At 39.4% G+C, this 72,089-nt stretch overlaps 8 non-coding genes across 8 annotated transcripts; all 8 read left to right on the forward strand.

The window, feature by feature from the left end:
• The first annotated feature begins 19,881 nt into the window (after positions 1–19,881).
• trnap-ugg (transfer RNA proline (anticodon UGG)) lies at positions 19,882–19,953 on the forward strand. Its single transcript has one exon. It is a non-coding gene; the product is annotated as a tRNA-Pro (tRNA).
• Positions 19,954–20,255: 302 nt separating this feature from the next.
• Positions 20,256–20,327, forward strand: trnap-agg (transfer RNA proline (anticodon AGG)). Its single transcript has one exon. It is a non-coding gene; the product is annotated as a tRNA-Pro (tRNA).
• A 2,260-nt stretch (positions 20,328–22,587) lies between these two features.
• Positions 22,588–22,659, forward strand: trnap-agg (transfer RNA proline (anticodon AGG)). Its single transcript has one exon. It is a non-coding gene; the product is annotated as a tRNA-Pro (tRNA).
• Positions 22,660–27,943: 5,284 nt separating this feature from the next.
• trnap-agg (transfer RNA proline (anticodon AGG)) lies at positions 27,944–28,015 on the forward strand. Its single transcript has one exon. It is a non-coding gene; the product is annotated as a tRNA-Pro (tRNA).
• A 479-nt stretch (positions 28,016–28,494) lies between these two features.
• trnap-cgg (transfer RNA proline (anticodon CGG)) lies at positions 28,495–28,566 on the forward strand. Its single transcript has one exon. It is a non-coding gene; the product is annotated as a tRNA-Pro (tRNA).
• Positions 28,567–29,496: 930 nt separating this feature from the next.
• Positions 29,497–29,568, forward strand: trnap-ugg (transfer RNA proline (anticodon UGG)). Its single transcript has one exon. It is a non-coding gene; the product is annotated as a tRNA-Pro (tRNA).
• A 311-nt stretch (positions 29,569–29,879) lies between these two features.
• trnap-agg (transfer RNA proline (anticodon AGG)) lies at positions 29,880–29,951 on the forward strand. Its single transcript has one exon. It is a non-coding gene; the product is annotated as a tRNA-Pro (tRNA).
• A 479-nt stretch (positions 29,952–30,430) lies between these two features.
• Positions 30,431–30,502, forward strand: trnap-cgg (transfer RNA proline (anticodon CGG)). The gene has a single exon. It is a non-coding gene; the product is annotated as a tRNA-Pro (tRNA).
• Positions 30,503–72,089: the final 41,587 nt, after the last annotated feature.

Genomic DNA, 72,089 nt, shown 5'->3' on the forward strand with positions numbered 1-72,089 from the left:
TTATTTAGCTTTTTTAGTGTTTTTAATGGTTTTAAATTACTTGTCTATAAATTCTCTAAATAACGTTTGTCTTTTGTTTAAGTTCCTCTACCCCTTTCTCAGAATTGTGTGTATTTTGAGGATTGCGTGTTTTTAATATTATTGTTTATTTTGCCTTTTGTTTTTTCATTTGCTGAAGCCTACTTACACTTTTGAGGGATAAGCCTATTTTGAATTCTAATCCACATTTTATGCTTGGCCTTGATTTTTGGGCACTAGCCTGGGACTAGCCTCAAGTTGTGCGTTTGTATGCAGGCTAATACAACAATTACACATAGTCAAAAGAGCATGGCAGATGAGCTTTTGATCACCTTATTCAAATATTATTTCCAAAATCAGTCCAATAATTTGTAAGTAGAACAACTGGACAAAAAGAACTTGGTAGATAAAAGACTCTTGTACGTATCCTTCAGCTTTGTCTCGATGTTTATACTTGAAAACTGTCCTTGTCTCAGAGAGTCAAAATCAGGCTTAATCATTCTAATATATTGTTCGGCATTAAGTAAAATGTTTTTTTAATATACAATCTAAATACTTCTATATACTTTTAGAAACACAAACTGAATTTAGTTATTAAGTTGTTAATATAGCAAAAAAAGAGCAACAATTGTTCAACAATTTAAATTCTAAAAGATAGTGATATATAGATTATCATGGCTCACTATATAGCTGTTACCCTCTGTGATCTTTTGCAGTTTCCATTAAATTATGCAATAAAGAAGTCCATGTACTTTATGTGTAAACAAAAGATTCATCATTGTGGTTGTATGTTTTGTATTTCTTTTCATCTGCTATTTTTTATGCCTTTAATAACTTTGTCATTGTAACCTACCCATAGTTGCTGCATTAAAAAAAGTCAAACTGCATGCCTTCTTCCGTGTGGCAGTCTGGTGATTACAAAAGGAATCTAGCTGTTTGTCAAATTATGTGAGGTGCATAATGAGGACAGAAAAGCAAAACAGCTGCTTTCTAGTGACTGATCTTCAGCAGGCTGGAACAACTACTACCACATCCCAGTTCAACATCCCCATATTTCATAATATATGGCAAGATCAGAAAGCATTTTCCAGTCATTTATTCATGACTAGACCTTGTGTCTCTCATTTATCTAAACCCAGTGTGCAGCAGCCATTTATGAGCATGACAGCAGAGCAGCAATAGCTCTTACTGAATCTACTAGTGCATATATATATATATATATATATATATATACACATATACATATAAACCTCAGAAAAAGCATGATTGTGCAACAGTGGTTGGTTTAGCTGCAAGCTCGGGCATGAACACAAAGTTCATACCCAAGATCTCACATTAAATTTAAATGCTGGTACAAAAGGCTTTCTCTGCTGACATCTTCTATCAATTGTCTTTAGTGCCATAGAATAGACAAGGTGTGTCTGCAGGTTCTTAAGTACAATACACTTTGTTAATGATCACATATCTTGTATTGTAAAGCATAACTTAGGTCAGGGGTAGGCAACGTCGGTCCTGGTGAGCCGCAGTATGTGCAGGTTTTTATTCCAACCCGGTTCCTTAACGAGAACTCAATTATTGCTGATGAAGCACATATTGCATAAGTGACATTTAGACGCTTCATTTTAGTGGTCTCGCTTGTTAAGGTTCTCCAACCTTAATTGCTTATTTCAATCTTAAACTGCTGCATTCAGTGTTTTAATTGCTCCTTATTAGCAATAAGATGTAAAAGACAAAGCAGCCAGCAGTTCTCCAGCTAGCTTTTTTCCAATTACATCTGTGTGTGTTCATCATGCACTGTTTGATTTAATAAAACACTTAATAGAAAAATGTGACAGACTGAAAATGATCTGTTTTAGGCTTCATATCATTTGGATGATATCCTTGGAAAGGAAAAAAATCTACGATATAAGAGCCTTACATTGCACAGACTAACAAGCCATAAAATTAAATAAGGTCTGAGATTGGCAATGATTGGTTTATAATTAAGCAGTTGGGTTGGAATGAAAACCTGTAGCCACTGCGGCTCACCAGGACCAACGTTGCCTACCCCTGACTTAGGTGAATATTCTTTCTATCAACAGATAATTACGTTTTGCCAATACAAACACTGCAGGGCAAGAATGGTCAAAGAGATTCTTCAAGAAATTTGGGAATGTTATGCTCCTTGTCAAAGTCTGAGATGAGCTTGTGGTGATCAGAACTATCAGCCAGCAACACCTTGTTCTGTATAACATGATACTTTAGAAAACACTGTAACCTCACCCTGGTGTGAAACAGAAAATGACTGACTTAGACAGGTTCCCTCACTGATATAAAATTGTTTTTACTGGGCCTTCACAGGTGACTAATCACCCTAAAAATGATAGGACTTGAAAAGCCTTACTGTTAAATACCATAAGAGATACAACATATGACAGAGTTTGCTGAATTTGACCGCTTAGTCAAATGGCTAGGCTCGGAGTCAGACGAGTACAGGAAATACATAACAAGGGCAATGTATGTGACCTATGTTAGAAATGAGCTCCACTCTCTATTTAGCAGGTGAAATCAGAAAGCTCATTATTGATTCACATGCACTTTTGAAAAACAGCAATACAGCAACAGTATCAACTGCTCTATTGAGGCAGTCTCAGCATAAATTTTACAACATGAAGCAATGAATCTACCGATTAGGTTCCCAAACTGCAAATAATCAAAGGATTCTCTAATTATGATTTATTGCTCTTACTTACTTTTCCAGCACTCATGCTTCATTCACTAGTACTACATCATTTGCCTTTGCCAGTGTAAGTTTCTCTGTGTTCCCCATGGTGTGATTGAACTCTTTCCTGGCATTGCATTGTATGCACTTGCCTTTCATTCTGTGGCATGTACCATGCACCATAATGTCATGTCTTTCAATGTTGAGCTGCATTACAGTCAGAAATGTTAACTCAGATGTCACAAAGTAAGAGAAGCTGTATGAAATTTGGTCAAACTCATTTCAAGGGTTTTTGCACCTTAAGATCTCTAATTCCTTATGCGTATTTACCTTAGCATAAAGGGATTTGCATCATTTTAGAGGCTTCCATTAAAGATATTGTCTATGGTCGAACACACAAAGATTATTAGTTGTCTCCATACCTGGGACATGGTTGGAGATTTTGACTCCACTAACTTCCCTGCAAGGGAGTTAGCCGCAACAACATTAAACAATAACTAAATCTCAGAAGAAAGTTTAAATTAATAGGACCAATTTAAATCTCATAATTAACTGATCTAGCAATATCAATGCCATCCTCACACTGAATGTGAACACAAACAACATTGAACACCTTCGTGCTCAATGTTCCTGCATGAAAGTGCCTGTATTAGGCCAGAGCAATGCACTTAAAATTATGTGCTGGTGTTGTAAGCACATTTACATCTGCATGGCAGTGTCTTGTGGATGATGAGGAACTATGTCTAATGTGAAACTACATGTTACAGTAAGTCTTGTCTTAATCTGTTCTATTGCACTATATATTGTCACTCACTAAAAGTTGAATCTGCAATGTGAAACAAGTGAGTGCACACAAAGCAAATCATTTACCATTTTCCCGTTGGCATGGTGAGAGTTTTTAAAAAACTAACTTGCCATTTCTGTTTTTTATTTATGTTGCTTGTTGAGAGAAAACCTTGCTTACCAGTATAGGGTAGTAGGCAGGCATTACCACTGGATGATGAGCTAATCCGTCACAGGGCACACTTACACAATCTCTCATACCAAATAATCCACAGATAAATTGTTATTATTATATAGCACGTTTCCAGTGTGCAAAGTGTTCACACCGAAGCGTTTCAATTGAATTTAGAGACAATACACCAGAATAAAATGCAAAAATACTACAAGAAAATCATTAACAAATAACATAATTTGTGATACAAGCATATATCATCTAGAGCACTTGGATACAGTGGTAAGTACTTTCATCAACAAATGTGTTTTAATCTGCATTCTAAAGGAATGAATTGAGTCATATGATCTAATTAATTTAGGGAGGCCATTCCAAAGCTTTAGCATAACAAAGTTGACAGTTCTGCCTCTCACACAGCATAAGTTTGAAACATAGACAAGCTTCTGAATATCTGAAGAGGAGAGGAACAAGTGAACAATGGCTATGTTGCTTAAATGGAAGTAAGAAAGTTACTTAATTTGATTTACAGTATGTGAGTTGAACTACAAGGGGAGGAATCAAAATTAATGATGGTTCCTTACAAAAGAAGAAGTTGTGATGATATCATCACCAAGAGAAGTTGAAAAGGAACTCAGTGTTTTAGGCATGACTTCTGTTTTGTTGCAGTTGAATTCTAAAGGGTTCTGCTCCATACAGCTTTTTAATTTCACTGAAATAATTTTACTTTTCATACTAAAATAGATCTGAGTATCATATGCATAAAAATGATAACCCATTGAAAATATACAAATAATATGGCCAAGGGGAAGCATACAGATACAGAACAGCAAAGGACTAAGGACAGTGCCTTGAGGAACTCCATGTGTGACTGGCGTTAAGCTGGACCTGCTGTTGCCAAGACTAACAAACTTTTGCCTGTCAGTCAGAAAGGCCTTAAACCACTGGAGGGCAATGCCAGAAATACCTTAGATGTTCTCCATTCTTCACAGTACAATATCATGATTGACAGAATCAAATGCTGCACTGAGGTCTAACAGAATTAAAATGTTGATTTGCCCAGAGCCTGTTGCCACAAGCCAATCATTAGTTATTCAAAGCAGAGCAGCTTCACAGCTGTGTTGTGCCCTGAAGCCAGACTGAAAAGATTCCATTAGCTTAATACAAGTTAAATAATTGCCATTTTGGGAGGCCACAACTTTAGCTAGAAAAGGCAAGTGAGAGAAGCTGAAAATTGTTCAGAATGTCAGCATCAAGACTGGACTTTCTATGTGTGGGGTTACAGAAGCAATTTTCAAAGTAGCTGGCACAGACTGGTGTCAAGGGATTTATGTGTTATTGTCTTAACAGCTGGGAGTATGAAATAAAGGAAGGATTTGATAAGTGTGGTGGTGATGGGGTCCAATACACATGCGTCTCCTTGCAGAGCAGGTCATTGATAAATTGCATGAGGAAGGAGACAAACTTTTCTTTTGAAATTTAAAAGTGTGATTTAGCTTTGAAAAATGACTTTTACACTTTATTCTTTTTCTATAATACTATAGACGGTTATGTTATAAGCAATATGTACTTTGTTTCTCGGTACTTCCGTATTTAGATAAGAACTGTCTAAATATTTTACTAATTAGTTTAAGTTGAAAGTGCCAAAACTATGTGGCACTATAAGTCCAGAAGTGCATTGTTTTTAGAATGCTGTGTAGAGCATTATTTGACAACTCATAAGAGATAAGCAAAATTACTGGTTTGAGTGGGAGTTACATAAACATGCTTTGGTATAACAGCTTCATTTCTGATGTCAGAGGGTTATGTTGGTTTTATGAACTCCAAAAGGTGAAGCCAGACACCTTGACGTGAGAATATTTAGCTTTGTTTTATTAGCCCCTAAATAATGGCAAAGTTGCCTTGGGGACAGGCAAAATTTTTTAGCCCCATAATGATAGGCAATTTGCTGGGGGGACTGGATCACTAAATCTCCAATATTAGTCTTATAAGACCAGATGATATGGTAATTATAGAGAGGACAGTAAAATAGAGAATATTTTGAGTCACTACCAAAGTTTCAGGCAAGAGCCGTCTGAACACTGCTTTACTACAGGATGATCCATGTTGTATGGTGTGAATTGCATGCTGTATTTGCTTTCATTTATGGCAACAGCTACTTGGATAATATTTAAAGAGTAAAAAATATTGAGCATGACTTCTTATTTGCTCTTTTCTACAGCAAGTGGCTAGGAACCAATTTCTTAGGTCAATGAATGGTGATCACTTCCAACAGACAGACTACCGTGACAGTCATACCTGAGTCAAGTCTTTAGGAACTCCTGACAGAAGGTAATGGACTATTGTCCTGTTCCAAGTGCATTACACCTATGAACTGTATATGGTTAAGTTTAAGAATGGGCAAACGAAAGAAGGGACAGAAGTGTAACAGGAAAAAGAAACTGTTAATATTGATAAAAGGGGTTACATTATTCAAATAATAAATAAAATATAAAATGGAAATGATACTAGCAATTATTTAAAAAAAGGGATAGATGAGGAGTGAAGACAGAGAAAAGTAAAAAGGGAAGATGAACTTCTATTTGTTGAATTATTTAGGATGATAATTTTATCATAGAAAATATGAAGGAATTTTTCACAGTCTGCAGTGGAAGAACTGATTGGACCAGATTGAAGTAGTTTATTAACCACTAAGACCAAAATCCAACAGTCATAATGGTCACTCTCTATTATTCTGCCATAGTACACATTCTTGCAATTAGTGCATCTATGTAAGCCCTTTGATGGTCAGAGAAAACCTAGTCCAGCACAGTAAGGCAAGTTGTATGCCACAATCTGTGAAGGCGTCGGCCAGGAAGGTTAAAGGAGACCTCTGTTTTTTTAAAAAAGAGCTATTTTATTGAGGGATGACTAGAGGGCAGAGATAACAAGATTGTCTAATGTGGATGGAAAAGGGAAAGACATACAAAGATCAGAAATATAACTAGCAAGGATTTGGGGACAGATACAGTATTTTTATTAAGATTTCTAAAACAAATTTGACATTTACAATTAAGAGCAAGAGTAGGCATTGCAATTGAAAAAAATATTGCTTTATGGTCAGAGTGGTCCAAATCAGTGCTGTGAGTATTGCCAATAGATAAGCCAGATGTGCAGACGAATATCTTACTGATACAGTGCATCGCCGCACCCACCACACGACAAACCAACTCAGGATCCAGATTAGGACCCGAGTGCAGCCATGCAATGGGTGATACTTCAGCACAGAGAGGAATTCATTTGTAAACTTACATGTAGGAATGTTAATGTAGATATTAAAATTACCTATAAGTGAACTTAACTGAGGTAGTAGTTCAGTCTGATCACTTTGTATTTTAGAAGATGATAGAGAAAATAGAGAATGATAAGTAGGATAGGACCAGATTTTGTTATCAGTTTTAAAGTCATAGGTCATTTAATCAGTGCCGGATTAACCAATAGGCACATGTAGCATATGCTATGGGCCCCGCAATTTCGGGGGCCCCCAAATGGTGGACCCAATATTTAATGAAAAAGTGTAGCATTGAAAAACTGGTCTTTAAAAATATTATCTTTACGTTTTTAAACTGTAAATTTCTTACACAACAAAACTTTAGGGGCCCAACACATAAAATTCACATAAATATTATAAGATTCTTATTATAATCGAGAGTAAAATAATTATTTAGTCCGGTTTGAACTGTTCAGAATCTAAACTTCAGATGATGCAGACCAAAAGGGCCCCCAAATTTGAAATGTGCTACGGGCCCCCAAAGCTCTTAATCCGGCCCTGCATTTAATAGGAATTCTTTTGATGTTTACTTCAGATCTTCACAATTGAGGCCATTCTGACCTGAGCTGTGAGTCGTTGCACAATAAAAATAGCCAGGGGACTCATTTATAAAGCTTGCATATGCACAAAAGGAGTCTTGAAATGTGTGTGCCCAAATGCCCATGCAGACGTTGAGATTTATAAACAAAAACTTGAATGGGAAACATGCATATATTTATAGCAATTCTGACCCATGCATACCCAGCATTTTGGACAAACTAGGAAATGATTAAGAAGGGAACTGCAGCCAAACCACCTAAATGATAACTTGCGTATAATAATTCATATCACAGAGCTATTATTGTAATGGGTGTTGATGTCACAAACAGATTACACCTCAAAAACGATGACTGATGTACTGTATAGACTGTATTGTAGCTCTCTATTAAGAGGGCCAATGCTGTGTATTTCTATTGAAGAATTTATTATTCTGTTTGTCAGTTTATATCATCTACCTGTTGTCACTTCTTAGGGAACTGGCTGACAGGTCATTAATATCTCAGCTGAGCTTCACTCCATCATGCCTGCTGTGCTGGACGCCATTAACCAACTGGAGAAACACTATCTGGTTTTTGTATGGTGTGGGTGGACATACATAAAACAAAATGTTTTTGCCAACATAAAATAAGCAATTTGCACCATTGTCAAGTTCTCCTAATGTAATTTGCTGCACTCATATTGCAATAAGAGCACCTAGCAAGAACAAAGTTGCATTTGTTAGCCATAAGTATTTACATTTTATTAATGTACAAGTCATCCAAGATCATCAGCCTGTTCCAGTCGGCCAGCACAGGGCGCAAGGTCATCACAAGGCGAACATACATACACACACACACCCCAGGGCCAGTTCAGTATCGCCAATCCACCTATTCTGTATGTCTTTAGACTGTGAGAGGAAACAACACCCCCATAGGAAACTCGTGCAGACATGGGGAGAACATGCAAACTCTACGTAGGGAGGACCCAGGATGTGAACCCAGGTCTCCTTACTGCAAGTCAGCTCCACTACCTCCATGCCACCTGTGATCCAAGGTGTGATTGGCAAACATCTTGTATCAGCCACCTGAGTAAAATTGTGATTCATTTATTTTGAGGCAAGTAAGTTTGACAGACGTGATGGTGATACTGTATGTTCTGGCTGGCTTGTATTTAAGGTAGCTGGCTGAACCCTCGGTATATCATAATGCCCGAACTATTCATTGTAACATCAATCATGTCGGTAAATGTGTCAGGTAATAGTGGCTACCTGCTCAGATGATGGTGCTTTACACCCTTTCTGAACATCAAGATCGCAGAGTAGATCGTTGTAGTGTCATGCATGATCTTCTTCTCTCAGTTGTTGAGCCTGATGAATGACGGTGGCAACGTCTCCATGCTTTAGGAGGGAGCTGCTGTACCATCCAATGAAGTTCTGTTGCATTGTGACTGCATATGTATGAGGTTGATTAGCATGCTACATATATGGATTTTTCAGGGTGGCATTTATGTATGTTTATTTACAAGGCGATTGTGATTTATATAATGGTAAATTGTGTAGAAATAGGCACATGCCAAGCTTTATAAATCTGATTTTTTTCTCTGTTTTTTTGTTGTGTGCGTATTTTCAAGGTCAAATCCATGCAAAGCTTTATAAATGAGACCCCAGGTGAATCTACCACTTATAGAAATGTAAATGAATTGTACTTTTGCAATATTTCAGTTAAGCATAACACGGTCGGGTGATGTTAGTGGCTGAGAGTTCCTTGCCTTCTGGTCCACATTCAGAGTTTATTTTAAAATAGTATAGATTTGGCACATTGACACCTTTATGTCCAAACGCCTGAACAGGATAGATTACACCAGAACAAAGTCCCAGTCTCAGTCCCAATCCATTGTGTATATCCACTGGATGCCACAAAATGCCAGACTTTTTTTAGAGTGTTCCAGTCTGACCATTTACATTGGACAAAGTGTTTAATGTACACAAGTTAATCGGGAGAGTACTTCAGTACATTGGAAAATGAATACTTGGCTGAGAAATGGCAAAGCTGACTGAAAAACAGAGCAGCGCAGCAGGGAAGGTGGGATAGAGGAACACTGACAGTGATGCAGCAAGTCTCCAGAGGAAAAACAAACTGATGCTACTAGAGATTTGATCCAGTTAAGCATGTGGGAAAATAATATAAAATACACAGAAAAACAATTACCGGAGTTCAGGAGGTTTCAGCACACAGCTGTGGGTAATTAACAAGTAATTGTCTTAGCAACGCAAGTTTCCATAGAAAGCTGGTGGCAGTGGTTTAATGATTTACTGGAATGTTAAAAAATATATCATGAAATGCACAAAAAAAGGCAATCAGTCTAATTTTGAAAGATTCCACAGGTGAACACAGGCATTCGCACACTTCTCAACTTGAGATGGGTAATGATCTAGTATATCAAAGAAAATGGAATATTCCTCAAAAAAATCTTCACATTAAAAGAAAAATGTTCATAAATCAGGCATCAAGCTGCAGTGTGCAATTGAAAACATTTCACACAGTGAACCACAAGGAGATTCAGAACAACTGCCCTAGAGGAAGTCAAAATGCAAAAAAGAATCCAAATCTAAGATGAAAAATAGTAATTTTTATTCTTGAACAAAACGCACAGTAGAAAAATATGAGAAATAGTCCCCAAAGTGTGAAGTTTACCATAACGTTTTTCATGGAAAAGAGTGGCAGGCAGCTAGCATGTGCCAGCATTCCCTCCTAGAAAATATGCAAACTCCACACTGACCCTGGCCATAGAAATCAAGCTCTGCACCACTACATCACTCATTTTAAAATTATGCTAAATAACATTAAAGCTAAATGTATACATTTACTGTAGTCTGTTCCTATTGTTTGATAACATGTTTAATGCTCTTTCTTCAAGTCACTAGAAAGCGCACTTGTGTGCAATTCTGCAGACTGCAAGAATCTTATATCTTTACAAAGTAGCACTATCATAGTAAATAATGCAATAATTTCTGCAGGAAAACTGCAGGAAATAAATGTTCATGGGTTATTGTGCTACATTCATTTAAAAGGAAATTGTTACTATTTGAATAAATCAGTGTTATTTCAAGTGCAGTTTATTTACCTACATCACATCCACCCATCTCGCAGTCATGCCTACTACTCGACAGTGATTGGTTTTGTTAAGAAATGCTGAAAATGAAGAACAAGTGAGAATTGATGAGTGCTGTTTGATGAGAAAGTGACAAGTCAGTAATGACAATTTACAGTATATGCGATGAGTGAAAAGTGATGAGTGATGAATGACTAGGAAGGCTAATGAGTGGCAAATGATATATGACATGGAGGGAAAAGTGATAATGTCCTTAAATGGACACAGTAAGAAGGTCCTTTCAAAACCATAACTTATTTCATTAATGAAACTGGAGCCTGTATCACAGTGTCAGATTTAATAAGAAGAAACATTTTCGACTTTCTTAGGAACAATCTGTCTGATCTGTTTTTGTTGTGCCTTGTTATTATGAGCAGTTACATCTAGGATTCATCTTCATAGACAGTACAACACACTCTAGAATTTTGGTTTATAGTTGCAAACAATTGTATATGTGTCGTTATACATGTACAGTCTATGTATTTCCATTCCCTCCATAATATTCTATGGCACACAATTAAGTACAAAATAGGCTGATATGCCTTGTGATGGATGGCCGGCTTCCTATTCCGGCCCTCACCCCCAGGCCGCCAGGAGGAGCTCTCCCGACAGCATGGACGAGCCCCGAATTCCAGCAGGGCCTCATGGACTATGTAGTTTTTATGCACAGCCCTGCTGGATACCTTGGGGACCACTGGGAGTCGCTGTCGGGAGGTCCGGGGTCTCATATATGCCCTATAACCCGGAAGTGCGTCATAATCCCGGGACAGGAAGAAACAACATGCTTCCGGAGTGAAGATAAGGACTGTTTACCCTGACCTGGAAGGAATAAGGAATTGTGGACTGTTGGGCAGGAACATCCAGGTGGTTTGTCATGTGGTGGGTGCAGCAACGAGCTAGCAACGCATGCTCCCAACCTCCTCCTCCTCCTGTAGTCATAAAGAATATCAATTGCATGAAATTTGATTTGGTGAAATGTATCCAGCAGGAGGTGCATGATGCCTTTGAAGAGGTTCATTACAGATTGCAGCCTTTACTAAACCACATAAAGATATCTTATATCTTTCCCTAGCAGTTACGGCAGTGATTCAAAATGGAAGAAAGAATCAGTAACACTAAGGAAAGATTATATTTTAGCTTCTGTTTAATATTAGATTATTGTGAATGTTAAACTAATAGTCGAAGGAGAGCAGCAGTTGGCTAAAGCAGATGCAATCAGGGTTTCCTGCAATTGGCACTTGTCTAACTTTGAGACAGAGTGCAGAAAAGCATTTTTGATCCCAAGTACAAACTGGAGCGATGTCTTCCATCTGTCCGTTGGTGAGCTCTACTGTTTTGGGCTATGACTGAGCATTTATACATTTCCTACATGATCGTGCAAGCTCCAAACATTGGCACATTCTGTTTTGTTGGTTCATCACTCACATAAAATAAAATAGCCTCTTTAAACCAGAAACTGAACGTTTGGGTTACTGCACACTCCTCCTTAACTTGTTTGTTGTTTGTTGCTCATCTGCTTGTCATGTTGCTAACTTAGCAAATCTGAATCCCACTGCCAGCTTGCCTTGTGTGTTATTTGAGAGACATATATGTCTCTTTATGTCAGCTGGCTTACCTAAATGTGTCTAGTTTCTGTGCATATGAGTAAAATCAGATACAATAAAATAAACTTTACAGATCACAGTGACATACTTTAAGCTTTGGCCACATGAAATAAAACACCATTGCACAAATATAACATAAGGACAACAGTAATTATCATTTATCCACAAGCAAAATACAACCAATTTCACACAAATATTCTAAGTAACTCCTACAGTAAAGATATTAGGTTCCTGCTTCTGAAAGCCTGCGGAGAAATATTAAATTAAATCTGGTAGACTTACTCTTGATTGATCTAAATCATGAACAGAGGGTGAATGACATGTGATGTGTTGGAAAATAACTTAATGGCTTTAAATTTTAGTCTAAAAAGGTAGTATAAATCCATGGTGCACTGAACTTTCTTTAATTGCTTCCACTCCTCAGCAGAGTTAATGTTATAGTGAACAGTAATAGAGAAAGTCAAAACCAGACCTTCAGAAAATGGTCATTGCTTTCAGTGACACTCTGGACTTCTTTAAATGTTCCAGAAAGAACAGTCTCTGGTGAGCTTTCTTGGCAATAATGACTATATTGACCTCCAGTATTTGACTGTGCTTCACCATCTCAACAACCTAGCCAATGATCCTTTAAGGCGATCATGATCTTTTGCTTTGCTTAAATTTTACCAACAGTTGTTTTGTTTTCTTACCTGTGTGAAGACACATCATAAGTTGTAATGAGACCAAGAAGAGTACTGTTTTCAGTATTTACATGTGACATGCAGTTGTTTATGTAAAACTAATAAGGATGAGGTGATAAGATGCAACCGTATAAGACTCCCATGCTCAAAATGACAGGCTTTGAGATGTTGTTTTTTAGCTTCATTAACATGCTTCATGTCAGAAAGAAAATCCAGCAGTCAATAACACATTGACTGATTCACACTCATGTCCTCAAAAAAGCTTGACAGGGATTATTATGTTAATGGCATGTCTTTAGTCAAATAAAAAAGGACCTTTAAAACGTGTGCTTAGTTATTCTAGATGATGAAGATTGTCATGAAACCTCAATGACACTGTGTCCTTTACTGTTTGCCCTGCTGGTAAACTGTTAAAGATCTAAGTGCAAATTAGACAGGAAGCTGGCTGTGAGCCATTGACATGTCATGTCGACAAGAACGGTATTATATTATCTGTCTTAAAGCATTTTGAAAGTTTTTGCCTCCTTATATGAGAGATCAATATCAATTGAAACAAAAGCAAACTATAAGGGGCCAAATAAGCCATAATTCAAATATTTTTGTAATTAATCTATTGGTTTACATGTGAATACTAATAGTTTATGAATATTTACTATTAGTTTGCATGTATACCTGTACTTTATTGGTTTGTATTCATACAGTACTGGTTTTGTTCATATGAACTATTATGAATTCATGTCTGTCTATTATCAGTTTGTGTGTGAACTATATTGGCTTATGTTCATATACTACTGGTCTGCTGGTCTAGCAAAGGTTTTGTTTATGCACTATATTGTTTTCATGTACAGTACTTCTTATATTGGTTTCATGTGGGCAATATTTTGGTCTCGTGTATGAATGCAATTGGTTTTATGTATGCACCAAATCGATTACTGTACATGTGAGAATTGTACTGGTGTGTGCCATGCTGATTTCATGAGAGTGACATGCTGGTTTTGTGTGTGTATTATATATGTTTCACTTAAGAAACATACTGGTTTTTCATACTCACTGTGTCGCAGCTTTGTGTGTGAACTACTGCATATTGGTCCTTCATGCAAATTATGTTGGTTAAAATAAGATATAAGATCTTCAGCGACAATAGGAGGGGTAAGAGTAAGGGTGGTAGAGTCATATCATGAGTATGAAGAAGAGCAGGTAGGAGACAGAGTTATGCGATAAAACAGCTCGAAATTTACATTTTTGAACAATACATTTGTGGAAGATTTGGTGGTAATATTTTTAACAGCATTTTCCCTTAACTCTGAAATAAATGCAAGGCTGAAGTTAGGCACGTATTTGGTTGGCTATTTACATATTCACACATCTTTTGCAAAACAGTTTATTATTCTACAATGTATGTTAACAACAAGGCAAAATATTCTACAACCTGTATATTAATCAGCATCATTACAAACTGATCCATTATTTGAAAATATAAATATTCCACATTTTGAACCTGCAGGGGTCAAAAATGTTAAACACAAAATTTAATTTAACAAAGGAATTTGTGACAAAATTGTGAAAATTAAATTAGCCCAATGTGATTTAACCCTTTACAGTGCCCATTAAACATCACATTTACACTCACTAATCAGATATCGGAGTGTAAATACATTGGGCTGGGTAAAAGTTAGCTGCATCTTAGCAAAGGCATCTGTCTTGTCACAAAACTGTTAAAGTTAAGATGGCCCAATATCATGTGACTCACCTGTGCAGGTCAAAAATGTGAGCTATTTAGTTTTCGAAATAATGGACCAATTTATAATTAACCTGATTAATATACATGTTGTAGACATGCAAGCATTGTGGCATAGTTGGTAAGACTTTGCACTTTAAACCCTAAGTTTGTAGTTTCAAGTCCCTATAATAACACTGCATGACCATGAGCAAATAACTTTATCAGCCTGTGCTTTCTCAAAAGAAATGTAGCCAGTTGTAACTAAATGTTGTATGTTGGATAAAGACATCAGTCATAAACCTTCTGCCTTGTTGTTTGCAAAAGCTACATGAATAGGTACAGTTGCTGGCTGCAAGCAAACATGTAGCTAGGAACAAACAAGAAGCAGGGTGTATACATGCCTTACTTCAGCCTTGTGTTCATTTCAGATTCAAGGTCAAATAAACAGTAATTAAGTCCTGTTGAAAACTTATTGTGCAAATAAGAAAATATTGTACTTTTTTAACACATACCACTCTTGAAATGACTCTACCGGCTCTTGAGTTACTGTTTCTTGCCCTGCCCATTTCAGCTAAACATCATATAGTTTACACACAAAGCGGTGACAGAGTGTGTACATATAATCAGTGAGTTTTGTATATGAAACCAATATAGTACAAACATAAAACCAATATTCTACGATTGCAAAACCACCATACTACATACATAAAATAAGTACACTTCTGTAATTGATTTGATGTACATATAAAACCACATGCACAAAACAGATATACTGTATTACTTATATGAAATCTGTATAACACATGCATGAAACCAATGTAGTGCATACACAAAATCATTGCTAGTCCAGCACACCAGTAGTATATGAATGCAAGCCAATGCACCAATGTAGTTCATAAGCACGCGGATAGCATTCAAGCACAGATTGATGCAGTTCACTCATAAACCAATAATAAATGTACCTGAACCAGTGATACACAAGTGAAAATCAATATAGTTCATATGCAGACCAGTAGTATACATATACAAAGTGATATAGTTCAGAAACAAACAAATATAGTTCATATGAATAAAACCAGTGTCATATGTATGACAAAGAGCCACATAAAAAAAAAGGTTTGGGGCAGCCACCCATATATTGTTCCTGGCTGCAATGGATCATTTTATGGTACAGAATTGTACAGGTTCGAGTTCACAACTGAATTGTCTTGTTGGCACAAAGATGCCAGCTTTAAAGGAGAGCTGAGGAAGTGATGTCATCCCTGGAATAGGAACTGGAAGTGATGTCATTGGGGCCAGGGCCGGAAGTGATGTTATCATTGGGGCTGGAACCGGATTGTGCTGTCATCAGGGCCAGGAGGGATTTCCCATAACCAGTCTGCAGAGAAGTGAGAAAAAGAGTCTGGCATGGAATTACTCTCATTCAGACCCTTTATCTGCCTCTCATGCACATGTGTGTGACACCAGTATTGTAATGCACGCAAACCAAAGAAGTTATGCATGCAAACCTATAGTAAATACTCATAATCCAATAATGTTCACATAAAAAACAATAGATTACATAAAATGTGATTTATGGCCTTTTTGGCCCCTATAGCAAGCTAACTATTACATGAGTTAATTTTATGTGTGGAAACCTGATCAGGTCAGGGAGCTTTCCTACTGTTGTATATAAAATGAAGCATGCTAGAAATTGCATGTACTGACTCTGCTTTTGGTCTCATTTCCTTCTTTAAGACTACTGTTTCAGTTGCCTACAATGAATTCTTCCCTCATTAAGCCAAGACTAGTTGTTCCTATGCACATAAACTCTCAAAAAATTAATGTAAGAGGTTACTGTGTCAGATCATTAAGGTGATAGCAGCCATCTTTAACTCTTTTAGGGCTATTTTTTTTGTTTCTTTTCTCCCAGGGCTGAATATTTTTCCAAAAACTAACTTTTTTTTAAAAAAGAACACAAAACAATGGTTTAACATATCAAATCAACAAAAAATATTTACTTTTGACAAACGTTACTGTCTTGAATGTTGTATGAGCCTGCATACTATATGATTTCACATACATATCACATACATGTTACATAGCAAAGTCCTGCAAAGTATGATATCGCTCGAAGCAGCCAATTGCATGCATTGCCACATTGGACTGCTTACAATATGATGCACTGGTGTTTCCTTTTCAATTGTCTGTTGCTGCACTTTTTCACATGTATTGTTAGTGTGTGCTGTAGAGAGACAAGTCACCCGTTTGACATCGTGCCATGCCACTGCCACCAAGTTTTCTGCCCGCATGAAAACCATATTGTCACCTCTTTTCATCTTCAGCCTGTCTGGCTTCAACTGTGAAGGCATGTGTCTCCCTCAGTGTGCCACAAGCTCCAATTCCCCTGCTCTGTAGCTTCATCAACAATTCTGGGCATGTATAAAAATTGTCCATGTACACAGCATGACCCAAATGTTCATAGCCCTGAAGCAGCTCCAGCACAACCTGACTTGTCAAGGGGCAGTTCTCTCTTTGAAAAAAATACTTTCCTGAATATGTAATTACTTTCAGGCAGAAACCAGTGTTTGCTTCTGCCAGTACAAAATCCTTTATGCCATACTTTGTGGGCCTATCTGGCATATATTGGCGTCCCTTGTATTTTATCATAGATTCATGAACAGACAAATCACAGCCAGGCTGATAAAATTGTTTATATGTTGGTTCCACAATGTCAAGCAGGGGATGAACTTTATACATGGGGTTATAGCCTGGCTCACCCCTTGGGATGTCCTTCTTGTTATCACAGAAGTGAATAAAACTTTGCAGCAGCACGTACCTATCATGCGGCATAACCTGTCCAAAGCCACCAGGGGACAAAGCACATTTGGACCAATGCTCCCTGAAGTTATATCACCAGTCTAGTCCCATCTCTATTTGTAATGCCATAACGCCCTTCATCTCGTCTTTTGTTGTAGGTTTCCACTTTGAAAAATGAGAATGCCGTGCAAGCGCAGCCTGCAATTCAAAAAATTTCTCTGCCTACCTGTTTGTCTCGTCTAAAAGTAGCTGAAAAGCAGCATCAGGAAAAAACAGCCTGAAGTAGTCCAGCAGCTGGAAATCGGTCATGTCCAACAGCAATACATGCTGTCTTCTGAAGTCCGGTAACTAGTTTGGCTCGCACGGATCAATGTCTGGGTATTCCTCCCACACGAACCTTGCCAAAGGTGATCGGCACCGCGAATGTGCTCAGCTGGTAGCCGATCAGCTGGGACGGCATCGGCTGGTGTCCGATCAACTGATGCCAATTCCTCACTCTCTTGCTTGATCTCCTGTTCATTGTCAACAGAATCAGATTGACTCCGTGATAATGCACAAAACATCGTCTGCTGGGTATTATCTTTTCTGCACTCGATTTGCTACCTTGTGAGATGTTGATGCCATTTTGCCTTTGTTTACATTTCGTACCTCACGCACACGCAAGGATTAGATGCAGAGTCAATGAGTTTAACATTCCTCCAAGCAGAGAGGGAATGCCTTAGACGTAATAGTCAGTTGTGTCGCCATTAACAACTGACTGTCGCCATTTAACCCTGGATGTCGACGTTTCTCTACATGCACACTCAACCCCTCCTGTCGACAAAAGTCGAATTCTGCCCTAAAACAGTTAAAGGGAATCCAGATGTGATGGCTTGTTGGTCTAGGGGTATGACCCTGGCCTAGAATGCAAAAAGTCCCACGATCAAAATCCCGGAGAAGCCCATCTTTACTTCTGCCGTTGCAATTTGCCTCTTCCTGAAAAGGTGGGATTCCCGCCAAGAAGCTAAGGAAAGACGGTGCTTCCATGTTTCACTTACTGGATGCATCTGATAAAACGGACACATTCAAAAGCGACAACCTTAAAGAAACTCCTTTCCCATTGCTGCCGTGTTGTTACGTTCATGGCATGGTTCATCCTAAAGAAATGCTTTTCCTTGGTGAAACGGTAGAAAACGACTCCTTACCTGGAATGATTGAAAATACTGGAGCTTCATCTGTTCTTGATGCCGCTGCTGCCTAGAACTTGGAGGAAATGTTTGCTGATTTTTGCTGAAAGCAGTGTAAAACTTCACACAAAGGAAGACAATTGTCTGGTGGCAAAATTGATTTCAACTTTCAGCGTTCCAATTCAAGAAGCAAAAGTTCCGTACGAACCGTAAATTTTAAAACACTGCCGGTGAGGCCCCACTTCAACCGATCTTTGGCTTGTTGGTCTAGGGATATGATTCTCACTTCGGGTGCGAGAGGTCCCGGGTTGAAATCCTGGACAGGCCCTTCTTAGTTTGTGTGTTTGCGATTAATATCGGACAGTACATAAGTTACGTTTCAGAGATAGTATGGAATGCTCAAAGTTCCACGTACCGTTCCAGTCTACTAAATAATTAGACAGAGCAATAGAATGAGATACAGCAACAGAAAAATTTTCTTCCCGCTGCCGTCGGCATTTCTTCGCCGGTACATGTCAATTTCGGCACTGATTCTTACAGAAATAGTTTGTCTTGCATGTCGGATGAAAAAAGAACTTGCTGACAGTAAACACTCTAAAATACCTGACAAACACAATCATTAATTCATTTAAGACATGGAAACGAACTGATATATATCTATTGTTGTTGTTTTCTTGTTGTTGCTGCTCCTTCAGCTGCTGCCGCACTTTCAGCAATGAGGATACAGTTGGTGATCACTTCCTGAAGGAAGTAAAGCTTTATTGCATATGCGGCCAGGAAAGGAAGCAGTAAAGAATTTCAATTTGTAACTTAAATATGGTCAGGTGTAAACAAACAAATTCACATCTCCACTGAAGGATTGAGAGAATGCAGCCTTCCGGACACTTGCTGGAAATCTTCGCTTAAGACGAAAAAAATTTGAACGCAATCTCAGATGAGTACCCCTTCAGATTTGGGCTGGAAATAAACCTCAATGAGTTTCAAGGATCCGTGAAGATTGATTTTATACGTTAGTGTGAAATGTTTCTTTGCGCTGAATTTCGCAACTCTGCCGGCGTTTGGAATGTGGAATTTATTTTGTACAATTTTCAGAATATTTCATTCTCACGTATGTCAGAAACAAAAAGAAACAAAAATTCCTTGCAAATCTGTGAAGGTCTTGATTTCTTTAGAATTATATTCATTCGAGAAATTTGCTTTGAAACAGAAATTGCAAATCTTTCAGCACAAAGCAGTCACACTCGGCAACTGTGCTATCCGCTGGCTTGTTGGTCTAGGGGTATAATTCTTGCTTTGGGTGCGAGAGGTCCCGGGTTCAAATCCCGGACAAGCCCTCCTTCCTTTACCCATGTTAACTCTTGTCCTAGTGCTTCAATTCGGTTGCGTTCTCTGCATTTCCGCGCAAAGTCTGAGCGACATGCAACACGGTTGTCGACCTATAACACTTTGCCTCTGTTTTGTGCTTCCACTACACAAATTGACCTTAACCTAACAAAAATCTTTGTGCCACTCAAGTCGCAGATTGTAGGCAACTGTTATCTTCAAGAGTATCCTGTAAAGCCTTGAAAAATTAACTCTTGAAATGCGTGAAGAGAAAAAACCTTCCAAACCCGACGTGGGACATTAAAGGAACGCTGGCTTGTTGGTCTAGGGGTATGATTCTCGCTTAGGGTGCGAGAGGTCCCGGGTTCAAATCCCGGACAAGCCCACCTTTGCTTCTTCCTTTGCAATTTGCCTCTTCCAGAAAAGGTGGAATTCCCCCCAGGAAGCTTCTGAATGGCTTAGGAAAAACAGTGCTTCCACGTTTCGCTTACCAGATGCACCTGACAAAATGGACACATTCAAAAGCGAGAACCTTAAAGAAACTCCTCCTCCCATTGCTGCCGTGTTGTTACGTTCATGTCGTGGTTCATCCTAAAGAAATGCTTTTCCTTGGTGAAACAGTAGAAAACGACTCCTTACCTGGAATGATTGAAAATACTGGAGCTTCATCTGTTCTTTATGCCGCTGCTGCCTAGAACTTGGAGGAAATGTTTGCTGATTTTTGCTGAAAGCAGTGTAAAACTTCTAACAAAGGAAGACAATTGTCTGATGGCAAAATTGATTTCAACTTTCAGCGTTCCAATTCAAGAAGCAAAAGTTCCGTACGAACCGTAAATTTTAAAACACTGCTGGTGAGACCCCGCTTCAACCGATCTTTGGCTTGTTGGTCTAGGGGTGTGATTCTCGCTTCGGGTGCGAGAGGTCCCGGGTTCTAATTCCGGACAGTCCCTTGTTTGTTTGTTTGCGATTAATATCGGACAGTACATAAGTTACGTTTTAGAGATAGTTTGGAATGCTCAAAGTTCCACGTACCGTTCCAGTCTACTAAATAATTTGGCAGAGCAATAGAATGAGATACAGCAACAGAAAAATTTTCTTCCCGCTGCCGTCGGCGTTTCTTCGCCGGTACATGTGAATTTCGGCACTGATTCTTACAGAAATAGTTTGCCTTGCATGTCGGTTGAAAAAAGAACTTGCTGACCGTAAACACTCTAAAATACCTGACAAACACAATCATTAATTCATTTAAGACATGGAAACGAACTGATATATATCTATTGTTGTTGTTTTCTTGTTGTTGCTGCTCCTTCAGCTGCTGCCGCACTTTCAGCAATGAGGATACAGTTGGTGATCACTTCCTGAAGGAAGTAAAGCTTTATTGCATATGTAGCCAGGAAAGGAAGCAGTAAAGAATTTCAATTTGTAACTTAAATATGGTCAGGTGTAAACAAAGAAATTCACATCTCCACTGAAGGATTGAGAGAATGCAGCCTTCCGGACACTTGCTGGAAATCTTCGCTTAAGACGAAAAAAATTTGAACGCAATCTCAGATGAGTACACCTTCAGACTTGGGCTGGAAATAAACCTCAATGAGTTTCAAGGATCCGTGAAGATTGATTTTATACGTTAGTGTGAAATGTTTCTTTGCGTTGAATTTCGCAACTCTGCCGGCGTTTGGAATGTGGAATTTATTTTGTACAATTTTCAGAATATTTCATTCTCACGTATGTCAGAAACAAAAAGAAACAAAAATTCCTTGCAAATCTGTGAAGCTCTTGATTTCTTTAGAATTATATTCCTTCGAGAAATTTGCTTTGAAACAGAAATTGCAAATCTTTCAGCACAAAGCAGTCACACTCGGCAAATGTGCTATCCGCTGGCTTGTTGGTCTAGGGGTATAATTCTCGCTTTGGGTGCGAGAGGTCCCGGGTTCAAACCGCGGGCAAGCCCTCCTTCCTTTACCCACGTTAACTCTTGTCCTAGTGCTTCAATTCGGTTGCGTTCTCAGCATTTCCGCGCAAAGTCTGAGCGACATGCAACACGGTTGTCGACCTATAACACTTTGCCTCTGTTTTGTGCATCCACTACACAAATTGACCTTAACCTAACAAAAATCTTTGTGCCACTGAAGTTGCAGATTGTAGGCAACTGTTATCTTCAAGAGTATCCTGTAAAGCCTTGAAAAATTAACTCTTGAAATGCGTGAAGAGAAATAACCTTCCAAACCCGACGTGGGACATTAAAGAAACACTTGCTGTGATGGCTTGTTGGTCTCGGGGTATGATTCTCGCTTTGGGTGCGAGAGGTCCCGGGTTCAAATCCCCGACAAGCCCATCTTCCTTTACTCACGTTAACTCTTGTCCTAGTGCTTCAATTCGGTTGCGTTCTCTGCATTTCCGCGCAAAGTCTGAGCGACATGCAACACGGTTGTCGACCTATAACACTTTCCCTCTGTTTTGTGCTTCCACTACACAAATTGACCTTAACCTAACAAAAATCTTTGTGCCACTCAAGTCGCAGATTGTAGGCAACTGTTATCTTCAAGAGTATCCTGTAAAGCCTTGAAAAATTAACTCTTGAAATGCGTGAAGAGAAATAACCTTCCAAACCCGACATGGGATATTAAAGGAACACCCACTGTGTTGGCTTGTTGGTCTAGAGGTATGATTCTTGCTTAGGGTGCGAGAGGTCCCGGGTTCAAATCCCGGACAAGCCCACCTTTGCTTTTTCCTTTGCAATTTGCCTCTTCCAGAAAAGGTGGGATTCCCCCCCCGGAAGCTTCTGAATGGCTTAGGAAAGACGGTGCTTCCACGTTTCGCGTACCAGATGCACCTGACAAAACGGACACATTCAAAAGCGAGAACCTTAAAGAAACTCCTCCTCCCATTGCTGCTGTGTTGTTACGTTCATGGCATGGTTCATCCTAAAGAAATGCTTTTCCTTGGTGAAACGGTAGAAAACGACTCCTTACCTGGAATGATTGAAAATACTGGAGCTTCATCTGTTCTTGATGCCGCTGCTGCCTAGAACTTGGAGGAAATGTTTGCTGATTTTTGCTGAAAGCAGTGTAAAACTTCACACAAAGGAAGACAATTGTCTGATGGCAAAATTGATTTCAACTTTCAGCGTTCCAATTCAAGAAGCAAAAGTTCCGTACGAACCGTAAATTTTAAAACACTGCTGGTGAGACCCCGCTTCAACCGATCTTTGGCTTGTTGGTCTAGGGCAGTGGTCGGCAAACCGCGGCTCGTGAGCCGCATGCGGCTCTTTAGCCACTTGAGTGCGGCTCTGCCATGAATCGATTTCGACTATGCGTGGGCGAGCAGGGTGTCAGTCGGGTTAACGTAGCGCTAGCGGGTGCGGGGTATGCGGCGCGGAGGAGGCACACACGACTAACGCACGATTTGAGCAAGAGCGAGCCAGTCAGAGCTTGTCCGTCAGTGTGTACAGTGATCAGTGGCTGGCGTGCCAATAAGTCTCACGCGAGCGACAAGAGTACCTTAAGCGCATTAAGCTACTTGTATCTTTCTCCCGGCTGCAATTTAATAAGTTGTTCTAACTTTGTGTTGCTGCTTTTATTGTTATAAAACGAAACAGGTTTTTAGGTGCCACCTATTTGCTTCTTTGTAGCCATGTAAAAGAAAAACGGAAGACGAAAACCGTGAATTTAAAATTGAATGGACCAAATCGTTCGCGTTTATACAAAACTCAAATGGCCTTCCGACCTGTCTTACTTGTCAAGAAAAACTGGCACATAAGAAGAAATCAAATTTGGAGAGACACTTTACAACTAAACATGCGTCATTTGGCAGTAAATATCCCACCGGTGATGCGAGGAAGAAAGGAGTTGAACTTCAGAAAAGTCAAGAAAAATCAAGTTCTGTATTTAATTATACAGATATAATTAATTAATTGGGTGCAATCTTCCAACAATGTTAATATTGCAAGCTTTATTGTTAGTCAAGAGATTGCTAACAGAGGCAAACCATACACAGACGGTGAGTACATTAAAAGTTGTTTTATAAATGCATCCGAAGGAGCTATTCCAGGATTTTAAGAACAAGGCAGAAATTCTTAAAAAAAAAAAAAAATTAAAGAGTTACCACTGTCTGCTAAAACAGTAAAAGATAGGACAGTCAAAATGTCCTCGAATATAACCAAGACAGCAAACTGAAGATCTTAAATTGTTTTCAGCTTTATCAATAGCTGTTGACGAGTCTTGTGACATACATGACACAGCGCAAGTTTCACTTTTTGTTTGATTTATTTCGTCTACGGTTCCTAAAGAAGAATTTTTAGGATTATTGCCACTGAAAGGTCAAACACGTGGCGAGGATATTACAAATGCTGTCATTGAATGCATGGAGAAACATCATATTCCACTCGATAAAACTGTTTCAATTTCAACAGATAGGGCAAAAAGTATGACCGGAGTGAGAAAAGGTTTTGTTTCTATTTTGAAGGAAAAAATTAATCACGAGATACTTGTTTACCATTGCATCAATCATCAAGAAGCGCTTTGTGCGCAGACATTTCCAGAAGAAATTTGCAATGTTATGGAATTAGTGATCAAGATTGTTAACACAAATTGTAGCTAAAGCTCTTTATTATTGCCAATTTAAAGAATTTTTAGTTGAAATGAAGAGTGAATATGCAGATCTTCTGCTGCATAATAAGGTACGTTGGCTTTCAAGAGGAAACGTTTTAAAACGTTTCGTTTCCTTATTATTAGAAATTAAAGCATTTCTCCTTGAGAGGGTGTTGACTATCCTGAACTAATGGACGATCAATGGATCCAAAAATTTTATTTCATGGTAGACGTTACGTCTCATCTAAATCTTAATCGTAAACTACAGGAGAAAGGAAACACAAATGCTCAAGATTTTGAAAGAGAAACATTAATTCATTTTCCAAGCCTGCTGAAACATCGCCAAGAAAATAACTCGGTAATTGACATTTACTATTTCAAAACAGCAATTTTAAAAATGAGGGAAGCTTTTCTACAGAGGTTTCAGGAATTCAGAAATAGCATGGCTATGTTAGCCTTTGTTAAAAAACCTCTCAGTGCTGATGTAACAGAATTTAATTTTTCTCTTTTTAATATTGACATTGGCGCTTTTGAAATGCAATTACTGGAGTTAAAAAACAAAGAACTATGGAGCTCAAAATTTGAATGCCTTAATGCTGATCTGGAAAAATTGGAGAAAAATAAATGTGATTTTAGTTCACAGCACAAGTGGTCTGCTTTGAAAGACCTGGAGAAGGAAGACATGATGGAATAATAATAATAATACTAAGTGTTGAAAATTACTACTACATTTTATTTATACAAGGCGCCTTTCAGAGAACTCAAGGACACCGAACAAATAAATAAATAAAAGACAATTATAAACAACTTAAAACATCAGAAAAACTAAAAATTAAAACCAAACAAAACCACTGTAATCAGAAGGAAAAAGAAAAAGCCATTTTAAACAGATGCATTTTAAGTTTGCATTTGAAAAATGAATATGATTTGATGTTTCGGAGCTCCGCAGGTAATGAATTCCAGAGCTTGGGAGCAGAACGGCTGAAAGCTCTGCTCCCCTTGGTGGATAGACGGGTGGAAGGGACGGTCAGATGGGTGGAGGAAGAGGATCTAAGGTTACAGGATGGAATGGCAACATGAAGAAGGTCAGACAGATATGGAGGGGGCGAGGTTATGGATGGCCTTAAATGTTAATAGCAGAATCTTAAAATCAGTACGAAACTTGATCGGGAGCCAATGAAGCGGTTGCAAGACCGGAGTAATATGGTGAATAGATGGGGTTTGAGTGATGATACGTGCTGCAGAATTCTGGACTAACTGAAGCTTATGAAGAGAAAAGTAGGAAAAGTCAGGAATAGCATTCCTGACTCATATGATCAGTTAAAAAAACTAGCATTTGCTGTTCTTTCACTCTTTGGCTCTACATATTCAAGCAAACAATCTTTTTCAAGCATGAACCTTATCAAAAGTACATTGAGAAATTGTCTTATTGATGAGAACCTGGAATCCTGCTTGAAATTAAAAACAATGACATACAAACCTGACTTATCCAAACTTTCCAAGGAAATGCAAGATCATCCATCCATCCATCCATTTTCCAACCCGCTGAATCCGAACACAGGGTCACGGGGGTCTGCTGGAGCCAATCCCAGCCAACACTGGGCACAAGGCAGGAACCAATCCTGGGCAGGGTGCCAACCCACCACAGGACACACACAAACACACCAAGCACACACTAGGGCCAATTTAGAATCACCAATCCACCTAACCAGCATGTCTTTGGACCGTGGGAGGAAACCGGAGTGCCCGGAGGAATCCCACGCAGACACGGGGAGAACATGCAAACTCCACGCAGTGAGGGCCCAGGAAGCGAACCCGGGTACCCAGGTCTCCCAATTGCGAGGCAGCAGCGCTACCCACTGCGCCACCGTGCCGCCCTGCAAGGTCATTGTTCACATTAAATGCGTGTTTTGTCATATTTTTATTTTAATGTAAAAAAAAATTTTTCCAATAAATATTACTGATATCTGGTTTTATTTAATGTTACTAGCTAGTTTAAACAGACTCCTAAAAACATGGTTCTTGAAAAGAAATTTGGCTCTCAAAAGAAATCTTAATCGTCGTACTGCTGATCTGGCTCTTTTGACTAATGAGTTTGCCGACCACTGGTCTAGGGGTATGATTCTCGCTTCGGGTGCGAGAGGTCCCGGGTTCAAATCGCGGACAGGCCCTTGTTTGTTTGTTTGCGATTAATATCGGACAGTAAATAAGTTACGTTTTAGAGATAGTTTGGAATGCTGAAAGTTCCACGTACCGTTCCAGTCTACTAAATAATTAGGCAGAGCAATAGAATGAGATACAGCAACAGAAAAATTTTCTTCCCGCTGCCGTCGGCGTTTCTTCGCCGGTACATGTCAATTTCGGCACTGATTCTTACAGAAATAGTTTGTCTTGCATGTCGGTTGAAAAAAGAACTTGCTGACCGTAAACACTCTAAAATACCTGACAAACACAATCATTAATTCATTTAAGACATGGAAACGAACTGATATATATCTATTGTTGTTGTTTTCTTGTTGTTGCTGCTCCTTCAGCTGCTGCCGCACTTTCGGCAATGAGGATACAGTTGGTGATCACTTCCTGAAGGAAGTAAAGCTTTATTTCATATGCGGCCAGGAAAGGAAGCAGTAAAGAATTTCAATTTGTAACTTAAATATGGTCAGGTGTAAACAAACAAATTCACATCTCCACTGAAGGATTGAGAGAATGCAGCCTTCCGGACACTTGCTGGAAATCTTCGCTTAAGACGAAAAAAATTTGAAGATTGATTTTATACGTTAGTGTGAAATGTTTCTTTGCGTTGAATTTCGCAACTCTGCCGGCGTTTGGAATGTGGAATTTATTTTCTACAATTTTCAGAATATTTCATTCTCACGTATGTCAGAAACAAAAAGAAACAAAAATTCCTTGCAAATCTGTGAAGGTCTTGATTTCTTTAGAATTATATTCCTTTGAGAAATTTGCTTTGAAACAGAAATTGCAAATCTTTCAGCACAAAGCAGTCACACTCGGCAGACATGCTATCCGCTGGCTTGTTGGTCTAGGGGTATGATTCTCGCTTTGGGTGCGACAGGTCCCAGGTTCATATCTCGGACAAGCCCTCCTACCTTTACCCACATTAACTCTTGTCCTAGTGCTTCAATTCGGTTGCATTCTCTGCATTTCCGCGCAAAGTCTGAGCGACATGCAAAACGGTTGTCGACCTATAACACTTTGCCTCTGTTTTGCGCTTCCACTACACAAATTGACCTTAACCTAACAAAAATCTTTGTGCCACTCAAGTCGCAGATTGTAGGCAACTGTTATCTTCAAGAGTATCCTGTAAAGCCTTGAAAAATTAACTCTTGAAATGCGTGAAGAGAAATAACCTTCCAAACCCGACGTGGGACCTTAAAGGAACACCCGTTGTGTTGGCTTGTTGGTCTAGGGGTATGATTCTCGCTTAGGATGCGAGAGGTCCCGGGTTCAAATCCCGGACAAGCCCACCTTTGCTTCTTCCTTTGCAATTTGCCTCTTCCAGAAAAGGTGGGATTCCCCCCAGGAAGCTTCTGAATGGCTTAGGAAAGACGGTGCTTACCAGATGCGCCTGACAAAACGGACACATTCAAAAGCGAGAACCTTAAAGAAACTCCTCTTCCCATTGCTGCCGTGTTGTTACGTTCATGGCATGGTTCATCCTAAAGAAATGCTTTTCCTTGGTGAAACGGTAGAAAACGACTCCTTACCTGGAATGATTGAAAATACTGGAGCTTCATCTGTTCTTGATGCCGCTGCTGCCTAGAACTTTGAGGAAATGTTTGCTGATTTTTGCTGAAAGCAGTGTAAAACTTCACACAAAGGAAGACAATTGTCTGATGGCAAAATTGATTTCAACTTTCAGCGTTCCAATTCAAGAAGCAAAAGTTCCATACGAGCCGTGAATTTTAAAACACTGCTGGTGAGACCCCGCTTCAGCCGATCTTTGGCTTGTTGGTCTAGGGGTATGATTCTCGCTTCGGGTGCGAGAGGTCCCGGGTTCAAATCCCGGACAGGCTCTTATTAGTTTGTTTGCGATTAATATCAGACAGTACATAAGTTACGTTTTAGAGGTAGTTTGGAATGCTGAAAGTTCCACGTACCGTTCCAGTCTACTAAATAATTAGGCAGAGCAATAGAATGAGATACAGCAACAGAAAAATTTTCTTCCCGCTGCCGTCGCCGTTTCTTCGCCGGTACATGTCAATTTCAGCACTGATTCTTACAGAAATAGTTTGTCTTGCATGTCGGTTGAAAAAAGAACTTGCTGACCGTAAACACTCTAAAATACCTGACAAACACAATCATTAATTCATTTAAGACATGGAAACGAACTGATATATATCTATTGTTGTTGTTTTCTTGTTGTTGCTGCTCCTTCAGCTGCTGCCGCACTTTCGGCAATGAGGATACAGTTGGTGATCACTTCCTGAAGGAAGTAAAGCTTTATTTCATATGCGGCCAGGAAAGGAAGCAGTAAAGAATTTCAATTTGTAACTTAAATATGGTCAGGTGTAAACAAACAAATTCACATCTCCACTGAAGGATTGAGAGAATGCAGCCTTCCGGACACTTGCTGGAAATCTTCGCTTAAGACGAAAAAAATTTGAACGCAATCTCAGATGAGTACCCCTTCAGATTTGGGCTGGAAATAAACCTCAATGAGTTTCAAGGATCCGTGAAGATTGATTTTATACGTTAGTGTGAAATGTTTCTTTGCGTTGAATTTCGCAACTCTGCCGGCGTTTGGAATGTGGAATTTATTTTCTACAATTTTCAGAATATTTCATTTTCACGTATGTCAGAAACAAAAAGAAACAAAAATTCCTTGCAAATCTGTGAAGCTCTTGATTTCTTTAGAATTATATTCCTTCGAGAAATTTGCTTTGAAACAGAAATTGCAAATCTTTCAGCACAAAGCAGTCACACTCGGCAGATGTGCTATCCGCTGGCTTGTTGGTCTAGGGGTATGATTCTCGCTTTGGGTGCGAGAGGTCCCGGGTTCAAATCCCGGACAAGCCCATCTTCCTTTACCCACGTTAACGCTTGTCCTAGTGCTTCAATTCGGTTGCATTCTCTGCATTTCCGCGCAAAGTCTGAGCGACATGCAAAACGGTTGTCGACCTATAACACTTTGCCTCTGTTTTGTGCTTCCACTACACAAATTGACCTTAACCTAACAAAAATCTTTGTGCCACTCAAGTCGCAGATTGTAGGCAACTGTTATCTTCAAGAGTATCCTGTAAAGCCTTGAAAAATTAACTCTTGAAATGCGTGAAGAGAAATAACCTTCCAAACCCGACGTGGGACCTTAAAGGAACACCCGTTGTGTTGGCTTGTTGGTCTAGGGGTATGATTCTCGCTTAGGGTGCGAGAGGTCCCGGGTTCAAATCCCGGACAAGCCCACCTTTGCTTCTTCCTTTGCAATTTGCCTCTTACAGAAAAGGTGGGATTCCCCACAGGAAGCTTCTGAATGGCTTAGGAAAGACGGTGCTTACCAGATGCGCCTGACAAAACGGACACATTCAAAAGCGAGAACCTTAAAGAAACTCCTCCTCCCATTGCTGCCGTGTTGTTACGTTCATGGCATGGTTCATCCTAAAGAAATGCTTTTCCTTGGTGAAACGGTAGAAAACGACTCCTTACCTGGAATGATTGAAAATACTGGAGCTTCATCTGTTCTTGATGCCGCTGCTGCCTAGAACTTGGAGGAAATGTTTGCTGATTTTTGCTGAAAGCAGTGTAAAACTTCACACAAAGTAAGACAATTGTCTGATGGCAAAATTGATTTCAACTTTCAGCGTTCCAATTCAAGAAGCAAAAGTTCCATTCGAGCTGTGAATTTTAAAACACTGCCGGTGAGGCCCCGCATCAGCCGATCTTTGGCTTGTTGGTCTAGGGGTATGATTCTCGCTTCGGGTGCGAGAGGTCCCGGGTTCAAATCCCAGACAGGCCCTTCTTAGTTTGTTTGCGATTAATTTCGGACAGTACATAAGTTACGTTTCAGAGATAGTTTGGAATGCTGAAAGTTCCATGTACCATTCCAGTCTACTAAATAATTAGGCAGAGCAATAGAATGAGATACAGCAACAGAAAAATTTTCTTCCCGCTGCCGTCGGCGTTTCTTCGCCGGTACATGTCAATTTCGGCACTGATTCTTACAGAAATAGTTTGTCTTGCATGTCGGTTGAAAAAAGAACTTGCTGACCGTAAACACTCTAAAATACCTGACAAACACAATCATTAATTCATTTAAGACATGGAAACGAACTGATATATATCTATTGTTGTTGTTTTCTTGTTGTTGCTGCTCCTTTAGCTGCTGCCGCACTTTCAGCAATGAGGATATAGTTGGTGATCACTTCCTGAAGGAAGTAAAGCTTTATTGCATATGCGGCCAGGAAAGGAAGCAGTAAAGAATTTCAATTTGTAACTTAAATATGGTCAGGTGTAAACAAACAAATTCACATCTCCACTGAAGGATTGAGAGAATGCAGCCTGCCGGACACTTGCTGGAAATCTTCGCTTAAGACGAAAAAAATTTGAACGCAATCTCAGATGAGTACCCCTTCAGATTTGGGCTGGAAATAAACCTCAATGAGTTTCAAGGATCCGTGAAGATTGATTTTATACGTTAGTGTGAAATGTTTCTTTGCGTTGAATTTCACAACTCTGCCGGCGTTTGGAATGTGGAATTTATTTTCTACAATTTTCAGAATATTTCATTCTCACGTATGTCAGAAACAAAAAGAAACAAAAATTCCTTGCAAATTTGTGAAGCTCTTGATTTCTTTAGAATTATATTCCTTCAAGAAATTTGCTTTGAAACAGAAATTGCAAATCTTTCAGCACAACACAGTCACACTCGCCAGGTGTGCTATCCGCTGGCTTGTTGGTCTAGGGGTATGATTCTCGCTTTCGGTGCGAGAGGTCCCAGGTTCAAATCCCAGACAAACCCTCCTTCCTTTACCCACGTTAACTCTTGTCCTAGTGCTTCAATTCGGTTGCGTTCTCTGCATTTCCGCGCAAAGTCTGAGCGACATGCAAAACGGTTGTCGACCTATAACACTTTGCCTCTGTTTTGTGCTTCCACTACACAAATTGACCTTAACCTAACAAAAATCTTTGTGCCACTGAAGTCGCAGATTGTAGGCAACTGTTATCTTCAAGAGTATCCTGTAAAGCCTTGAAAAATTAACTCTTGAAATGCATGAAGAGAAATAACCTTCCAAACCCTACATCAGAATCAGAATCAGAATCAGCTTTATTGGCCAAGTATATGTACACATACAAGGAATTGGACTCCGGTTTTACCTAGTATTGTCTCTGATGCTGTGAGATTGACTTAAGTGTTCATGAGAGTGATGGCCTGAGGAAAGAAACTGTTCACATGTCTGGTAGTTTTGGCGTACAGTACTCAGTAGCGCCTACCAGAGGGAAGAAGTTGAAAAAGGTTGTAACCAGGGTGTGATGGGTCTGCAATGATGTTTCCTGCCCGTTCCCTGACTCGAGATCTGTATAAGTCTTGAATGGAGGGCAGATCAACACCAATGATTTTTTCTGCTATCCTGACTGTCCGTTGAAGTCTGTTCCTGTCCTGTTTTGTGGCTGAGCCAAACCAGACTGTGATAGATGAACAGAGAACAGACTGGATTACTGCAGAGTAAAATTGGATGAGCAGCTCCTGAGGCAGGTTGAACTTCCTGAGCTGGTGCAGGAAGTACAACCTCTGCTGGGCCTTTTTAACAATTGTGTTTATGTTTAGTTCCCACTTTAGGTCCTGGGAAATTGTGGATTCCCAGAAACCTAAAGTTTTCCTCAGCAGACACAATGCTGTTGAATAGTATGAGAGGGGGCAGCACTGGGGGGCTCCTCTTGAAGTCCACTGTCATCTCCACAGTTTTAAGCTTGTTCAGCTCCAGGTTGTTTTGACCGCACCAGAGGGCCAGCTGTTCGACCTCTCGTGTGTATACAGACTCGTCACTGTCATTGATGAGGCCAATGACTGTCATATCATCTGCGAACTTTAGGATTTTAACAGACAGGTCTCTTGAGGTGCAGTCATTTGTGTAGAGGGAGAAGAGCAGAGGAGAGAGGACACATCTCTGGGGGGCGCCAGTGCTGACTGTTCGTGTGCTGGATGTGATTTTTCCCAGTCTCACTTGCTGCTTCCTATCTGTCAGGAAGTTTTTGATCCACTGGGAGATGGGAGCTGGTACAGTGAGCCAAGTGAGTTTGGTGTGGAGGACTTCTGGAATGATAGTATTGAACGCCGAGCTGAAGTCCACAAACAGGATCCTAGCATATGTCCCTGGAGAGTCGAGATGTTGAAGGATGTAGTGCAGTCCCATGTTGATTGCATCATCCACTGACCTGTTTGCTCGGTAAGCAAACTGTAGGGGGTCAAGCAGGGGGTCTGTAATGTCCTTCAGGTAGGTCAACACCAGTCTTTCAAAGGATTTCATGACCACAGACGTCAGGGCAACTGGCCTGTAGTCATTTAACCCTGCGATGGAGGTTTTCTTTGGAACCGGGATAATTGTGGAACGCTTAAGGCAGGAGGGAACTTCACATAGCTCCAGGGATCTGTTGAAGATCTGTGTAAATATGGGGGCCAGCTGATCAGCACAGACTTTAAGACAGGAGGGTGACACACCATCTGGACCTGGTGCCTTCCTGATCTTCTGTCTCCTGAAGAGCTGACTCACGTCCCCTTCACAGATCCTGAGTGCAGGTATGGTGTCAGTGGGGAGGGGCAGGGGCTTGGTAGTGAATGCTGGGAGTGTATTTTGATTGGCGTGGGTGAGAGGTGTGAAAGAGGGATTATCAAACCTGCAGTAGAACAAATTCAGCTCGTTGGCCAGTTGATGGTTCTCTTCAGTATGGGGGGATGGTTTCCTGTAGTTGGTGATGTCTTTCAAACCTCTCCACACTGATGCAGGGTCATTGGCTGTAAACCTATTTTCCAGCTTTTCAGTGTAGCACCTCTTTGCTACTCTGATCTCCTTTGTCAATGTGTTTCTGGCTTGATTATACAGGATTCTGTCCCCACTCCTGTAGATAGATAGATAGATAGATAGATAGATAGATAGATAGATAGATAGATAGATACTTTATTAGGCCTTCTCCTTAGCCTTAGGAAGCTGCCTGAATTTTGTAGTAAACCAGGGTTTGTTGTTGTTGTATGTGCAAAAAGTTTTCATGGGCACACACATATCCTCACAAAAACTGACGTAGGATGTCACAGTGTCAGTAAGCTCATCCAGGTCTGTCGCTGCAGACTCATGGGACATTAAAGGGACACCCACTCTGTTGGCTTGTTGGTCTAGGGGTATGATTCTCGCTTCGGGTGTGAGAAATCCCGGACAAGCCCATCTTTGCTTCTTCCTTTGCAATTTGCCTCTTCCAGTAAAGGTGGGATTCCCCCCAAGAAGCTTCTGAATGGCTTCGGAAAGACATTGCTTCCACGTTTCGCTTACCGGATGCACCTGACAAAACGGACACATTCAAAAGCAAGAACCTTAACTCTTTTAGGGCTAATTTTTTTTTTTTGTTTCTTTTCTCCCAGGGTTGAATATTTTCCCAAAAACTAACTTTTTTTAAAAAAAGAACACAAAGCAATTGAAATCAACAAAAAATATTTACTTTTGACAAATGTTACTGTCTTGCATGTTGTATGAGCCTGCATACTCTATGATTTCACATACATATCACATACATTTTACACAGAAAGTCCTGCAAAGTCTGATCTCGCTCAAAGCAGCCAATTTCAGTCATTGCCACATTGCACTGCTTACAATATGTGTTGCTTTGGTGCCTACTTTTCAATTGTCTGTTGCTGCACTTTCTCACATATATTGTTAGTGTGTACTGTAGAGAGACAAGTCACCCATTTGCCATCGTGCCATGCCACTGCCACCAAGTTTTCTGCCCGCATGAAAACCGTATTATCACCTCTTTTCCTCTTCAGCCTGTCTGGCTTCAACTGTGAAGCCATGTGTATCTTGTTCACCCTCACTGTGCCACAAGCTCCAATTCCTCTGCTCTGTAGCTCCATGAACAATTCTGGGCATGCATAAAAATTGTCCAAATGTACACAACATGACCCAAATGTTCATAGCCCTGAAGCAGCTCCAACACAACCTGACTTGTCAAGGGACAGTTCTCTCTTTGAAAGAAATACTTTCCTGTATATGTAATTACGTTCAGGCAGAAACCAGTGTTTGCTTCTGCCAGTACAAAATCCTTTATGCCATACTTTGTAGGCTTGTCTGGCATATATTTGCAGAAAAAAAGGTGTCTCTTTTATTTTATCACAGCGCGCTTCATCTCGTCTTTTGTTGTGGGTTTCCACTTTGAAAAACGAGAATGTGATGCAAGCGCAGCCCGCGATTCAAAAAATTTCTCTGCCTACCTGTTTGTCTCGTCTGACAGTAGCTGAAAAGCAGCATCAGGAGAGAGCAGCCTGAAGTAGTTCAGCAGCTGGTGATCTGTCGTGTTCAACAGCAAGCCATGCCGTCTTGTGAAGTCCGGTAGCCAGTTCGGCACCCACGGATCAATGTCTGTGTATTCCTCCCACGCGAACCTTGCCGTAGATGCATCGGCTGCGCGAATGCACTCAGCTGGCAGCGGATCAGCTGATGCCGGCTTCTCACTCTCTTGTTCGATTTCCTGATCACTGTCAATAAAATCCGATTCTCAGAAATCAGAGTCCGACTCCGCGATAATGCGCAAAACATTGTCTGCCGAGTGTTTTCTTTTCTGCACTCGCTTCGCTCCCTTGTGACATGTCGATGCCATCTTGCCATTGTTTACATTTCACAACTCACACACACGCAAGGATTAGTTGCCGAGTCAACGAGTCTAGCATTCCTCCAAGCACAGAGGGAATGCCTGCGACGTGACGGTGAGTTTTGTCGCCATTAACAGCTGATTGTCGCCCTCTATCCCTGGATGTCGACTTTTGTCGACATTCGCCCTCAACCCCTCCTGTCGACAAAAGTCGACATCCGCCCTAAAAGAGCTACAGAAACTCCTCTTCCCATTGCTGCCGTGTTGTTACGTTCATGGCATGGTTCATCCTAAAGAAATGCTTTTCCTTGGTGAAATGGTAGAAAACGACTCCTTACGTGGAATGATTGAAAATACTGGAGCTTCATCTATTCTTGATGCCGCTGCTGCCTAGAACTTGGAGGAAATGTTTTCTGATTTTTGCTGAAAGCAGTGTAAAACTTCACACAAAGGAAAACAATTGTCTGATGGCAAAATTGATTTCAACTTTCAGCGTTCCAATTCAAGAAGCAAAAGTTCTGCACGAACCGTAAGTTCTAAAACACTGCCGGTGAGGCCGCTCCTCAACTGAACTTTGTCTTGTTGGTCTAGGGGTATGATTCTTGCTTTGGGTGTCAGAGGTCCTGGGTTCAAATCCTCGATAAGCCCTACTTCCTTCCTGTGCATTACCGAGGAAAGTCTGAGCGACATGCAAAATGGTTGTCGACCTATAACACTTTGCCTCTGTTTTGTACTTTCACTACAGAAATTGACCTTAACCTAACGGGAATCTTTTTGCCACTCAAGACACAGATTGTAGGCAATCATTATCTTCAAGAGTATCCTGTAAATCCTTGAAACATTAACTCTTGAAATGTGTGAACAGAAATAAACTTCCAAACCCTAAATGGGACGTTAAACATATTTCAATCTGTATTTTTAAGAGACACTTTTAGTACATGAGTAGATTCTTCCTTGTTGGAATGGTTAAAGATCCTGAATGCAAGAACAGAAAGTTGCAGTTATGCATTTTCTGCTTCATTAATTTTCTCTTCTAGATGTTGTCATGCTACAGGTAGATCACTAGCAGTCAGACTTGGAGAAGAGATCAACGAAAATAAAGTGTAATTTGTAACACAGAGAGTCAAAAAAAGATTTTAAACCCACTAATAATAATTAATAAAGACTAATAAGTTGAATTACACTAGCAAAAAGGTTGTTTATAACTGCAGTCTTGAGTGAGTAATGGCCATCATGGCTGACCTTTCATCTCATCACATCTATGGTGTCAGTTGCTGTGACCTCTGAAGCAACTGAAAGTCGAGTCGTAATGACGGGATGCACAAAATAGCTGCATCCATAATCTAAAGAAAATGACAATGAAAAGGGCAGAAAGTAACTTTCATAACTTTAAATAATAATTGACTGCAAAAACATGCTATAATTAGATTCCTGTTGCTTGAAACGCTTATGAGGTGAAAATATTATACATAAAACTGACGAAAAAGCTTGCATAAAATGAATAATGAATTATTTCATAACAGTTGTTAGAGAGGGAAGACAGTATTTAAATACAAAAGAGTGTAAACAGCCACAAGAACACTAGACACCATTACTCTTTGCAGAAAAAAAGGACCTGAAGTTAATGATGAGTTTTTATCTTAGAGAACAAAATTTTAAAAATACCTGCTGGTTTCCATAACACTAGAATCCCTGAACACTACAAAAATATTCATAATGCCAAGTCTCCTTAAATTCCTTTGCACCTCCTCATCAGCGTCTTTGTTTTGCAAATGTGTCAATTAACAAAGGCAGCAAGCAGCCTGCTATCCCATCCCCCACCGAGACACCTGAAGTCATGTCAGATGCAAAATTCTCAGAGCTGTTTATCTGGGAGAAAGGTGTCTGAAATTGTATAGGGTAAATAATATATTGCTATTTGGAAAATATTAATTTCATGTGTTCTGTGTCTACAATGATCTGTGTAAATGTAGGATGACAGGAAATGCAAGGCAAGAAATGTTGAGCACATAACTAAAACAGAAACTTTTTTCATGTCATAGTAATAATTGACGAAGTGTTGATGTTAAGTGTATAATGTGTGAAGACTGAAGTCGAAATAGCAAATAAACACTTTCACAAAAGGTATAACAAAAAATGCACTTTTATTCAAGAATATAACCAAACAGGGAATATAACCAAATATTGTCCCAATAGGGAAATTTAAAATTATTACAATATTTTTTTTCATTTTTGTATTATTTTGTTGTTATTAAGATTGTGTTACTTTATTTGACTTAATAGTGAATTATTTTATGAATATTGCTGTTATGACATTTAGTGAGTCAATACTCATGGCCAAAGGCATACTGTTGTTAAAAAGTGATATGTATTGCTGGTAACATGTTGTACCAGCAGAGTAACATAATTTCATTAACACTGTTTAAGATACCGATACACTTGTTATTTAATTTTTAGATTTTTCTCAAAAACTAAATGATTTTGTAAAAGTTGTTAGAAAAAGGATATTAGAATAGTGTTAGGACTTTTTTAGTTTTGTTTTCTCAACTTTATCTTTTGGTTATCATTTTGGGTATTGACCTATGTCTACCTAAACACTTCTCTTTTTGTTTACCCTCCTTGAAAGATGTTAATTTCTTGTCCTCCCTACAAGTATAAAGCATACTGACATGCCTTCTTTTTATCTAGGCCTAAGTATCACAGGGCCCAGAAACTACATCTATTTACTTTAAAAGATATGATAGTTTAAGCAGAGGAATCTAAGGACACCAAATGGAGAATGTATTATTCTCTTCACTATTTTATTTTATCGTACCTTTCAACTCATGGTGCTAGATGTTTTTTGAACAACCGCTATTACACTGTATCTTCATATGATCTTTATGTTTCATTTATATAATGTAATTACTGTGGGAAGACCGGAACATTTTCAGTAAAAGAAGCATGATTATGATTAAATACCTAGTATCTAATTCCACTTGACATTTTTAAAGCTTTTAATAGCAGTAGCTATTTTATCATATTCTTCTTTGATGAACCGATTAAAAAAGAGTTTTGCTATCTGTCAATTTATGAAAAGCATATAATGGTAAAATAATAGTTTTGGAAATTAGGAGAAAGCTTTGTATTTTGTTAATATGGTTATTATGAACATGTTGCTTAGTCATACTGGAGAAAGAAATATAATTATTAGAGTTAATATTATTTATAAAAATGGACAAAAAATAAAAGTGACATACACAGTTTAAACAACGCAATAAATTACAGTCATTCCTTATGTTTTATTTTTCCAAATAAAAAGAAAATTCTATATTATAAATCTGTGAATAAATGTTTTTAAAGCTATATGGTAAACTCCATATTATCACAATTATTTAGAATTTTTGTGAATGGTATTTAATTATAACACTTTTATTATTTTATGAAAATAAAATAAAAACAGATTTAAGAATGACAGTTTACTTCTGCATATGTGTCATTTTTAGAAGTATTGAAAAATAAGTAAAAATATACTAAGAAAACTTTAGATAAATACTAAAAAAAATATATAAAATAAAATCTCTCGCTCTTTCTTTCTCTCTCTCTCTCTCTATATATATATATATATGTATACATACACACATACACTGTATATATGAGTACTGTGCGTTACATCTAGCAGCCGACACAGTGATTTTGTAGTACTATGCTTCACGTACCGTCGTACCACACTTCAAATGATTGCTGATAATTTGAATATTGGTAAGGAGACAGTTTGCTGGATTGTAACTAGGGTTACCACTTTTAATACAAAAAAATAAGGGACGCATACGTATTGATTCAAAACGGGACGCGCAATTTCATTCTCAAATACGGGACGATTCCGTATTTTAAAGGACGGGTGGCAACCCTAATTGTAACTGAAGACTTGAGAAAAAGAAAGATCTGCACAAGATTTGTTCCTCATGCCTTGACCACAGAGCAGAAATAAGAACACATTGTTTACTCCCAAGATCTTCTTTTAATGGGACAAGATGAACGTTTTTGGGAAAATATCATCACCGATGATGAAATATGGTGTTTCGCCTATGATCTGGCCACCGAGTAACAAAGTTCAGAGTGGGTGGGCAAAACTCTCCAAAAACCAAAGAAACTGCAGTTTCAAAAAAGACAATGTTGTTTTTTTTGATGCAGAAGGTGTAATTCATTGTGTTTGTCTCTGAAGGGCAGAAAGTAAATGCAGAATTCTACGCGGGTGTTTTGAATCGGCTAGAGAATTCAACGAGTTAGAACAGCCAAATTCCAATTCAGTGAGTGGTTCCTTCTTCACGATAACGCGCCATCTCATAATGCTGCAATTGTAAAGAAGTTTCTGGCGAATAGCAATGTTGCTACTCTTCAATACCCACCTTACTTTCCAGATCTGCCAACTACTTTCTCCTCCCCAAGTTAAAACTTCCTTTAAAAGGGTGGCATTTTTAAACAGCTAAAGTCACTTCGCTACACATGTATTTTGTGAACATATCCATGTCGATCAAACACAGCAAGCTTTGCAGTCTACTTGTGACTATACACTGTAGGAGGATAAGTAAATAAATCAAGGTAAATAGCATTCGATCTGGCTTTTGTATACGTAACACATAAATGTTTTTTTATATAAAGACCATCACAAAACATAATCACAAACAGGACTTTGCATGATACGTTGGCAAGCTCTGTAAGCCCTGCTTTTTTTCCTTGAAGAACATGTGTGGAGCAGACTGACTGGTAGGTGACGCCCGACCTATTGCTGCATCCAAAAGGTGCCATCTTTCGCCTTTATGCCTGGTGCAGCTGCGTTGTTCTTATGTGTGAGTAGACATTTCTTGCAGATAGGGCTTCTGTTCTCTTTCTCCGATGTAGAACCCTCATCCTCATCTGAGTTCACCTCTGTTACAGCATGTCTTTATTTCAAAACAAGCAGTGTCAAATCAGGAGTGTGAACATGAAAGTGACTGAGAGAATAAAACTGAATTAAAAGAAAATGCTACCTTTTACAAGTACCATAAATTTACATTGGCTGTTACAGACTCAAATCAAATGTATGTTTTATATTCTAGAATAGTAAAAATAAGAGCAGCTCACTACTCAAAATGGATGCACCCAGGATCGTTTTGATTATAAGTCAGCAGTTCTTACCACTGCACCACCCAAGCAGTCATAGTAATGTTGTGTCAATGTCGTACCTAACGCCAGTTCTTTTTCTGCAGTTATATTCTTGAATAAAAGCACACTTGTTTTGTTATACTTGTACCTTTTGTGAAAGTGTTTATTTGATATTTGGACTTCATTCTTCACACATTATACACTTCATGTCTACATTTTGTCAACTATAACTAACATATGAAAAACGTTTCTGTTTTAGTTATGTGTTGAATATTTCTTGCATTTCCTGTCATCCTAAATTTACATAGATTGTTGTAGAGACGGATTACACGTGAAATGTATGTGTTCCAAATAACAATATATTATGAACCCTATACAGCTCCAGGTACCTCACTCCCAGATAAACAAGACTTGAGCTGGAAGAGCTTTTTGCCCTTTCTGCAGTGGTTTGTGTGTGTGTGTGTGTGTGTTTTATAGCAGGCTGCTTGTGCTGATTGATACATTTACAACACTAAAGACTGTGACAGAGGGATGCGAAGGAATTAATGGTGGGTCAGGATTACTAGTTTTTTCGTAGGCTTTGGTAATTCTAGTGTTAAAGAGTGAGCAGAATTAAATTTCTTGAACTGACCCCCATACATTTTGGCTCTTATCAGAAAGACTCACCAGCACCTCTACCTCCTAATTCTCACTAACATCTGTGAGGCTCAGTGGGGTCCATCCTCCCTGGCTGCATCACATCATGGCTTAAGAATGTAACACATTGTACAGTGTGTTGAAGGTAGCACAGAATATTACTGGTACCTATTGTGGAAGAAGTGTGCTGATACCACGCCAGGGTCACCTGCCTTCCCATATAATTTAGAGACAATGAACACAGGTAGGAGGAAGCTCAGTTTTTTATTCTTGCAAGAGGTAGCACACTCACAGGGACATGGACACCAGAGTGGAAGTGAGTAAATGCTGCATAGAGGAATAAATGCTGTGCTTCTTTATATATATTATCAATTACACAACAGTTGCAAAGAATAAATTCTATCAGCAAAGACCTTTACCATGATTGATTACATTATGTTGCTATCAGGAAATGGCAAAACGGGAGTACCTAGTACAGTTGTAACTGACAGGGTCCACTAGACTTACTGGCAGTCCATCAGTTTTACTGACCCATGAGTGCATGACTTTTACTTATGAAGAGTTCATTGATGTGTGGTATTTCTGCACATCTACACTGTCTCGAACTTTCTTGCATAGTTCAGCTAACCACAGTTCCCTTCTTCAGCCTAGCAAAACCTGTCAGCAGGAAACTAGGCTAACCACAACTGTTGCAGTAAGCACGCTTTTGAAAAAGATACTTTAAACTTTATTTCTTTTATATTTTGAAGCCGTGCTTGCTTATATCAAAATGTTAAACACTTTTGCTACTTTAAACTATTTTCAAGCTGCTTAGTTTTGCTACACTCTAAATCCACATAACATCTTCTGCTGCTCCCATAAGGGGTTGTCACAGCAGATCATCTTTTTCCATATCATCCTGTCCTCTGTATCTTGCTCTGTTACACCCATCACCTGCATGTCCTCTCTCACCACATCCATAAACCTTCTCTTGGGCCTTCTGCTTTTCCTGTTGCCTGGCAGCTCTTTCCTTAGCATCCTTTTACCAATATACCCAGCATCTCTTCTCTGCACATGTCCAAACCAATGCAATCTTGCCTCTGTGTCTTTGTCTCCAAACCGTCCAACCTGAGCTGACCCTCTAACGTACTTGTTCCTAATCCTATATATTCTCATCACACCAAATGCAAATCTTAGCATCTTTAACTCTGCCACCTCCAGCTCTGTCTCCTGCTTTTTGGTCAGTGACACTGTCTCCAACCCATATAACATAGCTGGTCTCACTATCATCCTGTAGACCTTTCTGTTCACTCTGCTAATACCCGTCTGTCACAATTTACTCCTGACACTCTTCTCCACCCAGCCAGAAATCTCTTTTTCGCCTCTCTTCCACAATCCCCGTTATTCTGCATTGTTGATCCCAAGTATTTAAATTCATCCACTTTCTCAACTCTACTCACTGCATCCTCACCATTCCTCTGATCTTCCTCTTATTTACACACATGTATTCTGTCTTGCTACTACTGACCTTCATTCCTCTCCTCTCTATAGCATATCTCCACCTCTCCAGGGTCTCCTCAACCTGCTCCCTACTCTTGCTACCGATCACAATGTCATCAGCAACAATTATAGTCCACGGGGACTCCTGTCTAATCTCATCTGTCAACCTGTCCATCACCATTGCAAGTAAGGAAGGACTCAGAGACGATCCCTGATGTAACCCCACCTCCACTTTGAATGCATCTGTCACTTCTACTGCAAACCTCACCACTGTTACACTTCCCTCGTACATATCCTGTACCACTCTTACATACTTCTCTGCCACTCCTGACTTCCTCATACAATACCAGAACTCCTCTTGAGGCACCCTGTCATATGCTTTCTCCAGGTCCACAAAGACACAATGCAACTCATTCTGGCCTTCTCTATACTTCTCCATCAATACCCTCAGGCAAACATTGCATCTGTGGTGCTCTTTCCTGGCACGAAACCATACTGCTGCTCACTAATCATCACCTCACTTCTTAACCTAACTTCCACTACTCTTTCCCATAACTTCATGCTGTGGTTCATCAATTGTATCCCTTTTTAGTTACTACAGCTCTGCACATCCCCTTTATTCTTAAAAATCGGTACCAGTACCCCTCTCACTTTCCAAGATTCCATTAAACAATCTGGTTAAAAACTCCACTGTCATCTCTCCTAAACACCTCCATACTTCCATAGGTATGTCATCTGGACCAACAGCCTTTCCATTCTTCATCCTCTTCATAGCTGTCCTTACTTCCTCCTTGCTAATCTGCTGCACTTCCTGATTCCCTATTGCCACATCATCCAACCTTCTCTCTCTCTCTCATTCTCTTCATTCATTAGCCTCTCACAGTACTCTTTCCGTCTGCTCAACACCCTCTCCTCACTTGTAAGTACATTTACACCTTTATCCTTTATCACCCTAACCTGCTGAACATCTTTCCTGGCTCGGTCCCTCTGTTTAGCAAATTGGTACAGGTCCTTTTCTCCCTCCTTAGTGTCCAACCTCTCATACAACTCATCATACAAACTTTTCTTTAGCTTTCACCACCTCTCTCTTCACCTTACGCCTTATCTGTCTCCTGTCTACTTTCTACAATTGTCTGACTATCCCACTTCTTCACTAACCCCTTCCTCTATGCTCTCCTGTACTTCCCTATTCCTCCACCTGGTTTCCTTTTCCTCCTTCCCCTGTCCAGATGCAATGCCAAGTACTATTCTTGCTGTCACCCTTACTACTTCTGCTGTAGCTTCCCAGCTGTCTGGTAACTCTTCACTTCCACACAGTGCCTGTCTTAACTCCTCCCTGAACTCAACCCAGCACTCTTTCTTTTTCAACTTCTACCATTTGATCCTTTGCTCTGCCCTCACTCTCTTCCTCATCTTGATATCCAACGTCATCCTACATACCACCATCCTATGCCTAACTACACTTTCCCCTGCTACCACTTTGCAGTCTTCAATCTCCTTCAGATTGACCCTCCTGCATAGGATATGATCTATCTGTGTGCATCTTCCTCCACTCTTGCATGTCACCCTATGTTCCTCTCTCTTCTTAAAATCTGTATTCACCTCAGCCATGTCCATCCTTTTCGCAAAATCCACTATCATCTGACTTTCTTCATTCCTCTCCTTGACACCATACCTACCCATCACCTCTTCATCTCCTCTATTCCCTTCACCAACATGTCAATTGAAATCCGCTCCAATCACCACTCTCTGTCTGTTGGGTACACTGCTGATCACTTCATCCACCTCACTCCAGAAATCTTCTTTCTTATACATTCTTATCTCAGACATTCACACCCAACTTGCGGGGCATATGCACTAACAACATTCATCATCACATCTTCAGTTTCTAGCTTCATAATCTTCTCTCTGTCTGAGCCTGGGTTCAAATTATTTTTCAACACTATCTGCCTTATCTACAGGACAAACTGTATGTAAGGACCTGCTGAATTGGCACTTGCATCAGTAAATGCAGGGACAGTTTTTACCCACAGGAAGTACAGGAGTCTATCATAAGAACAAATTATATAGCCTGTACAGGCTTTTAAAGGTTCGAAGTGGCGTACGAGATGCAGATCATCATCAGCAGCAGCTGATCGAGCAAAGAGGCGGTAAAAAACATACAGTAATCCCTCCTCCAACGCGGGGGTTGCGTTCCAGAGCCACCCGCGAAATAAGAAAATCCGCGAAGTAGAAACCATATGTTTATATGGTTATTTTTATATTGTCATGCTTGGGTCACAGATTTGCGCAGAAACACAGGAGGTTGTAGAGAGACAGGAACGTTATTCAAACACTGCAAACAAACATTTGTCTCTTTTTCAAAAGTTTAAACTGTGCTCCATGACAAGACAGAGATGACAGTTCCGTCTCACAATTAAAAGAATGCAAACATATCTTCCTCTTCAACGGAGTGCGCGTCAGGAGCAGATCATGTCAGAGAGATAGAGAAAAGCAAACAAATCAATAGGGCTGTTTGGCTTTTAAGTATGCGAAGCACCGCGGCACAAAGCTGTTGAAGGCGGCAGCTCACACCCCCTCCTTCAGGAGCAGAGAGAGAGAGAGATAAAAACAAACAACCAAAAATCAATACGTGCCCTTCGTGCTTTTAAGTATGCGAAGCACCGTGCAGCATGTCGCTTAAAGGAAGCAGCAGCACAGAAGGGAGCAAAGTGAAGATAATCTTTTGGCATTTTTTGACGAGCGTCCGTATCGTCTAGGTGTGCGAACAGCCCCCCTGCTCACACCCCCTACGTCAGGATCAGAGAAAGTCAGTGCAAGAGAGAGAGAGAGAAAAGTAAGTTGGATAGCTTCTCAGCCATCTGCCAATAGCGTCCCTTGTATGAAATCAACTGGGCAAACCAACTGAGGAAGCATGTACCAGAAATTAAAAGACCCATTGTTCGCAGAAATCCGCGAACCAGCAAAAAATCCGCGATATATATTTAAATATGCTTACATATAAAATCCGCGATGGAGTGAAGCCGCGAAAGGCGAAGCGCGATATAGCGAGGGATTACTGTACTGTATTTGTTTCCCATTGCATCATCATTTTTAGAGGGGGTTTCGGAGGAGTGACCGCGTCTCTCCTCATAGTACTATATGCACTTGACTTCATAATCATTTGATTCTAATTTATTAATGTGAGGAGAATGTTTATAAACTTTGCAATTTTCATAGTTTTACAAGTCATTGTCTGTGGTTTTTGCTAGTATGTTTCACCTTATTCTATTTAAAATGAAAAAAATTGCATTTCAAGGAACACATAAAAGGATAACTGCATTTTGTCAAAAATGTAGTAACTGATAAGAAGATTAAATTTATACTTTTATGTTACTGATTTGGAAAGCTTTACACACATTGTAAAGTTGAATTAAAATGGGAAAATGTTAACCTTTTAACTGCCAACTCCCTAAATATTCCCCATGCCAGGAGAAATCTGAACAATTTTCGTTTTTTTTACTTTACATTTATTCAAGCAGTATTTACCTGCTGAAATACCTGCTGAAATGTTCAAATAAATGGTCAATCAAAGGACGTAGCTTGAACAAGCGGTCACGGTTTGGATCTTTCATATCTGGCTCAGATAACGGGCAGCAGTCCAGTTGAGATGCTGGGGATACACCCACTCATCGCCATCATCCGATGCGTCGTCATTCACAATATCATGCAGCACACGTTGCTGATCATCATTGTCGCTAAAATCTTCTTCAGAACTGCTACAATCATGATCAGAATTATTGTCCAAAATCGCCTGCAAAACCTCACTTGAAGTCAGTTTACGTTTCGCCATATTCACAGCTTTCACTTTCGAATCACATCATGTGAGCGGCCAATACAACCGCAGAGTTGTCGAAATACAACGTAGTAATAATACCCACGCCAAACTGTCAGTTATACTACGCGCCAGGCATTCACATAAACACAGGCAAATGTACCAGATAATTCCGGCAGTAAGGCGTCAGCAATAAAGCTACGATGCCGGATATATCCGGCAGAGGGCGGTTAAGGGGTTAATAGTAAAGAATGAGAGCCAGAATATGAAAGTATTAAGTCTTTTTGTAATTGCAAGTTTAAATTTCAAAAAAATACAAAATATTACCTTTATAAGTCACACATCTGCGGTGGGTTGGCACCCTGCCCGGGATTGGTTCCTGCCTTGTGCTCTGTGTTGGCTGGGATTGGCTCCAGCAGACCCCCGTGACCCTGAGTTCGGATTCAGCGGGTTGGAAAATGGATGGATGGAAGTCACACATCTATAGATTCAGGCTATGTGGGAAATTAAGCTTTCACAATAAACACCTCCTCTTGGATTAAGTTCCATAGTATGATAAAGACATTTTAAAAATAAACTTCAAAACAGAAACTAAACATTATTTTAAGTAGGTAGAAGATCTCAATAGAACAGTCTAAGAAACCATTCAAAATGCATTTCAAAGGCACTGAATTCAGTATCTTTCAGATCTCAATGCAGAGCACAGAACAAAAGTGGAAAAATAGGAAAACTACTACCTTACTACTTAAATTGTTCCTCTAATTGAAAGAAGAACCACAGCATGTGATTCGGAAAAAATAACACAAGTAAGTGGTTACAGTAGATCAACTGGCTGTGTGACCTGGCTTTGGTTAAGACAATAGGCCTCAATTATACTGCTTGTGGTTAACCGGATGTATCAAAAATAATATGTAGGTATGTACTTTTTTTCCTACAATATTTGCAGTTTTTTTTTTATAATCAGGGGCTAATATTATAAGTTCAGTGGAAAGCCTTACTCTAGAATATGATACATACAAATGACTATACGTTAGATATTCCAGGGCAATTTCTGCTTTTCCTAGTGATTTACTTCGGTTTCTGTTAATGATCAATGCAAAACCCAATTTTACAGGAAACTATTATGTTGAATTCAAAAAGTTAATAAGTTCAGTATTGAGAATTTTGAGTATTTATGTCAACCTACCTTGTGTTCTAACTTTTTGGGATAGGCCCTTGCTTCCTTGCAACTCTGATCAGGATAAAGCAGATTTAGAAATTGGATGGATAGGTGGATTAGTATTATTATTATGTTAGCAATTTTAATTTGTTGTCATCATTCACTCAAGCATTACTTTTCATGTTTTTAGTCAGTTATAAGCCACAGCTTAACAACTGTAACACTGAAACATGTTTTACTTTGGACAATGATGTTTACAGGCTGCACATTTAGGCAGTCCATGTAATCAATTAAATGTTTGAAATGCTTATATTATAGACTGAAATACATACGCAGCCTGCTGAAATGCAAGGAGACCATTTATTGAATTAAGCGGTTTTGAGAATGGAATTGGATGTTAAAAAATAGCAAATAGCAATGGAATATAAATGTGTGTTTAATGGAACCTTTAAAATGCCAATGCAAATATTTTTCTGTGTTATGAGGAGAATAATATGGGTCATGAGATGTTCAGTAGAGCATCACACCACAGTTTAATGCTTATGCCTAGATCTTGCTCGGCAGGAGGTTACAGCATAAAACACACAAATTCACAACCTTCTCGAGTGAGTAAATTTTGCATTGTATAGATAGGTAGTGTCACACACATGCACATGGGAGGCTGCTAAAGGGCTTGAGTAAGGGCAATTCTGAATCAGACTGGGATATGCCAGAGTGCACTGACTCTTTTTCTCCCTTTCCTGCAGACCGTTCATGGGAGATTCCACCTGGTCCTCTTAACGTCACTTCCGAGACTGAGCCTATGGAAGAAGACCTTGCCGGCTCCAGCCTCTGTGATGTCATGTCCGGGCTCGAGCCTATAGTTGAAGACCCTTATGAGCCCGACCCCTTTGACCTCTATTCCTGTCTTCCCCTTTAAAAGCCTCCACCTTTTCCCTATTCCCTCAGTGCTGTATAACATTTTAACGAATTTGCAGCCAGGATACCAATTATATGGGTGGCTGCCCCAAACCTTGCTATGACTTGTGGTCAAATTTGTGACAGTAGATAATACCCAATACAATTCATATGAAGCAACTTTATCATGGACTGACAAGGAAAAAGGCCTTCCTTAAAATTAAATTAAAATCAAAAGGGCAAAATGTCTGCGAAATACAAAATGTCACCTAGACATTTCTGCCTGTACAGGACCTAAGTCTGATGGTTTAATGAAACAAGTGAAAACTTTTAACTAGATACTAAATGACATGTGAATAGTAAATGGTAACCTGTCAGAACTGCTAGCAACATTAATGGTGTACAATATAAAGAATACTGGACAAAGAGTACCCCTCTTCCAGAAAACTGAAACTGAGAAAAAAAAATTGTTTCAACTAGACAATGATCTATTGCACACTGACAAAGCAAATCTATGGTGCTTTAAAATGAAAGAAAATCAATATGTTGAGGTTTCTAACCTTAATCCAAACAAAAGTCTATGACAAAATCTTAAAATTGCTGTCTATCAAATGACAAAGCAAGAACATTTTTTTTATTTTTATTATTTTAATATTTACTATTTTCATTACAAAGATTAATGCGTGATTCACAAATAAAATTCTCTAATCTACCGTAGCAAGATCTCCAACTATAAAACATTAAACACTTGTCAAATAAATGATGGTTAAATAATGAACACATTGCACTATTATTTCTCAACAGCTCTTTTATGTAACAATCTTTTTGGTGTTCCGGGTCTAAGTGAGCTCTTAAGTGAAGAAAGTTGTAATAACTCAATATATGTCCTCAGAGCATTCCCACAATGAGACTGTATTCACATACTGCAATCTGTATAATGTGCACGTGACATTTAAGAAGTACAGACAAGAACTTGGGATGTTAAGTTTCCATTAGCCAACAGAAGGCAGCGCTGTACAAATCAATTAAAATCAACATTGCTTTTTTAAAGAAACTTACAATAAAAAAAAAATCTTAGAACAAGCTAACTGGAAGTGATACATATCATATATCTTAGTAAAAATATATACAGTTTATGTGTCCACAAAAGAAATATATTTGAGTTATTTAAAAAATTATAACATATCTATAATAAAAATGTAGAAGTATATTTCTGTTACAATTAATGAAAAATGCTTTTTTATCATTACATATAAAAAAACATTACCAACATGAACAAACAGGAATATGCCCCAGTGCCATGTGATAGGGTGTTATTTATAGCTTAGCAATGAAGATAAAAGTCTCTGAAATGTGATACCTTCTGTCTTGGTTTACAGTGCCATAAAGTAAACTCATAATTAAAGTAAATGTGATAACAAGCATTTTCTGATGTATTTATCACATACCTTGCTGAACACATTAATACATCGTCTCTGTGAATGAATAGGGAAAAGAATGACAAAATGAACTATAAATAAGCAGAACTTCAGGGAATATAATACTACTGTATCTCTGTTACATAAGGGACACATATGCAAGTGAATATGCTTAATTTATTTTAAAGGTGTCAAGAATTTCACCCCTAGAACATAAAAGGTATTTGAATTATTTATGAAAAAATGCTGCTACTTTTCTACAGAGACTTCATTGCTTTAATGTTGTGGTTCTATCAACATATACCATTATTTTTACATAGAGACAATTCTTTTTATTGTTTCTTATAGAAAATGTAGTTCTTTTATATGAAAATCTAAAACTTAAATTAAAAAAAAGAAACAAAAATATGTATGTGTATATATATATATATATATATATCCCGGCCAACACCCCCAGGCCGCCAGATGGAGCTCTCCCTGCAGCATAGAGGTTCCCCGAATTCCAGCAGGGCCTCATGGACCTTGTAGTTTTTACAACCAGCCCTGCTGGATACCCTGGAGACCTCCAGGAGACGATGTAGGGAGGCTCAGGGAATTCTACATGCCCTATAACCTGGAAGTACGTCATAGGCAAGGTGAGAAGGGAAATAACGTGCTTCCGGGATGAAGAATAGGATTTTTATCTGACCAGGAAGTGATAGGAGATCACATGGACTGAGGGATTGGAAACACTTCCTGGTCAGGGACTATAAAAGGACCATGGGAAATCCCAGACAGTGAGCTGAGTTGGGAGGCAGGGTGGCTAAGCGTCTGGGAGAGTGGAGGATTGGTTATTGTTATTTGATTATTGATTTCTTATTGAGTATAGTGGAGTGGTGGTGCTTTGTGAACTTTATTATTATAATAAATATTCATCTTTGGACTTTTACCTGGTGTCTGACGTCTGGTCTGAGGGTTCAAGGGGTCGACAGTGCCTCTATCTGTTACAATCTATATATATAAAGGAGAGTTGGGATCCGAGAGACTGTGTTTGTGTGTTTGTGGAGGGATGGAGAGTTAAGGCGGGTGTTGGAGTCATGTGATCATCTCCCCTCCCATTCACCTCATTTCATTCACTTCATTTCGCTCTGAGCTGAGCTCTGCAGCTGACGCAGTCTTGCCATTCTTTTTCCTTAGTGTTTAGTCGTTTCTCTTTTACTGATTTAGTGTTTAGTAGATGCGCTACTTACTGAATAGTATTTTTTCCTTTAGTGTTTCTACTTTGTGTTTCTTAGTGTTTAGTAGACGCGGTGCGCGAAAGGAGAGTTGGGATCCGAGAGACTGTCTTTGTGTGTTTGTGGAGGGATGCAGAGTTAAGGGGGGTGGGGGAGTCACATAATCATCTCCCCTCCCATTCACCTCATTTCATTCACTTCATTTCGCTCAGAGCTGAGCTCCGCAGCTGACGCGGTCTTGCCATTCTTGATTTGCTTTTCACATGGCCAACTATAGTTGCATGCTCAAGAGTAAGCTCAGCACACAGCTTGGTCATATTACAACCGGAGGGGCGAACTGACAACATGGTATACAAAGAGATCCTTAACAAATAATTATTGGTATATTTTCCCTCAGTTTATTATTTTAAATTTTAAAGCAGTACTTTGCCGCTGCGAAGCGCGGGTATTTTGCTAGTATATATATATATATATATATATATATATATATATATATATATATATATATATATATATATATATATATATACAGTGCATCCGGAAAGTATTCACACTAACCCACTTAATCCTAACACAGGGTCACGGGGGTCTGGCGGAGCCAATCCCAGCCAACACAGGGCGCAAGGCAGGAACCAATCCTCAATAGAGCGCCAACCCACCGCAGATATATATGTGTATATACAGTGCATCCGGAAAGTATTAACAGCACATCACTTTTTCCACATTTTGTTATGTTACAGCCTTATTCCAAAATGGATTAAATTAATTTTTTTCCTCAGAATCCTACACACAACACCCCATAATGACAACGTGAAAAAAGTTTACTGGAGGTTTTTGCAAATTTTTTTATTTTTAATAAATTTGCAAAAACCTCAAGTAAACAGCCGATGGGAGCACGGAGCTGAACCCGCATCGTCACAGTAACCAGTGTAGTGACATCAAAACTGGAGAAATGTCCTCGGATTTTCTTTTCCTGGTAAGGATTCTAGCAGCTGCATTCTGCACTAGTTGCAAACGATTTATGTCTTTTTTGGGTAGTCCTGAGAGGAGTGCGTTACAGTAATCTAGCCGACTGAAAACAAACGCGTGAACTAATTTCTCAGCATCTTTAAATGATATAAGAGGTCTAACTTTTGCTATGTTTCTTAAGTGAAAAAATGCTGTCCTAGTGATCTGATTAATATGCGATTTAAAATTCAGATTACAGTCAACAGTTACCCCTAAGCTTTTTACCTCCATCTTGACTTTTAATCCTAATGCATCCAGTTTATTTCTAATAGCCTCATTGTATCCATTATTGCAAATCACTAAGATTTCAGTTTTCTCTTTATTTAGCTTGAGAAAATTACTATTCATCCATTCTGAAATACAAGTCAGACATTGTGTTAGTGAATCAAGAGAATCGGGGTTCTCATGTCCTATTGATAAATACAGCTGTGTGTTATCAGCATAGCTGTGGTAGCTCACGTTGTGCCCTAAGATAATCTGACCTAATGGAAGCATGTAGATTGAGAAGAGCAGCGGACCCAGGATAGAGCCTTGTGGAACACCATATAGGATATCATGTGTCTTTGAGTTGTAATTACCACAACTAACAAAGAATTTTCTCCCTGCCAAGTAGGATTCAAACCAATTTAAGACACTGCCAGAGAGGCCCACCCATTGACTAAGGCGATTTCTAAGAATATTATGATCAATGGTGTCAAATGCGGCACTCAGATCTAAGAGGATGAGAACAGATAAATGGCCTCTGTCTGCATTTACCCACAAGTCATTGACTACTTTAACGAGTGCAGTTTCTGTGCTGTGATTTGTTCTAAAACCTGACTGAAATTTATCAAGAATAGCATGTTTATTGAGGTGCTCATTTAACTACATAATGACTGCCTTCTCTAGAATTTTACTTAAGAAAGGCAGGTTAGAGATGGGTCTAAAATTTTCAAGAGCAGAGGGGTCGAGGTTATTTTTCTTAAGTATGGGTTTAACTACAGCAGTCTTAAGACAGTCTGGGAAGACCCTCGTACTGTATCTAATGACGAATTTACTATGTCAAGAACATTAGCATGCCTGAGACTTTTTTGAAAAAATTTGTTGGTATTGGGTCAAGGACGCAGTTGAGAAATTATTTTATGTAAATCAGGTACATCTATCCTAGTGAAAGAGTTCAATTTGTTTATAACGGAATACTGGGGTTTAGGAGGATTCTTAGTGTTGGGGAGATATACTATGTTATTTCTAATATCATTATTTTTTTGATTAGAGGAATACAGCAATAGCCTCACAGATTTTACTGGAAGTACTTAGGATGCATTCCTTTGAGTTACCTGGGTTTAACAGACGATCAATCGTCGAGAATAAGACTCTGGGATTACTAGCATTGTTATTTATAATCTTAGAAAAAAAGCAGCGCCTCTCAAGATGGACTTTGTTATTGTGTTCTGTTATTTTAACTTTTAATATTTCATAGTGGATAGTTAGTTTAGTCTTCCTCCATTTACGCTCAGCTCTACGGCATGTTCTCTTTAGATCAGACACTCTTTGGGTCTTCCATGGTATAACAATGCTAGAAGATTTTTTAACTATCTTTTTAGGTGCAACTATGTCAACAGCAGCTCTCACTTTAGTATTAAATCTTTCCATCTTACTATTTACATTAGTAAAGTTGGCACTATAAACGGACTGATCGCTTAGAATGTTTGTAAGTTTTAAAGCTGCTGATGAGTCAAAGAAGCGTTTTTTAACAATATGCTTCTCATGAGTGTTTTCTATCATTAATTCTATATTAAAAAGTAGAAGAAAATGGTCTGATAGACCCGTATCAATGACCTGCTTTATATCAACTTTTAGTCCTTTAGTAATCACTAAGTCTAACGTATGACCTGCTTTATGTGTAGGCTGATTAACGAGCTGTCTCAAATCAAAAGAGTCCAGGAGGTTCATAAATTCTTTTACTTTTTGGTCACACTGATTATCTATATGAAAATTAAAGTCGCCGACTTTTAAGAGTGTGTCATAGTTTGTAATTAAAATTGACATTAAGTCAGAGAATTCCTCAAAGAAAGACGCGTTGAATTTAGGAGGTCTATACACGTCTGTTATAGCATGTCTTCATTTGAAAACAACAGTGTCAGATCGGGGGGAGCGTGAACGCGACTGAGGGAATAAAACTGAATTAAAAAAAAACGCTAACCTTTACAAGTACCATACATTTACACCGGCTGTTACAGACTCAAATCAAATGTATGTTTTTATTGTATAATAACAATAGGAGCAGCTCACTACTCAAAGCATTTATTTTGAGATGCAGGGAGACTCAAACCGGCAATCCTTTAAATAGGAGTCAGCAGCTCTTACCACTGTACTAAGAAAGAAGTCATTACAATGAGCCACACTAACCCGATTTCATTTTCTTCAGTTATAGTCTTGAATAAAAGTGCACTTGTTTGTGTTATATTTATATCTTTTGTGAAAGTGCTTATTTGATATTTGGACTTCAGTCTTCACACACTATACACTTCATATTTACATTTTCTCTTTAGTACTAAAACATGGAAAAAGTTTGTCTTTTAGGTATGTGTTCAACATTTCTTGCATTTCCTGTCATCCTACACTTACATAGATCTTTGTAGACACAGAACACATGTGAAATGCATGTGTTCCACATAACGAAATATTTTTTTAGCCTATACAACTCTAGGTACTACTTCACTCCCTGATAAACAAGACTTGATCTGGGAGAGTGATTTTTGCAATTTCTGTGGCGGTGGGAGTATGGGATAGTAGGCTGCTTGCTGGTTGGGCTGCTTGCTGCTTGTATCGACACATTTATAAGACAAAAGACGCTAACGGAGAGGTGCAAGCGGATTTAAGGTGGGCCGGATTTATGAGTTTTTTCATAAGCTTTGGTAATTCTAGTGTTAAAGGTTGCTTCAATGCTATTACTTAAACGTTCTCCAAGTCTTTAATATCCTGACGTAATTTCTCATTTGTCATGTTTATGTCCTTTATATTTTCCTTATATACTTTGTAATCTTCTTTATATTACTCTTTATCTCATTTATGTCCCCTTATTGTGGCGGTAATTGTGGCGATCATTACCTTTACCTCAGACTGATTCATTCTGGATTTGATTTTTTTTGGAACAGCTCTCTAAGCTTTGATTTATCCTTTGAAGGAACGAACCTTTTTGCTTTTGAATATTTTTCACTGCAGGATCCCAGATTTTGTGCAGTAAATATTTGTAATATAGTCCTTGATTTGCATTTCTCATTTTTGTTGTGTCATTGCTAGATTGACTGTGTTGCTGAATTTGCATGACACTGGACAACTTTTTTTTGCACCTCAGCATTTGTCTGTGTGTTTCTCACTGACTCCTGGTTTTCATTCAATTCAAGGGTACTAGATGCCTAGGAGTTAAGGTTGGCCTACGGCTCAAGAAGCACGGGGCATCACATTTAGTGGCAGCAGTAGGATCAAAACCAGGAAGTGGTGACAATTGTTTGGCAACTTAGATGAAGACAGGACAGTATTGTTCCTACACTGTAAAAAATATTTCTCTTGCATGTGTGAAAAATAATAACAAAAAATAGCTAACTGTATGCAAAATAATCATTAATTAATAAAAATAGGTTTTGCCATTTTTATTGATTATTTAATTCTAATTCAATAAAAAAATTAAGAATAATGTTAACTTATTTTTCTTAAAATGAAAATTTTTTTTATTACTTATCCTAAGTAAACTATACTGTGAATTGAACACATTTAAGTTAAGTTAAATTTAATGACATTGCACTTCCTCTCACATCAAAATTTAATGACGCTGCACTTCCTCTCAAATCAATTTCTTAGTCTTTACAACAACGCATTCCGCTATAACGTTTATCCATAATAAGAGCTATTTTACTACGAACGTGTAAGTATAAAGCATATTAATTCCGTAATGAATTTAGTATAGTTACAGACTTAAGCAGTTGTTGTTTTCACAAAACCTTTCCCTTCATGTGGGAAGCATGGCGAACAAGGTAGCGTTCTTTTTAATAACCTACCTTGTTGGTTTGCTTTAAAAAGCAAGCACATTTCTTGGATAGTTACGCATGTTCATATATATTTTTTATCGTTTAAAACTACTATTTTACACAGAAAAAGAAAATTACACTTTGCAATAAGTTTGAGAACGATATGCCATTTGTCCTAAACTACAACCTGTAAACAACATAAAAAGACGTTTGCCTAACCGTCACAGTATTATTTGGCTTCTTATTTAATTAGTGTTCTGCATAGGTAATGTATTTTCTGGTTAATTTTTAACATTGTGATTTATTTAGCGATGCAAAAAAAAAAACAAAAAAAAAAAACTTGTGATTTCCTACGTCCTATTTTATTTCAGGATTTTTGCTATCGCATACTGAAAAGCAGTGGAAAAGGCGGCCATTAATTTAACCGGATATGCTGGCGTAAATGCAGGAAGTGTTTGAAGAGCGGCATCTGCCTCAGGATTTCACTCTTTCACTCTCTACATTTCCTTCCCGTTTACCTCTCATTCCTGGGACATTACTTGATTGAGATATACGTTTTGTGTAAGTTTAAAAAAAAGAAAAGAAAATTTGCATTGACATTTGAATGTCAGTAATTCAGTAAAAATTATCCTAAGACATTTGATTTAATTTTCAAATGTTTACCTTTGAAAATATAACTCTGTTGTTGTGACTATCTGGGTATGTTCAAATAAATAAAGATATATGGAATTTTTAGCATTTATTTGTTATACAGTCATTACTGTCCAGTGTTGCATTATTACTCATTTTTTTGAGTAATTCAAATGAAAATTGAAGTTAAATAAAAATATTTTTACCACTACTAATATTTAATCAAACTCATTTATTTTTGGTAAATCTGAGTAAATTAATAAATTAAGTTTACTCAATAGTGCAGTATATTAATTATACACAAAAATATTGCTTGTAAATTGTTGCCTTATTTTTTTCAAGTACTTTTAACACATTGTTTTTTACAGCGATAGGAAGTTGCCTGTGGTCAGTATTGCATGTTGGTTATATGAAGATGACCTAGGCACAGCTTAAACATGAGCAGAACCCAGCTTGATGTTACAAACTCTGACTCTTTGAGACAGTTTATTGTAACTCAGGAAGCCAAGGACCAGTACATGGAACAATGCAAGGAACATCTTCATCATTAGTTCATGTAGGAGAGGTGAATCAAGTGCAACAGCAACCCTCTACTGGATGAACCAGCTGAAAGGCGTATGCCCTCATGGATGTGGAATTTCCTCACCTGCCATATTAGGAAAATGAGGACATAATGCATTTTCCATCCACCATCATGAAGATAGCTTTCATGTGTAAATGGCCAATGACTGACTGGGCAATCCATCTGGTCCCATTGATTTCAGGTAAGACCAAAGCAGCATTTCTAGCATTGGTCACTAAAGAGTCTCTTGTCTGCAACTCTTTGTAAAGTGCCATTTTAGAAAAGTTCCAAATAAGTGCAGAAATCTGCAGGCTTTGGTTTTACTATAACTTGATAAGCATACTGACTTCATTCTGTTAGATTAGCATGGTCATCAACAGAAGCTGCAGTCCTCCTGACTGAGGCATTTCTTATGGTCTAACATACTCATAACCTGCCAAGAGAAGTTAAAAAATTGTGTGAAAACAAGGCCGATCAAGGCAGGCAGTATTAAGCGATTATTGACCTTGGAAACATACAGTCCTCAGTACACAAGGATTGTCTGGGTTCCTGTACAGCATATTCAGGACAAGACATAAGGTTAAAGTGCGTTAATAGGGCTGAAGATGCATATCCAATAGCCAGAGTACATAAAGAGATAAGAAGACAGGTGTGTGAGATGGCTGTTGGAGTGGAGGAAAAACTGCCATACCCAGCTCTGCTTGGGTTGCACGTGCCAGGTGGGGAGGAACTATTGCAAAGTACACTAGAGTGCGAAAGTCTAGTCGTAACATGGGACTAGGCAGCAGGGAGGAAGGCGAGCACCCAAGATGGGTGGGATGCACTGCTGTTACTGGAAGCAGTAATTAAGGGCACGTTCTCTAAGACCTGAAGTGGAGGCAGGAGAAGCTGTGGAGCTCACCCTGGAGTTGAAGGTGAAATGGTTCCTCTGTCTGATTTTCTAGGTGACACTCTAGATCTCCTAGTTAATGCAGCTTTAGCTCTATGTGGTGACTTGAGCCTGTGTTTGTGTTTTGGCAAACCTGTGCAGAGATCATGGGCAAAAATTGGAGAGTACTTCAAGATTAAGAACAACCTTCTGTAACACCGACACAAATGTGGCGCATGGCTAGGGCTGCCTGCAGGCTTAGGTAGGACATCTAGGGCAAGTGAAATTAGCCAGGTTGGACCAGGGATGTGGCAAATTGTGTTAAAGGATGTCCAATATGCCAGGAAGAAGGGCCAGTTAAAATTGGAGACAGAATATCTCTTGTTCCATTGCCAGTAGAGGGGGAACCTTTTTCAGGAATCACAAATGACATAGGGGGACCATTGAAAAGGAACCATAGTGGGCACAGATGTATTATGGTAGTGTGTGACTATGCAATTCGATTTCCAGAGGCTTTTCCCCTCATCGAGAGGTTCAACAACACAGAAGTTGAGAAAATTTACTTCTGAGACAGTGTCAAACAGGGATGAATGGTTGCCTTACCTGTTGTTCACTTACAGGAAGGTACAACAGGACTTAACTCAACTCAACTGTTTGTATTTCTTTATTGTTGCCATGTACAAGTTCCATTAAGTGTCCGAAAAGAGATATTTGAGGGAATCAAAGAAAATTTAGACAACACAATGTGTGGAAAATGCAGGAGAAATTTGCTTACCAACCCAGAATGTTCAAGAGAACATTGAGAAAGCACAGGCCAAGCAGAAGACCTGGTATGGTGAAGCTATGAAACAATATACCTAGACTGTTGGGAATAAGGTATTGATATTGTAACCCTTCTCCAATAATAGCTGGTTGGCCATGTGGCAAGGGTCTCTTCACTTTTGAAATATTTATGCCAGAACAACAAAGAAAGCCAATAGAGATTTCCACATTAATGTGTTAAAGAACTGGCATGAGCATACAAACCCTATCATGCACTATCTAATGCACAGACTTCTCTAGATGATTTTTATTGGAGTGGCCAGATAGTTTAAATACTATTTGCTTGGAACAGAGAGAGTAGAGAGTGATTATTGAGCTTTACAACATTTTAGGAAAGAAAATCAGTTGCCTGATTGTTTCCTCTGACAATGTGACCTGGAAGCTTAAGGGTTGGAGTATGAGATGAGCCACCTCACAAGTATAGTAGTTTTCAAAAATTTTAAACTGTTTATAGCTTTACACACTTTTATAAATTGTTAAAGGTGCACTTACATAAGAAATGGGGTTTTTGTAAGGGAGAAGCGCTTCAGTATTAGTTACTCCAATTGCAGCAGTCAGAAGTGTTTTGGCAGTGGTTGTACTAGAGAATGCATCCAGTCCAGTGGCCTATCGACATGAGCATGACTCTGGATAATGAAACTGTTGTCTCAAAGGTAGTCAGCCACTATGGAGCAGGAATGTGAACATTTGACGACACACAAGTAGAGAAGGGCCCACAGTTAACTTATTCCACACATGCATAATGATTTTTGAAGAAAATATAGACCTGGGGTCTCCAACCTATATTTCCCCTGAGAGCAACTTTTTACAAAATGAAAAGCTACTCATGTTTTGTAACGTTTATTCTCATACCTTATTTCAACCCAAACAAACTGAATAAGCTTGTTTTAAATGAACATTTACAAAATGTTGGTGTCCACAACTCACATTTTGCATTAAAACATCACAAAAATATTTAGTTCACCTGCAAGTGCATTTTGTATGTCTGTAAACATTTTCTAGTGTATCTCACACTATTGAATTAAAACATGAATGCTGTCAAAACAAAACAATGCAATTACAAATACACAGATATTACTTATTCATTTGTCATTTTGTTATATGTTACTGTTTCACTTCACAAGAGTATTCACATGTCCAGTTGCATATGTGATGTGTTTTTTAGTTAGTAAGATGACTGGCACTGCATGGAGTCAACAAGAGAGGTGTATGGTGGAGTGTAGCCACTTCAGTTCACTCTTATGGACTCATTTAAATGTTCTTCTGTTAGTCTTGTTCTGAACTTTGATTTCAGAAAAGGCAGACTCACAGAGGTAAGTAGACCCAAACAAAGCAGACATTTTCAGAGCTGCTTGGTGAAGATTCTTATAGTTATCTGGCTCTACTAAGCTCCAGAGATGCTGAGAATGCTGTTGAGACTTTAACTGCACATTATTTTGAAGGCTTACTAATATATAATATATAAAATCCAATGTCTCTCTGTTTGTATGTCTGTGCGCTTTTCACAAGAGAACTACTTAACGGATTTAGATTGGGTTTTTTTCTATAATTTGCTTGAACATTCCGGTTGATTTTGCAACTTCTCTCATTTCGCTATGTATCATAGTACACTTGCGGTACCGATTTATTTGCGTGAATCCGAGATCCAAGCAACGGGCCGGGGGGTGTGGGCCTTCCTCACTCACTTGCCAGCTTCAGTGCGTGTTCCTTAACTCCGTTTAGCTAGCGAACGAGAGAACAATTGAATTCAGCTTTGTTTGATATTTAAAATAAAGTGTTACTTAGGTCTTCATGAGTTTGAGTCCGGATATTCTCTTAAGTGTATGCCACATTGAAAAGATAGATTGCAATTCAGATTGCAGATCGTGATTTTGCGTTAAAAGGATCATGATATGATTTTTTGGAAAGGTCACCCACCCCTAATTTGACTAATCAAGTTTTCAAATTTATGTAGGATTCATTAACCCTTTGGCGAGCTACTTGGAAAGGGGTTGTGAGCTACGACATGTTGGAGACCCCTGATATAGACAGTTCTTATTGGACGAGAACACACTGCATGGCAAGGCTCACTACATGTGTGACGGATGACTGATTCCTTAAAGCATCTGAAGAGACTTGTGAGTAAAATACCACAGCAGTATAAAATTCCTGCATGGATGCAAGATTGGCCTGTCCAACCTGTTGAGCATTTGTGTAGCAGAGCAGATAGTGTGAGGAGTGCTTTGGAGCTGACCTCCAATTTACTTAAGAAAGTGAAGGAAAACTCTGGGGAGGACAGGGGGTGATCTGTGTGTTTATTGGATAATAGATTTGATTCTTTTTCCTTTTGATTTTCTTTGGAATAGCTTAATGAGCTTCAATTTATTCTTTAAAGGAAGAAATCTTTTTGATTTCACTTATTTTTCACTGCACAGCTCCAGAAGGTGTGGTTTGTAAATATTAGTAAATAGTCCTTTATTATGCCCTTTTTGTATTTTTTTTGTTGTCCTTCAATAACTGTGATTGAATTTGCATGATATTGATTTTTGATCACTGCTTTTACAAGCAAATGCTGCAATAAAAATGATAGTGCTTGTTTTCACCTCAATAAATGTCTTTGTGTGTCTCACTCACTTCTGGTTTTCGTTTGGTTCATAAACTACTAGATGGCAAAGAATCAAGGTCGTGCTAAGGCTGAAAAAGCACCGGGCATCGCAAAAATAACTAGAAAAATAACAAAAGGTGCTTATGAATTCACATCAAAAAAGAAATTAACTCAAAGTCAATTGTACATGCATACATACATAACGAAGAAGGGAAACAGACAATTTAAATTTAAAATTAAGTGTTTTAGAAAAATAGGAAAATAAGTAAGCAAATATATGCTTAAAGTAACTATAAAAGTGCCACAAAAATTACGTTGCTGTTAAAGTAACTTCAACGTTATTTAGCCTTCATTTTTGAGTACTGTTCTGGCTTGTTGATTCTATGTGCTTTTTAAAACTGCATGTCCACAACAAAAAAGGCTTGTATCCTGTCTGTGGAAATCTGATTATATTTTTCTTTTTATTTTCAACAGGTTTTGTTATCTTATGCATATGTTGGCTTGTCAGATGGCACACGTAAGGCCTCAGAAGCATTAATAAGGATGCTAGACAGGTTGGTGTTTTTAACAATCCCGACAGAGAAACAGCATAGACAATAAAATAAGTCTCCTTTGCTTTAATGAGTTTCTGCTTACTTTAATAGAGATAATAGGTGCTTCCTGGGTAAACTAAACAATTCGACCACAAATGGCAAGATCAAATTTATAACATAACAAGACATTCTTAAACCTGTTAAGTCCAATTCAGAATTTAGGGTCCCACCAGCAATGGGCCAATGTAAAGTCATTGATTATCTTAACATGAACTGTCTTTAATATTGGAAGTAAATTTAAATACCTGAAGGAAAACCTATGCAAGCATACAAAGAATATACAAGCTCCACAGAGGTAATATCCATTAATACCACGGCACTGCCAAACAAGCCACACTAACCAGATTTCTTTTTCTTCGGTTATAGTCTTGAAAAAAACGCACTTGTTCTGTTATATTTGTACCTTTTGTGAAAGTGCTTATTTGATATTTGGACTTCAGTCTTCACACATTATACACTTCATGTCAAATTTTTGTCGTTAGTACTAAAACATGGAAAATGTTTGTCTTTTAGGTATGTGTTCAACATTTCTGTCATTCTACACTTACATAGACAGTAGATCTTTGTAGACACGGAACACACATGAAATGCATGTGTCCCAAATAACAATATATTTTTTTAGCCTATACAGCTCCGGGTACCTGACTCCCTAATAAACAAGGCTTCAGTGGGGTGATGGTATAGCAGGCTGCTTGCTGCTTGGGCTTATTGACACATTTACAAGACAAAAGAGGCTGATGGACAGGTGCGAGCGGATTTAAGGTGGGCTGGATTGACCATTTTTTTCATAAGCTTTGGTAATTCTAGTGTTAAGTTTTAGTACAATGTGTATGCTCAAGTATGGAGGATGAGGGGTTTTTATAGTCGGTTCCCAGGAAGTGACGTCCTCGGGGCTGGGAACGGCAGGATTTCTTGCATTTGGTGTGCAGAGAGAAAAGAGACAGGTTTAGCGCAACCCACTGCCCCCCAGCCTGGTGTTGAACTGTCGTTTTCTGGCCCCTTTGGTTGACTCCCAAGCGTGCCTGTGTGACAAAGGAAGGTTTGATCCAGAGACAGAAAATCCCATACAGTGTGTTACCGGGGTGCAAAGGTAGGAGACCTTCCTGGAAGGGAGGATAGGCTCTTAGTTGGAGTGGGGATGATCACTTTTCATTATACGTGTTGGAACAAACAACTTACATAAAGGAAGACTGACAGTTCTGCAGAAACCTAGCTAAACAGAAGTGATGGGGATGAGTATATTAAAGATTGTTATTCATTTTTTGGGAAGGATAGACAAAAGAAAAGGAATGGGGGTTGCCATTTACATAAAACAAAATTTAAATGAAGTCTTGTTTAATTGAATTTAATGAGACACACCTTAGTGAGGACATCTGGATTTGACTAAAAAGCATTAGGGATAGAGGCCTTAATTTACGAGTGTGTTATAAACCCCAACATGAGACAGTAATTTCAATGAGCATCTTTTTAATAATGTTAAACAGACACATGAGAATGTGGGGATATTACAGTCATGAGTGACTTTAACCCAAATATTAACTGGATTAATCTTGCAAATAGCAGAGCAGGACTTTTAGGTATAATCAGTGACTGTTTTTTAACATAGTATGTTATAGCACCAATGCAGGGGGAAGCTAGATTTAGTATTTTGTAATAATTAAGGCAGAATTCAGCATGTAGAGGTGACTGTACCACTAGACCAAACACAATACATTTTACAGTGCTTTGGGAGAACCATAAAAGTAAGACTGAAAAAGAAAACAAAAATTGTTAAGTTTAACTTAGGAGGGCAAATTTTGAACACATAGAAAAATCTAAAAGGGAAAAACTGGAATGAGCTTTTTTTGTAAGGAAGTTCCAGCAGTGGAACAGGTTTAAAAATGTTTTCTCTATATTGCAGGGCAAATTCGTTCCAAAATTTGGAATTACTCAGAAATGAAAAATAAAAATCTGGCAGTGGGTAAATAAGGACATGAAAAACAGCTGTATAAGGCATATACGACTAGAGCAATGATTAAAAGGCATAAGGCATATACGACGAGAGCAATGATTAAAAAGGTTATTAGGGAAGTGAAACAGTAGCTAAACAGAAATATTGTAGATAAGGTGAAGGATGACCCAACGACATTCTTTGAGTATTTTAGTAGTAAAAGAACGGTCAAGGAGGTGGTGAAATGCATCAAAAATAGGAAGGGGAAACTAAGATATACAGACAGTTTAGCAGCAAATCCACTAAACTTGCATTTTTCTGAAGTTTTCAAATGTGAGGAAGTAGATAACCTCCCAGCAGTAATGGAGGCTACTAAGGAGGTAGTAAGTGATTTGGAAATTGTAGAGGGAGATGTATTGATTAGATTAAATAGGCTGAAATCTAAAAAATCACCAGGGCCTCATAGTATTTACCCTCAAGTACTTAAGGAGGTTTGTGTGTGCATATATAAATTCATGTGGAAAATAGCAAATATTTTCCCATTATATAAAAAGGGTAGCAGATTATATAAAAATCGGGCAGATTTTTAAGACTAAGCTTAACATGCATCACAGGTTTATTATTGGAAGGAGTTATTTTTTATAGTTTAGAATTTTAAAATTTTTTTTTTAGAATTTAAATAGTTAGCGTGGGTTCAGATGGGAGAGGTTGTGTTTTACTAGTATACTGGAATGCTATGTGGAAGCAACAAAAGAATATGATTAGAGAGAAGCAGATGATATTATTTATCTTGATTTTCAGAATGCATTTAATAAGGTCCTACACAAGAGGTTAGGCATTATACTAAAAGAAGTGGGTATTTAGGGTGTGGGTATAGTGCAGATTAGATGGATGCAGAATTGGCTAAAAACACATGAAAACCACATTTGTTTTAGGGGTGGTGTCTTCTCTCAGGGATCAACGCTGGTCTTGCTGCTATTATTAGTAATGTTAATATACAGTATGTAAAGGATCTAGATGTGAATTTAAGCAACTAGCTGGTTCAGATTGCAGATGATATCAAGCTAGGTGTATTGGTAATCTAAAATTGGGCAAATTTGCGACAGGTGAAATCCATCCATTATCCAACCCGCTATATCCTAAGTACAGGGTCACGGGGGTCCGCTGGAGCCAATCCCAGCCAACACAGGTCACAAGGCAGGAAACAAACCTCGGGCAGGGTTTGTAAAAAATGTAAGGTATTTTGTTTAGGAAGTAAAGATGTTAGGATCTGAACACACAATGGGAAGTCTGAAACTTGAAAATACTGTTTACAAGAAGGTTTTATGAGTCATAGTGGACTCATCACTATCAACTTCCAAGCATTGTTTAGAAGACATTAAGAAGACTATTATGAATGTTAGGTTATATAGCATGATGTGTAGAATGCATGTCAAATGAGAGCACGGATTGTATATATATTATTACGGTTGTGGCGAGTGCCCTCTTCTACACAGTGGTGTGCTGGGGAAGCAGCATAAAGAAGAGGGACGCCTCACGCCTGGACAAACTGGTGAGGAAGGCATGCTCTATTGTAGGCAAGGAGCTGGACAGTTTGACATCCGTGACAGAGCGACGGGCACTGAGCAGGCTCCTGTCGATAATGGAGAATCCACTGCATCCACTAAACAGTATCATCTCCAGACAGAGCAGCAGCTTCAGTGACAGACTGCTGTCAATGTCCTGCTCCACTGACAGACTGAGGAGATCTTTCCTCCCCCACACTATGTGAATCCCCTTGGGATTAATAAAGTATCTATCTATCTATCTATCTATCTATCTATCTATCTATCTATCTATCTATCTATCTATCTATCTATCTATCTATCTATCTATCTATCTATCAAAGGAGGTTATTTTCCTGCTTTATACTTACTGGTAAGGCCTCATCTGGATGACTGCATGCACTTTTGGTGCCCATGCTACAAAAAAGACATAAGAGCCAGAAATATTCCAGGGAAGAGTTACTAGGCTGATTCCATAGACTGTAGAATCTGAGTTATAAGGAAAGGTTGAAGGAGTTGAACATTTTCAGTTTAGGAAAATAGAATTTAAGAGGTGAAATGATTGAAATATTTAAAATTATGAAGGGAATTTTGTGATCAACCTTTTAGTAAGTAAAGATAGGCTGTTACTTTTTAATTTGTAAACATAGGCACAGTTGAAAACATGTTGAGGGTGAATTTCTCACAAACATTTTTCTTCACACAGAGAACCACAGACACATGGAATAAGTTACCAAGTGGTGTGGCAGAGAGGACTTTAGGGACTTTCAAAACTCAACTTGATGTTATCTGAGAGGAATTAGGTGGATAGGATTGGCAATCTTTCTTGGGCTGAATGGCCTGTTCTTGTCAATATTTTGTAATGTTACGTTCTAATGTCAAATATATATATTCTAGAACCTCTTCTCTCATCAGACCACCAACAATTATGATAAATTTCATTCATTATATCAGCTTATTAAGGGCAACACATCAGAAAAGAAATGTTTAAGTCTGTTATATGAAAGAGAACACCTACTTTATGCAGGAAAGAAGAGTTCAAATAGAAGGCCAAAGTATTTACTGAGTTTTCATTTGTCAGCCTGGCCATCACTGCTGTGTCATATCTCTTAACTTGACTCAGTTTAGATGCTATCATTTTAAGGAAAGTTTACAAAAAGAATTCAGATTATTTTTCAGTTTACTGTGATACTCTTCATACATTTAAGTTTGCTTGCTGGGAAAACAGTATTTTCTTTGTCAGTCATCATGGAAGTATGTAGTTCCCTGATCTTGCTATAGCCTAAATTGCAAAACATGGATACAGAATTCATGATTTATTAGGTTGAAAGCATATAGGCTGGCATTTATAGTTATTACTTAACTGTAATAGACATGTGGGGAGGGATTATATTAGTCTTACTTTATTCATAAAACAAATGAAAATTATTATTTTTTTCTGAATTGATAAAAAAATGGAAGAAATATTCACAAAATTAAAATGTAATTCATATTTTATCAGGATATCAACCCCAGTGAGTATGTTTTATTTTATATTCACCTTTTCTGCAGATGTATTAACAACAATTATTTACTCATATATTAACTGCTGATGCCCATAACCATACAACCATAAAAATAACTTGGTAAAATTAAATTTCCCCATTGCACAGCCAATGATCCAATAAATTAAAACATATTTTTGACTTTTCTTTATTGTGAAATTCAATGGAGGGCTGTATTTGAGATGCAGTAACTCGACTAATTGCCTAAAAAACCCATGTTTTAAAGTGATGTGGCTTCTTGTGCTGTCCTGTAAATATGAGGCACGGATTCCGAGTTCACTGTATAAGCTTGCTTTTCTTCATCAATTGCAGTAACAGGCAGATTGTTACTACAGTTTAAAAAAATGAAAGCTTTGCCTTTATAACTACCAAAAATGGATCTGAACAATATAACATCTGAACACAATCAAATTAACTGGGAACCTCTGTCCTTTTATATGCAATTACACCTGAGAATCCTTCATTGACAAATCTTATAAATCTTATAATCTCATCCAGAGTTTTTAACAGCAATCAGGAACCTACTGGAAACATCTGAAATGTTTTCCACCCTATTAACCAACATATCATCATGCACAAATATTAAAGTAACTTTAACTATCACATTTCTCAACCATTTGACACAGTTTTATGCACTGGTATATTATTTTACATTTTTTTCTTTAAATATCAATCTTTTTATTTCAAGAATCCACAATAGATGGCATCTTTTGATATCATGTTGGCATGTTTGTGGTTATTTGACAAGGAGGATGTGGTTAAATGGTTGATATGTCACATCAGGGGTGTAGTCACATGTTCATGGTGGCAGTCTAGGGACATTGTAAATCAGACCCACATAATTAGGTTTTCAGATTTATTTTGGACAAGGCATATTGCTTCTTTAGTTTTTTTCAGATTTTGGTGTGTTCATTTAAGAGCTAGTTAAAATAGATAGGTACCTATGCTAACTAAACAGACACAGCTCACTAGCTTTAGCTTCTAATTTTTCAGGGCAGAGGTGTCTGGAATTTTGAAACACGAATAATAAGAGCAGCTCACTAGTCAAAATAGTAAATATATGTAGCCCTAGGCTCATATAATATAATATTCCCCTTAATAATGTTTAGTGGTTGTTTTTTTTAAAAAAAAAAAAAAGAGTTTGGGTTTTACATGGTTTTCGGAGGCTTTAGAGCTCCGGGTGGAGTTCACGCAAGAACCTGTTGGACGCGAAGACAGGAATAAGCGATGGTTAAAGATAAAAAAGAAAAAGAAAAAAGTGGTTGTGAGTTGAGCGACACAGGTGAACTAGCGGAGTTAGCCTGTGAAGAGGCACGGATACTTTGGATAGTCCTCCAGGTGACCAAAGGAAAGCCTGGCAGCTCCTCGGGCAAGGAGGAAAAACAGCAAGTTTCACCCTTTTTTGGATGGACTAGCTCCATTTTGCTTGCAGCGTTTTGCCGTGAGCCTGCCTGCAGGGCAACTCCATCATTTTTCCACAGCGTGGAAGTGCTGTGTTTGCATAATGGACACTGATATTCACTCTGCTAATTTTGAGTACTGTGACCTTTTATGTTGGCTTGTTAGAGTGATTGGACCTTAACATTTTTGGCCACCACATTCACGAGCGTCGACCAGGCCTGCAACAAGGGGGGTTTGTGTTAATATTTTATTTTGGTGGCCGCTGGCTTGTGTGTGTGTGTCTGTGGGCCCCTAAAGTTGTTAAGTTAAAGTGAGGTTTTAGTGATTACGTTTGCTCATATTATAGATTTGGTTATTGTGTTCTTCTTTAACAGTGGGATGTTTTAAGCGCTGTTAAAAGCAAACAGTTTAAAGTACATTTGTAAGGTTTAAGTACACTGCCTGAACCTATAGGTATTTGTTGTGAAGGGTAAATATACTGAAATTTGTGTGAGTTTTCTAATTTCTGTCATCTATGATTTGTGGGAATTTTGATTGGGCTTAACTATCCATCCATCCATCCATCCATTGTCTCCCGCTTATCCGAGGTCGGGTCGCGGGGGCAGCAGCTTGAGCAGAGATGCCCAGACTTCCCTCTCCCCGGCCACTTCTTCTAGCTCTTCCGGGAGAATCCCAAGGCGTTCCCAGGCCAGTCGAGAGACATAGTCCCTCCAGCGTGTCCTGGGTCTTCCCCGGGGCCTCCTCCCGGTTGGACGTGCCCGGAACACCTCACCAGGGAGGCGTCCAGGAGGCATCCTGATCAGATGCCCGAGCCACCTCATCTGACTCCTCTCGATGCGGAGGAACAGCGGCTCTACTCTGAGCCCCTCCCGGATGACTGAGCTTCTCACCCTATCTTTAAGGGAAAGCCCAGACACCCTGCGGAGGAAACTCATTTCAGCCGCTTGTATTCGCGATCTCGTTCTTTCGGTCACTACCCATAGCTCATGACCATAGGTGAGGGTAGGAACATAGATCGACTGGTAAATTGAGAGCTTCGCCTTGCGGCTCAGCTCCTTTTTCACCATGACAGACCGATGCAATGCCCGCATTACTGCGGATGCCGCACCGATCCGCCTGTCGACCTCACGCTCCATTCTTCCCTCACTCGTGAACAAGACCCCGAGATACTTGAACTCCTCCACTTGGGGCAGGATCTCGCTACCAACCCTGAGAGGGCACTCCACCCTTTTCCGGCTGAGGACCATGGTCTCGGATTTGGAGGTGCTGATTCTCATCCCAGCCGCTTCACACTCGGCTGCGAACCGATCCAGAGAGAGCTGAAGATCACGGCCTGATGAAGCATACAGGACAACATCATCTGCAAAAAGCAGTGACCCAATCCTGAGCCCACCAAACCGGACCCCCTCAACACCCTGGCTGCGCCTAGAAATTCTGTCCATAAAAGTTATGAACAGAATCGGTGACAAAGGGCAGCCCTGGCGGAGTCCAACTCTCACTGGAAACGGGTTCGACTTACTGCCGGCAATGCGGACCAAGCTCTGGCACCGATCGTACAGGGACTGAACAGTCCTTATCAGGGGGGCCGGTACCCCATACTCTCGGAGTACCCCCCACAGGATTCCCCGAGGGACACGGTCGAATGCCTTTTCTAAGTCCACAAAACACATGTAGACTGGTTGGGCAAACTCCCATGCACCCTCCAGGACCCTGCTAAGGGTATAGAGCTGGTCCACTGTTCCGCGACCAGGACGAAAACCACACTGTTCCTCCTGAATCCGAGGCTCGACTATCCGACGGACCCTCCTCTCCAGGACCCCTGAATAGACTTTTCCAGGGAGGCTGAGGAGTGTGATCCCTCTGTAGTTGGAACACACCCTCCGATCCCCCTTCTTAAAGAGGGGGACCACCACCCCGGTCTGCCAATCCAGAGGCACTGTCCCTGATGTCCATGCAATGTTGCAGAGGCGTGTCAGCCAAGACAGTCCTACAACATCCAGAGCCTTGAGGAACTCCGGGCGTATCTCATCCACCCCCGGGGCCCTGCCACCAGGGAGTTTTTTGACCACCTCGGTGACCTCAGTCCCAGAGATGGGGGAGCCCACCTCTGAGTCCCCAGGCTCTGCTTCCTCATTGGAAGGCATGTTAATGGGATTGAGGAGGTCTTCGAAGTATTCCCCCCACCGACCCACAATGTCCCGAGTCGAGGTCAGCAGCGCACCATCCCCACCATATACAGTGTTGTCACTGCACTGCTTCCCCTTCCTGAGACGCCGGATGGTGGACCAGAATCTCCTCGAAGCCGTCCGAAAGTCATTCTCCATGGCCTCCCCAAATTCCTCCCACGCCCGAGTTTTTGCCTCAGCAACCACCAAAGCCGCATTCCGCTTGGCCTGCCGGTACCTATCAGCTGCCTCCGGGGTCCCACAGGACAAAAGGGTCCTGTAGGACTCCTTCTTCAGCTTGACGGCATCCTTCACCGCCGGTGTCCACCAGCGGGTTCGGGGATTGCCGCCACGACAGGCACCGACCACCTTACGGCCACAGCTCCGGTCAGCTGCCTCAACAATAGAGGCACGGAACATGGCCCATTCGGACTCAATGTCCCCCACCTCCCTCGGGATGTGGTCGAAGTTCTGCCGGAGGTGGGAGTTGAAGCTACTTCTGACAGGGGGCTCTGCCAGACGTTCCCAGCAGACCCTCACAACACGTTTGGGCCTACCACGCCTGACCGGCATCCTCCCCCACCATCGAAGCCAACTCACCACCAGGTGGTGATCAGTTGACAGCTCCGCCCCTCTCTTCACCCGAGTGTCCAAGACATGTGGCCGCAAGTCCGACGACACGACCACAAAGTCGATCATCGAACTGAGGCCTAGGGTGTCCTGGTGCCAAGTGCACATATGAACACCCCTATGCTTGAACATGGTGTTCGTTATGGACAATCCGTGACGAGCACAGAAGTCCAATAACAAAACACCGCTCGGGTTCAGATCAGGGGGGCCATTCCTCCCAATCACGCCCTTCCAGGTCTCACTGTCATTGCCCACGTGAGCATTGAAGTCTCCCAGCAGAACGAGGGAGTCCCCAGAAGGTATGCCCTCTAGCACCCCCTCCAGGGACTCCAAAAAGGGTGGGTACTCCGAACTGCTGTTCGGTGCATACGCACAAACAACAGTTAGGACCCGTCCCCCCACCCGAAGGCGAAGGGAGGCTACCCTCTCGTCCACCGGGGTAAACCCCAATGTACAGGCTCCAAGTTGGGGGGCAATAAGTATACCCACACCTGCTCGGTGCCTCTCACCGGGGGCAACTCCAGAGTGGTAGAGAGTCCAGCCCCTCTCAAGGAGATTGGTTCCAGAGTCCAAGCTGTGCGTCGAGGTGAGTCCGACTATATCTAGCCGGAACCTCTCAACTTCGCGCACTAGCTCAGGCTCCTTCCCCTTCAGAGAGGTGACATTCCACGTCCCAAGAGCCAGTTTCTGTAGCCGAGGATCGGACCGCCAAGGTCCCCGCCT

The sequence above is a fragment of the Erpetoichthys calabaricus genome, chromosome 5, assembly GCF_900747795.2.
Source record: "Erpetoichthys calabaricus chromosome 5, fErpCal1.3, whole genome shotgun sequence".
NCBI lineage: Eukaryota > Metazoa > Chordata > Cladistia > Polypteriformes > Polypteridae > Erpetoichthys > Erpetoichthys calabaricus.